This window comes from Microcebus murinus, chromosome 20 (genome assembly GCF_040939455.1).
Source record: "Microcebus murinus isolate Inina chromosome 20, M.murinus_Inina_mat1.0, whole genome shotgun sequence".
NCBI classification, from domain to species: domain Eukaryota; kingdom Metazoa; phylum Chordata; class Mammalia; order Primates; family Cheirogaleidae; genus Microcebus; species Microcebus murinus.
This window is the reverse complement of record NC_134123.1, coordinates 14,518,685-14,590,773: the sequence shown is the minus strand read 5'-3', so window position 1 is coordinate 14,590,773 and position 72,089 is coordinate 14,518,685.

Sequence of the window (72,089 nt, the reverse complement as noted above, 5' to 3'; positions counted from 1 at the left end):
CACATAGTTCAGCACTTTTCAATCTTTAACTCACGCCTAACTAACCCCAAACCTCACCCTTTTTTCACCACACCACACTACATCTTAAGCTGAAATAAAATAAAATAAAATAAAATAAATAATCTTAAGTTCTCTTGGGCATGGCTTTCAAATCTCTCCACAACCTGCTTGCACATATGATCTGGTGGGAGAGACTACTAAAACATTTATTTTTCTGTTGTTTTTTTTTTTCAATTAATGGTACCTGCATTTTTAGAGGAGAGTAATGTGCTGAATTAGAACAAAACAAAATAAAAACACATACAAAGAAGACACTACATTTTAAGGAGATTTGTTGGGAGCCCCATCTGGCAGCTCCTGCTTGCATTATGTTTTCCAGAACTTAGTCACATGCTCCTGCCTAATTGAACAGGGGAGGGGAGATAGCAGGCAGCAGACAGAATATTTGGTGAGTGCCACCATCTTTGTCCCATTAACTGAGATGCGTGTTCTGAACTTTTTATGCGGATAAATAAAAAAAGAGTTGTGTATATTTTAACACAATAAAAGAGAGCAAAGCTAAAGTTAAAAATGCACAAAGTATTGAAACTTGAGAACTTCTGAAGAGAAATTGTATTTCCTATGAGAAAAATATATTTAAAAAAGAAAAACTTTTCTGAAAAGAACATCATCATTCACCCTTTCTCTCTCATTCTACATAGAATGTGAATGTGATACTAGAAACACATAAACCTTTTTTACCATGAGCCAACTAGAAACAGGAAAATTCCAGGTATGTTGCAGAGGTGCCCATCCTAACATTATCAGGTTGTAGAACCAACAATAGCAGCTGTTCCTGCATAATGCATGTTGTAAGGGCTATAAACTTCTATTTAAGCTACCAGATCCTTGAGGTTGAAACAATTTCTGATGGATACACTTAATTATTAGGGCTGCATTGGATCCTAAAGGAACTTCCAGTTCCAGCAACAAGTTCCAGTCTCTATGATGCACATCTTACATTGTTTTTTTAACCTTCTCATTTCCTTGAAGCCTTGCAGTGAAGGTGCCTACCTCTCTTCCCTGTTGATTATTTCAAAAAGCCCAAAGAGGTAAGAAAGTTGGAAACTACTAGTCTAGGAATCTCTCTAACTCTGAGCCTACGGGTCTACCCTTTCTCTTTTAAAGCCCACAGTGTGCATCATAGTCATAATAGTTGAGAAAAGATAAAATTCTGGTTAGTTATATTGTTTTGTTTTATGTTTTTTAACTGCTAATATGTAGTTCATGTTACTATTACTTGTATAACTATTATGTCATCTGGGGTCTTCTGGTCCCTTTCAAATTGATATATGTAACTGATAAATCTCTTCTTTTAATTCCTGCGTGAATCTAAAGCCCTCCAATGGGTATATTTCAGCAAACAAATGTTGGGGAGACAGGGGGGAAGGGTAGGGAGCTGCTCTCCCTTTGTCACTTTGCTTCTGTACCAGCATCTGTGCGTGTGGTCTCTGTTCTGAAAAGTATCACATGAAGTCCTTTTCACAGGTCCCTTAAAATGCCCTTTTTACAGAAAGCATTGTGTAGTGTAATAGAATTAATGGAGTATGGACTTTTGCTGGGATTTTGGGAGTTGGGATATGATAGGAAATTGGCTTACATCACACACACACACACACACACACACAAAAAAAAAAAAAACCCTACAAAATGTACGATAAGTATGTGGCCTTTAAAATAAACTTTTTTTTTTATTTTCACAACATGAAAAAATTTAAACTCTTTTCCAGTCTACAATCTACAATCTACAATCTACAGTCTACAATCTACAACCTACTTTCATAGCCTCTCAAGACATTCACTCTCTGTCCCCATTTCTCTTCTTTCCTCACTCCTGCATGGATTGCCAGGGAGTTACTAGAGTCCTCTACTCAATAAAAAAGAGTGATTCACTTCTGCACTCTTTTTGCTATAATTGGCTCCAGGCCCACCTTCATACTTCCAAACCCAGCAGCACAAGGACATTTTTCACGTAACAGGATCCACTTTCCTAGAAACCACACTGGTTGAAAATAATTACGTTGTCTTTAGTCTATGTATTTTTTTTTTTGTCCTTAAGTTCTATGTTCCCCTAATCACATGAATCATATCAGTATTATTTCATATGGGTCATATTTCCAGTATATAGAATTTTGTGCTACTACTCATTTAAACATTTTGTTACTCGTAGTTTTTCAAAGGTATTTTGCCCTTCAGTGCCCCAATGTTTCTTTTAATAACCCTCTTCCCTGGTCCCAAATGATTCAGTATTTTAAGCGGGCATTCAAACACTGTGTCAAATCCATTTGTAAAACCTTTATTAAGTTTAACAGCAAAATCTCATAAGTTTGGCTTGGTTAATCTATCAATTTAAGGCTCATTAAGATAAGGAATGACAAAGCTGGAAGTGAATGCCTCTCTTTTCTTTGAAAATACTTATAAAATCAAGCACTCAGCTGTTTCCTCATTGTGTGCTGCTTTGGAAATGTCAGGCTAGTTTGAACTGTCAGAACCATCAAAAATACTGCTGAAACTGCAAAGGAAACAATGGCGATCTAGGGAAAACACAGTAAACCGTACGACCCAGGAGGCTGCGTCTCCAGTGGGAAGAGAAATACATTTTGAAAGGGCAAAGTTGGAAAACCAACTTCTTCCATGTGAGGTCTACAGAAGTTGTCTCAGTTGGGGGGCTGTGGGATGAGGGACAACATGCTGCTAGAACACAACTGTCTCATAATGACCTCCCCTGCCTCTTCCCTACTTCTTCTCTAGTCTGCCATCCTCTGCCAGTTGCCCTTTTTCCCCCTAAAAGACCTCAAAAAGTCTCTCCTTGTCTTTACCAAAAAAACCTTCAATTGCCTGTGGGTAGAAAGTTTCCCTGGTTTAGTGCAAAGAAGATGAAATAATTGTTAACTTCTGAAGATTGGATCTGATTTTATGTAAGGGATCTGAGAAAAATTACCCAGCTGTTTTGAGTACCTTACAGTCTGCCTGAAAGCAAAGCCTGAGAAAAGGACTTAGTTCCCATTGTAGACAACTGGGGCCTAATGCTGGTGAGTTCTGAAGTACCATGTAGAATACATCATTTTGAAGGATGAGAGATAGAGTCATTTGTCCATAATTCCCATTCTCCATTGGTATAGGCTGGCCATTGGACCTGTCAATTCTCTTGTACATTTGAGCTGTCAAATACATCAGTGAACAAGCTCCTAAGCATTTGGCAAAATGACCTGAAGTAAAAAAACAGAAAGATATGGCAGACACTTCAGGTGCATTACGCTTGTAATGCATGGAAACTGTTTGCCATGACTGCAGCTGAAAAAAGAGATTGGCCTGCTATCATGTGGTATAGATAGATCACCAAGCATGGCTGCTATAGACTACCTTGACATTTTATTCAGTGCAAAGATAGTGAGAAAATCTACACATCACTATAAGAAATAGAAGGGCTCTTTGGCAAATGTTTCACACAGTAAAAACTATATGGAGTTTGCTCAGTAAAAACTTGGCAATGTGATAAGTTTGGAATTTTGAACACGATGTTGAAATTCTTCTGCTAGCTAACATCAATTGCTTTACCTCCCTTATCTCTCATTAGTCTCTTTAGTAAGGTCTTCTTTGTTTTGCCAAATTAATCTGTTAAAAGCCCAGTGTCTTTCCCCTTGACAATATTCATGGGTCAAGTTTTATTCTAATCAAAAAGCTCTGGAAATCATGGGATTGATCCATCGTAGGAGAAAGGAGAGGGGACAGTTACAAGTAGCTTTATTTCACAAAGTGATGTCCGTAAATTCTGTCTATTTCATGTTCTTATTTTTGTTCCAAACAGTTATAAGTCTTTTTTTTATTAACGTCAAACTACTGACATAGCACCCATCAAAATTACGAAAATGGTAATGATAGAGAAGTGGAATGTTTGTTAGAGAAGTGGAATGTTTGTTTTCAGTCTCTGTCGATGTGAGTAGTTGGCTGAATTTGGTGCAGTTGGTTTTACGTTTTTCTTTAACTATTCCAGTCTCACTCCATTTTCCATGAGTTTTTTGTTTTTTTGTTTTTTATTTCTATCTTACCACCCTCTTTGTTTTCTTTTAGGACTCTCTCATTTGCCTATTCTTTAATATTAGTGTTGACTGGGTTTCCATTCTGGGCCCTCCTCTTTTCTCTGGAATTCCTTTTCTAGACATTAAGGGGAAAAAAAAAAAAGAGATCGTCTCCTCAGCCGAATATCAGCAGATTTCATTGTAAACTGCCACATGCTGACAGTAATGTATCAAGTGCTTAAACTAGTTACCTACAAGCTGAATTCACCAAGAAATATGTTTTATGTGAGCCATACATGTTTCTAAAGACAAGGAAGTATATAACTAAGGAATCTAGATTTTTCTGTTTCTAATAAAAAAATTAGACAACCTGGAAAAAATCAGTCCACCACCTCTGCATGTAACAATTGGTGGCCACTGAGTGACAGCCTTACCGTTGGACAGTGAGCTCCTGAAATATCTGCACATATTATTCTCTTTCCTGCACACTTAGGCTTCCCTTCTGTCCCTTGCCACCCTCTCCAACCCTTAAATGGAATGGTAAAGAGTAGAAAGCAAGACAGCATTCTATCAAATATATCTTTAGTCCACTATCCTATCATTTCCTTCACTGTCAAAATTGATATTTTTAATTAGAACTTTTTAAAGTTATTAGTATCCTTAAATGCCTTGACTTTATATTTTCTTCCTAGTTTTTCACATAACATTAAAAAGGTTTTTTCTTAATCTTCTTCCCTTGTTTCTGTCTTAATGCTTCATCCTTAAATGTTCACATTCTCAAGTTTCTTTTTTTAAGAGACAGTCTCTCTCTCTCTCTCTCTCTCTCTCTCTCTCTCTCTCTCTCTCTCTGTCTCTCTGTCTCTCTCTGCTAAGATTTGGGGAGACAGCACTGTGAAAATATCTGTGGATTTGGGGTAATAAGTTATGTGCCTTAATCTTTTTTTGTTCCAGTAAATAAGGCCTTTGGAAATCACTTTAGTCCTCTGGGCCTTTCCAAATGTGGAACTTGAATGTGGAACTAGATTGTCTTAAAAGACAATTTTGACTAAATGGTACTAATTATTCTGCCTTTCTAACATAAGGAAGCCAAATTCTGAAAGCATGAAGGTCTCCCAAGTAAATTCTGACCCAATTTATTGTGCAATTTTTTGTTACTTTTGACAACCTTATATAACTTTACATTTGAATTACTAATAGCCTACTTTTAGAGTATATTGACAGTTCATTTATTTTGAAAAATATTTACACTCTAATAAATATGACTGGCCTGATATACTTTTTCAAAAACTCTTTTTCCCCCTTGTATGCCTGGGAGACATTATCTTAGAAGTGAAATAGAGGTCTCCAAGGAATCAGTGCTAAATTCTAAATGCTGAAGTGTAGCAAGCATTTTTTAACAGAGCTAGAATAAGCTAACAACTGCCTGTTTCTTCTTGGTTTCCCCAAGGGGTCAATCTCAGTATCTGAGCCCAGATCCAACATTACTGACCTCTCTGCCTTTCAACTGCCTTTTTGATGCTTCTGGGAAGAAGGCAGTAGAAATGGCTCTCCAGGGGTTAAAATAATGCATACAACATACCTGATACAATGCTGGGCACAAACTGAAAACCAAGTCCATGCAACTTTGATTGTTTATGCCTCACCACCCTCCACACTACCCATGAGGTTTATTTTTTACTCCTATTTTAGCCAATGACTATTGAGATCTATTGGCAAGTTATGTAGCATATTTTCAGAGTTTAATAATATTCATCCCTAGGTGTTTGTGAAGATTCAGTCCAAGGATTGGCACAGGTTGGACAATATATATCAACTTTGGAATCTGGGTAGCTTAACTATGTTATTTGGGGCTTAGACTCTTCAGAAGGCAAAATCAGGAGTTCGGAAAAGGAGATCGTTCATTCTACTCCAGTCTTTCTTTAGCATTCTATGATTTTAGCGTATTATTTCAGGAGGTTCTCTCTTGGCAGGTAAGGAAGATTCATGCCTCCATTTCCTATTAATCCTGAAGTTCTATGATTTATTCCCTCAAATTTTATGAAGTAATTACTTGCAAGAGCTCTTTCTTGTATGAACTGTAATAAAAATGACTTAAGAAAAACGGTTAGTCCTTGCATAAAATTTAGCAGAAATTAAATTAAAAGGCAGGACATCTGTTCATTTCACATCAAGCCTTTGAGTATGCTCCCAATGAGCTGCAGAGATCATAATGATAAGAAAATTGGGACACATTTTGAATTCTATAATAATCCACCTCTCCTGTCTCCATGGCATGAATCTCTCTATTGCTTATTTTCTGCCTAGTTTGGGCCAAAATTTCCAACTGTGACATAGGAAGTTCCATCAGCTGATAAAACTGGCTCAAGAGGTATCTTCCCCCTATCCCTAACAGAATTATCCAGGAGAATAGAGGGAAATGTGTGTCTATATAATGTAAAAATAACAAAATATAATAACTATTATTTATTGAGAACTTCATTTATGTCAGGAACTGTATTTACTCATTTATAGTCATTATTTTGGGAAATCCTGAAAACAATCTGGAACATAATGAAACAAAGATGGAGGGTTGTTTTGAACTATGGAGTCATTCCTTTTTTATAGAAACATACTGAAAGACTGTATAAGAAATATCAGGTAACAGAATCTAAAGCTTACTGAGAACCTACTAGATAGACATCAAGTGGTATACCACATGCCTTTGACTTAAGTTGTCTTTCTAAATCTTAGACAATCTTGTATGAAGTGGAGTACCAATCTCTGTTTTATCAATTATAAGGTATGATTCCAAGAAGTTAAATAATTAGGACAAGATATGAAGTTCAAGTATGGTTAAGGGGTGATAACTAATGACATCTTCTGCCGCTTCAAGTTCAGAAAGAAGAGAATAAACACAGGTATCATAGTGTTTTCCATGGGAGGAGGATGAATGTTCCCTCAAGAAGACATGAACACATAGGGTAAGTTATCTCTAATAAGCTATATACATGGAAACACTTGCTCTTATGATCACATTGTATCATTTCTAAAACAGGCAAAAAGGTGAACAATGATCAGAGTATACTTCTGAAATCAATGTAATTGGGAAGTGAAGACAAATGTGAAATTGCCATTGTATTTTAAGATAAGTAAATGAGTATGATTTAATTATAAATCTGCACCAAGGGTGGAGCGCAGTGGTGCAATTGCAGTTTCCTGCAGCCTTAAACTCCTGGGCTCAAACAATCCTCCTGTATCAGCCTCCCAAGTAGCTAGGCCTACAGGTGCACACAACCACCATGCCTGACTTTTTGCCTTTTTTTTTTTTTTAATAGGTTTCTTTATTTTCCCCCAGAGTCTGAGGCAAAACTGGGCTTATTTTTCTCCAGGTCAGGAAACCAACCACAGAAACACAAAGAAGGCAGTGTTTTTTTTTAAGAGAACATCAACCAATTTTACAAATTAACAAAGATTTTAGAATTCCTTTCCTTTTTACTAATGTACTCTGGAGACAAAAGATGGGTATACCAAGGGACTAAAATGGCAGAAAGAGAGAGAGAATAAATGACTTCTGGAGAGAAAGAAGATTTCCTGCTAAGAACCCTGAGAATGTAGGTAATAATCTGGAAATGGCCACTGTGGAAGGATTAATAAAAAAAGCATCTGGTGAGGACAGGTGGCAGCCCAGCAGAAAGGGAAACAAAGACTTTTGGTGTAAGGAAAAAGAAACAGAAGTAAAAACACTCTTTATTCTACTCTTCTATTTTTAAAAAAAGTGACTTGGTTCATATGAATGATAGTATTTTCATTTGCAGCGAGAATTGGGATTATGCAGGGCTTTAGCCTCCATGAGTTACCTTTGTATAAAATTTTGTTAAAGAAAGTAGTGTGATCAAAAGCATAGATATATGACATGATATTATACATAGCAGACATTTCTGGAAGTTTTGGGGGAAGAAATGTCACATTAAATAAAGATTTTCAGAAGTTGTGACCAGGAAAAACTGAACAAAATGTATTGGAGGAAGTTTCACATCATTAGTAAACTATGACAGAGGAAGGTATTTTCCTTTAAAGAAACACACTGTCCACTGACACTCCAATGTCGAGGGTATTCCTGCCATCACTAGAACAGAGGTGAGCTCTTTTTTTCTCCTCATCGTTTCTTAGGCTTCACCATTGCCAAATGTAAGTGCCCTTTAGTATTTTCCTAGTCCCTTTTCCTGATAATACCCTGTTCAGGTAAATTTTTAATTACAAATTTTTCTCTTCTATCACCTTAACTATTTGTTGCATGAAGTGTAAAAGAGAAATAAATGCATAGAGAGACAATGAACTATTGTCATTTGAACTATCAAGATGAGGGTTCTCTGTGTGGGGGCATTGGCAGTGTAAATTGTAGATTTTTACATTGGTACCTAGTTTACTGTGGCATTACTGGAATAAAGTGATAGCTACCTCGAGTGAGTGTCTTGGAGCTTTTGTAGATTTTATTTTGTGAATGCTTGTTCCCATCTTTTAATGCTCGTCTATTATAAATGTATCCAGGCTCCCAAGCATTTCTGAGAGATCCCTGGAGCTCTCTCAAATGTGCTTGCTGTTGATTTTTTCTTTTTATTAATATTTTTGCATCACCCTGTTGCATCTGGATAAAAGAAAAAGATTTGAATATATATAAAGTCACAGAAAAAAATACAACATTCTGCTTTCCAGAAATAACCAATGCTAATTGTTGATTTGTATTATTTGTGCCTATATTATAACTTTCCTCCTTTTTGTTTTTATTTCCAATTTGCATCATATTATAATCTGCATATACCAGTAGGGACCCAATGATAACCAAACAGATTTATTCACAGTGGCAATTGAGGCATCTGCACTTGTGACATTGTTGCTGCTTCCCCTGGGGATTTGCTCTGGTTCACTGGGGGTCTTGCACATGGTCAAGTCATCTATAGACTCAGATCTATATCCTGGAGAGCTGAAGGCCTTCCTAGATAACTATGAAATAGCTAGAGTTTATTTGAGTCATTGGGTCTCAAAAACTATTGTTTTAACATCCCCTTAACAGTTGTAATATACAAAAGAAGAGGTATCGTAACTTTGTCACAGAATATCTTAAAGTCTTGACATCCAGAGCATCATGATTGTTTCCTCTGTTTCAGAACAACGCAGCATCTAAAAACAAAGGCATTTTCCCTAGGTTAACCTTGACCACTTCACTTTCTTTGCTTTGGATAATGAGCTCTGTCTCCGGAAACAGCTTGGTCTCTTGCAAAAATTAAATGGTGAGCAGCTCCGTTGTACCTCTGTCCCATTCAGGCTTCTGTGAAGAATTCAAAATGATTTATGCACTGTGACAGCTAGAAATATTATATTTTCTTGTATTCTATCTAAAGAAGTATGGTGTGAATCAATGGAAGAGGAGATACATGGAAACTAGAATAAAGATCCCATAGTAGACAGATGCACCAACATTTACAGCATTATTCATGGATGGGACATCTGGCTATTGACTCAAACATACCTAACTGCTTGGCAGACGTAACTCCATAGTGGAGATGAAAATGCCAGGCTCACGTAGCCACAGCAGTCACAAAGGAAGATAATGCTCTTTGTTCTGATTCTATCCCTGGCAAGCTGTTCTCTAGTTACTATGTACCAGCCTACCCCACCCCAAACACACATGCACACCAGGTAGGGAAGATTATAATGACGAAGAATATAAAAATTAGCATTTTAATTAGAACCGTGTCAAGCAGGTTAAAATACATGTCAGGTTTAATATGTACTTGGATATACATATATTCATATAGACTATAAAGGAATTTTTTAAAAGTATTATATCTCTTGTATGTACAAATATACACCAAGAGAAAGACAGAGACAGAGTGAGAGCAAGAGAGAGATGGAAACAGAAAGAGAATTGCATTTATTCTGTAGATCACTTTAGGTAATACTGACATTTTAACCATATTGATTCTACCAATCCATGAACAAGGTAGATTTTTCCATCTGTTTACATCATCTACAATTTATTTTTTTAGCATTTTGTAGTTCTCCTTATAAGTCCTTCATATCTTCGGTTAAATATATTCCTAAATATTTAATTTTCTTTGCGGTGATAGTAAAAGGTATTGCATTTTTTATTTGAGTTTCGGCTTGATGCTTCTTGGTGTATATGAATGCCTCTGATTTGTGTGTATTGATTTTGTAACCTGAGACTTTACCGAATTCATTTATCAAATCTGGGAGTCTCTTGGACAAATCAATGGGATTTTCTAGATGTAATATCATATCATCTGCGAAGAGCGAGAGTTTGATCTCATCTGCCCCCACTTCGATGTCCTTAATACCCCTCTCTTGCCTGATTGCCATACCTAGGACTTTGAGCACTATGTTGAATAGAAAAGGAGATAGTGGGCATCCTTGTCTAGTTCTGGTTTGAAGTTGGATGGTTTCAATTTTTCCCCATTCAGTATGAGATTGGCCGTGGGTTCGTCACAAAAGCAATCCCCATCAAAGTACCATCACCACATTTTACAGATCTAGAGAAAATAATTCTTCACTTTGTATGGAACCAGAAAAAACATTGTATAGTCAAAGAAATCTTAAGTAAAAAGAACAAACTGGGATGCATCAGTCTTCCTGACTTCAAGTTGTACTATAAAGTGATAATAGTTAAATCTGCCTGGTACTGGAACAAGAATAGAAGTATCGATATCTGGAATAGAACTGAGATTCCAGAGATGAAACCATCTATATATAGTAACCTAATCTTTGATAAAGCAGACAAAAATATTCTATGGGGAAAAGATTCTCTCTTTAATAAATGGTGCTGGGAAACTGGTTAGCAACATGCAGAGAAGAGCGAATCAGGATCCCAACCTCTCACTTCTCACAAAGATTCACTCAAGATGGAAAACAGACCTAAACCTAAGACATGAAACTTTAAGAATCCTAGAAGAAGATGCTGGGAAAACCCTATCAGATATTGGTTTAGGCAAAGAATTCATGAGGAAGACCCCCAAGGCAATCACTGCCGCATCAAAAATAAACAAATGGGATCTGATCAAATTAAAATGTTTCAGCACTGCCAAGGAAACGATCATTAGAGCAAATAGACAACCCACAGACTGGGAGAAAATACTCACTCTCTACACTTCTGATAAAGGTCTAATAACAAGAATATATCTAGAACTTAAAAGAATAAACAAGAAAAAATCAAACAACTGCATCAAGAAATGGGCATTGGAAATGAACAGAAACTTCTCCAAAGAAGACAGAATAATGGCCTGCAAACTTATAAAAAAATATGTTCAACATCTCTAATCATTAGAGAAATGCAAATCAAAACCCCAATGAGATACTACCTAACCGCAGTGAGAATGGCCTGTATCAAGAAATCCCAAAACAACAAATGCTGGTGAGGGTATGGAGAGACAGAAATATTCTTACACTGCTGGTGGGACTGCAAATTAGTACAACCTTTGTGGAAAAGAATTTGGAGATACCTCAAACAGCTAGAAATAGAATTAACATTCGACCCAGCAATAGCATTATTAGGCCTCTACTCAAAAGAGCATAAGACATTCTATTATAAAGACATCTGTCCCTGAATGTTTATGGCAGTACAATTCACTATTGCAAGGACATGGAAACAAGCTAAGTGCCTATCAATTCATGAGTGGATTATTAAAATTTGGTATATTTTTTACAATGGAATATTACTCAATTCTAAGAAACAACAGTGAGCTAGCACCACTTATATTATAATGGATTAAGTTTAAGCCCATTATTCAAAGTGAGGTAACACAAGATCAGAAAAATGGGCTCCATATATACTCACCATCAAATTGGTACTGACTGATTAACACTATGGTGCTCAAATGGTGGTGGTGTTCACCAGGGATTTGGGGGTTGCGGGGGGTAGATCCACATCTGAGGGATGTGGTGAGCATTGTGGAGGGGAAGGGCATACCTCTAACCCTTGCTAAGGAGTGACAAAGATGTAAAATGCAACCAAAATATTTGTACTCTCATATTTTCTTGACATAAAATTAAAAAAATTAAAATAGAAAAAGCAAGAAAGAAACAGAAAGAGATATGAATATATAGAAAGTCACACAAAAATACAACATTCTGCTCTCCAGAAATAACCAATGCTAATTGTTGATTCATATTATTTATGCCTGTATTATTTTATAACTTTCCTTTTTTGTTTTTATTTCCAATTTGCAACATATTGCAAACCCTTCTTGTCATTAAAGATTATTTTAAATCATGGAATATTAAGGAACTATTGAAAATGTGGCCATAGCATAAGATATTTAATTCATTTCAAATTAATAAACTTTGACTAGAAAATAAATTCATTCATTTGAGTTTAATGATTGTGAATCTTGCATGTTGGCTATTGAACTATTTCTAATCCTGCTATGTTGTGGATAAGCTCTTGGATGGTGACCAACATGGCATAGGGGTCTACTCCATACAGAAGACCACATGAACAGCCAATCCACTGCCCCTTGCATTCCTTCTTTTACATTTGAAATTACTGCATTGGTTAATTGATATAAAACATAATCTTGTCTGCCAATCATGTGCTAAGTGATCCTCTATGTATAAAGGATACAACACTGAAGAACATAAACTATGAAGTCACCACCTTCTTGGAACTTAAACATTGGTGGGAGGATTGGCTTATATAAAAAGTGAGACAATTCAAATTAACAGGAAAAAATACAGACCTATATAGAGGTTATGCATAGAGATGGATAAACATGATAGTCTGGCCATGTAAAAGTCACATTTGTGTTTTCTTTTGATCACATGCCTTTTTCTTCCAATTCTCTCCCTTTGTTTAAGCTCTCTCATGCCACCGTTAATGGGATGCCCAATTGGCCCTACACATCCTATTCTTGCTGCAGCTTTGGGAAATTCATGTCCTTCACCAGTTTGCAAACTATGCACAAATTTGCTTAGGAAAAGCTGATGGCACTTACTGCAGTCAACTATAAAACTTTTAACATGAAGTGTTTTCTTTTTTTTTGTCCTCCAGTCAGAATTGACTAACCCTCTCTAAATGTTCTTCACAGAAGCAATCAGATCTAGAATTCATATCTTTAGAAACACAAGATCCTCTTTCTTTCTTTCCTTTTTCTCAAAGCAAGCCAGGCTCATAAGCAATAGCCAACCCGCTAAGCCCTATAAAACTGGAACATTATTACTTGTGTCTTTGTAGGCATTTTAACCTTTAAATGGTGATACTATCATTTTAATTAAAAATGAAGTTTCTTCAGCATTCAGCTTAAAAAAAGACTGCAAGTCCCCATTCTACAATAGAAACTAAATCCTCAGTCCATAAGTTTAAAAAAAAAAAAAAGATATGCATGAAGGTAGGCAGGGTTGGGAAGGCTTCAAAATTGGATGATGGGAGATTGCTAATCTCTCATTACATAGACATAACAAAGAGATGACCTACAGAACTATGAAAGTTATACTAGTAAAACTCCTTTGATGCAGCAAAAAATACAATATAGGAAATGATAAAATTTCAGAGCTGTATGAGAAGTCACATAGACCAGGCAGAGAATCGTAGTCCATCCTTTTGTTGCTTTTTTAAATCTCTGAGTAATATAAATAACTTAATCCATATGCCCTTTTTTATATACTAGATGTAGAGATATTGAGATCCTCAATCCATATATTTACACCATGCTGGAAAAATATCATCATATTTTATTTAACAAAATTAACAAATAGTTTTCATTTTTTGAAATTATTGAGTATATAATAGTAATATTTTAACAAAATAATGTACATTTTTAGGTATATCCAATTGAAGTGTCTTGAATGCAGCCTTATTTGATTATAGCTATTAATAAATTAATGCAGCCTTCCAACACAAAAAGGTTCCTCATCCCTGCCTTAGACCCTGCCAACAGGGCCTATATTTGAAGTCTTTGTGTCTCTGGGGCCTTCATGTTTTAGAGTATCTTCTTATAAATTTTTAAACCTACTTTATTGCTTAGGAGACTCCATGGCTGGCAGTGAACTATTACACTGATTAATTAATTCAAGCTATAATGTATGGGTTGCCTTAAGCCTGATCCAGAACCCACCTTGAGTCCAGTGCTCAGGGTCTTGTATACTTCAGAGATGGCTCTTTCTGGGTATGTAACATAATTGAATATAGACCTTTTTAACTAAGTACCTGCCTCCATTTCTCTTATGAATTTTCTTTGGGGTTTTGGTAGTTACAAATACTGTCTAGAAATGCTAGACCAATTACTAACCTAAAAAAAAATATTAACAGGTAGATATAACTGTGAATATTCATTAGCTGATAAATGAACCCGGGGTTCTTTATCTAAGGAACACTACTAGCTTCAAGATGTCTCTGATGCCTCTGAAGAAATTTGTATATGTATCCCGATGTGAGTTATTCTTGGAAAAGTGTCTATAGATTTCCTCAGATTCTAATTAATCAGAAACACAATTTCCATATTACTCTTAAAAAAGAATTTGGGTTTGGAAAATGTAAATTCACCTGAGCATCTATATACTTATATGCTGGCCTTACAAATGTGTTTATCTTCCAGGAATTTCTGGTGAGTTCTAAATTTTTCTGCAAAAGCTTTTAAGTTTTGTAGATATTTATAAATCATATTAAGACTCTGCATGTTTTAAGGTAAGCCAGATAGCTCAGGGTTGAAAAAAATATATATATATATATATATTAGATCTGAAAAAAAAGCATTATTCTGACAACTATTTCAGAAACATTCCTTGTTTCCTTGTCCCTTTCTGCAAATATCCCACTTTGCTCAAGTTGGCCTTACAGAAGGGAGACACTCTCTGGCATATCTTCTTGTCAGCTATTGGTGTTTTGTATAGCACATGCGCTATACATGTGAAAGATCTTAACTGGGTCAGACAATATTTGATTTTTAAAATTTCAAATGTTAACGTTTTATTAAGAGAGTTTTAAATTAAAGTTTTTATTGTAGATATTCTGTGACCATTGAGGTTGTGTACTTCTTAATCCATGATATTCTCTTTTAGCATATTTATTTGATGAAAGATATGTCTTTAGTTTTCTAGCCTTTACATGCTACATTTAAAATGGCATTAGTGTTCCATGGCTAAATCTATTTAAGTTTTTATTAACTCATTTTTAATAATGCATCATTCTGATTTTAACCCTATGGAATGCCTGTGGTCTTCAATGGTTTGCAATGCACTACAGTGAAGATAGAAATGAAATATCAAAGAATAAAAACTTGGAGTTGGAAAGAAAACTAACACTTAGAAGACTTCCACAATGGGCTACACAAAAAAATGCCATTCATATTTTATAGTAATTATTTGCTGTAGGTACCAGGGATCCCATTTTAAAGGTTCAGAGTAACACTCAAATGAGTAGTTCTAAATATAGTAGCAAAATTCCAATCTATATGTCACTGTAATGCATATTTTTCCCCTAGTATACTTGAGATATTTCAGAAGAAAGAAGAAAATAATAAAAGGGTTTTGCTGGTGAAATAAAGGTCAGGAACCACAGGACCATCTGGTTTGGCCTTCCAAACCCACGGAGTTTATTAAATAATAACTGATTTCCAATTTATTATTAATCAAAGGCATATAAAACCCATAAATCATAACCCTTTTTGTTTACATAAAAAAACAAAGTTACCAGGCCAATCTCAAATAAGACCACACATATTAACAAAAATAGGAAGATGCTTTTGTTTGGCCAGGAGTTTACCCCATTACATTTATAGTTCTTAATAGATTTTGTAAAACTATTTATGAAAAATAGGCTAAAGACTCTTATTATTACCTTCATAGACTTTTTAAAAATTTGAGAACTTAATTTTGAAATAATGTGAGGTAACCCATTTAACTGAGTAAATGAACCATGAACCTTATTTTCAATAAATACCATAAGACAGATTAAAAGCAGAGGCAGGATTAAAATCTATGTCTCCTGTCCTTCAGATCAATATTCCCATGATCACTTGTCCCTTTCCTCTTCTTTCATGACCCAAATATTGTCTAACGTTGAGCCCATTTTATTCCTTCAACTTCACTTTCAAATATCCATATTTCCCTCACAATAGGTTTTAGTGTAAAATCTAAGGGGGTTGGTTAGAGCGATAAAGGAGAAAACTAACAAAATGACTCCTATATATTTATCTTGATTCATTTTGCTTGATACAGTTTAAGTTAGATATGCTCCAATAAGAAATAACAAAGTAATTATTAATTTAAGAAAGCTATATAGGAATAAATCAGAAAGGAAGGGAGGGTGAGAGGCTTACTGGCTTCTATAACTCAACAGTTAAGTGATGATTTCCTCCAGAAGTAGCGGAACCGAGTTCTCTTATAATGTTTCCAGGGCTCTGCATTTCCATCTACATTTCTTGGTGCTGCTTTCTTCTAGGCAGACTTCATTCTCCAGCTGACCTTACTCATGCAATTTGAAAAATGACAAAAAGCAGTACCAGATGTAAGTGGGTCTTGAGAATTGCCATCCAAGATATACCAGATTGAGTATTTTGAAAGGGCTTTGATGAGGACTGCTCTAGTCATGTCTGCCATGCTTAGATCCATAAACTGTGGACAGAGAGGGTACTGTGTTTAACCAAGCCAAATTACTCATTTATACTAGCAATCAGTAACCAGATAGTACTATGATTGGTAGTCTGAGAAAAGCTGTGTGAGAGTTGGGAAGAGGCACTTTCTTAAAGTATGAGAACCTGGGTAAACATCTTTTCATTACAACATGCCACAGAGAAAGTCACTGAGCTTATAAAGAGATATTTATTTGATAAAAATCAGAACCACAATAGTATCTCTCTATAATAACCCACATTTTGCTTAAGGTTAAAATCACTCATAAAATATGAAGGCTATATATTTTATATCCTCACATAGTTAGAACTTATAATTTATCTCCTTTCTTAATGAAGTAAATAGGAAATTGTTTGAGCCTGTTCTTTCACATAGTAATGATCACATCAATGATATACATAATAAACATCATTATCAATGTATCTTCTGCAAGAGCAGTAGCAGTAAGTCTTGCATCCACACTCTAGATCTTTTATTTCTTATAATACATAGCATAAAGCATGGAAAGGCCACTTTGCTAGGTCAAAATCAGTCTTCACATGTGGTTTCTGCTGTACTTGCTTCAGATTCTCTCATATTGATAGATAACAAGGAGAATATAACTCCCCACTCCTAAATCCCTGAAGGGGAAGGAGGAAATAATTTGCATTTTAACAAGTACCTCTTTGTACTAAGTGTCTGGAATGAGAAATAGGGAAACGCAGATGATTAATTACAGATTACCTGTCTTCCTCAACTTTTAGTCTTGTCCTTATGTTCACTCATCTCCATTTATTCATCTCTGTGTCCCTAAGCATCTAGACAGCTTCAGGCATTTATAGTAGTTCAATAAGATGTAGTCATTTCCCTTAAGGAAAGACAGATAAACAAGAAAAATCAGTGATTATAATGCAGAATATTAAGTGCTTTGATGAAAGAACTGAGAAGAAACCACTCAAACCTCAAAAGAAGCCATACCGTATTTACAGAAGATACTGAGATGCCATCTACTACCAACTTCCTAAACTCCTACGCATCCTTCTAAATGTGTTGAAATTGTAAGGCCTTAATCGTTCTTTCATCCAGGCCACTTTTCAGAATTGTTTCATTAACAAGAATTATTAAAATGATAAAACACATTACAGGAATGTGCTCTGGGAAACTACACTGGACCTGGTCTTACTCTGTACAAATAACATGCTTGCTTTCATATTCTAAATGGGGAGGAAATTTATTCTAAAAATAACACCCAATAATACAAAACCAAATATGCACAAGTAATTCATTGCCTCATTATTTATAATTCTTTGCAATCTCTTATGTGACCTTACACAGGAGTGGTTGAAAAAGGTGTGGCACATCCACAAAATGAGTATTATGTATCTTCAAATTAAAACAAGGAGAAATATTCTATGAACATATGGCAAGATAACCTAGGACTACCAAGACTACTAAGACTGTAATTTACCTTCAAGGGGTGAGTGGGAAAAGGTGACAAAAATGGAAGCATAAGGAAGGGAGTGAATGATACTTCTCTGAATACACATTTTGGAACCATGTTAATGTTTTGGACATCTAATAATAATATTTAAAAATTGATTAGGATTGGTAAAAACTCTAAAACTTTATAAAAACAAGTGAATCTAATCATATTTCAAATGAATAACATGAACTCATTGAAGGGAGAGAAACACAAAGTAAGTTTTGAACATAATATTTATAGATTTATAAATATATAAAACACATTGAACTCTACTTACTAGGTTTGCTTCTCATAGTGGTATAGATTACTGCTATGGTTTGAGTGTTTGTGCCCTTCCAAAATTCATGTTGAAACTTAATTCCCATTGTGGTGACATTAAGAAGTAGAGCCTTTGTGGAATTAAGTCATAAGAGCTCCACCCTCACAACTGGGATCAATGTTCTTATAAAGAGGCTGAAGAGACCTGTCTGGCCCTTCCTCTCTCTCCTTGTGCCATGTGAGAACACAGTGTTCATCCCTTTTGCCCTCCCAGGCTTCTGCCATGAGTGGATACAGCAAGAGAAACCATCTATGAATCAGATACTGAGCTTTCACCAGACACCTAATCTGCTGGCACCTTCACCTGGACTTCCCAATTTCCAGAACTGTAAGAAATAAATTCCTATCATTTACAAATTACCCAGCATTAGGTATTTTGTTATAGCAGCTAGAAAGGGAATAAATTACCAATTCTGACATCACTTTCTGTATATTCTAGGATTAAACAAATTAGTAAATGTATCATGGATGTCAACAATTTACTCTCAAATGATGCAGAATAAAAACTATAATTGTGTGTGTGTGCATGTGTGTATTGCAAGGGGAAAGACAAATTTAAAATAAAAGGCTTAATTTTTCTGACTGAAAATAAGGATTCTTCCTTCCTCCCTTTGCTTAGACTATGCACGTTAGAAAATGTATAAGTTCTTTCTCTGTCTCTTTGAAATGTACAGAAATATTTTTTAAAGTTAAATGTACCTCTTTCTAGCTTTACGAACCAGAATGTCTTTCTCAAGGATCTGGGAACTATCTCTTCAAAATGTAATCATCAAGAAAGATAGTGTTCTTACCGCCTAGTTTTTTTTTTGTTGTTGTTGTTTTTTAATATCAGCATGCTACAGGGGTACAAATGTTTAGGTTGCATATATTGCCTTTGCCTCACCTGAATTAGAGCTTCAAGTGTGTCCATCCCCGAGACGGTGCACACCGGATCCATTAGGTGTGAATATACCCATCCTTTCCTCCCCCCTCCCACATGCCCCGACACCCAATGAATGAGGTAGGGGATGGAGCCTAACTTTGGTGCTCCCCTCCCTCTAAGTTGTAAAACTATCTCTAATAATAAAGACATGAGGAGTTTACTTTTCCTTTGGATAAAACCATTTAACTAGCATAATTAGTCTCCCCAACTATCAAGTGATTTTAAGTTGAGCTGTATGTTACAAACAGTGCTGTCAAGTTCTCTTATTTGAAGACTAAATAAGTTCATCTTGAAAACAAGTGTGTAATGGATTATATCTGTTTGGCTATGTATGAGGGTGAGATTTCTTTCTGTCTAGGGAATCTTTCAATAAATTACCTGTTATGTGCATCACATTCTTGTTTAACACTTATTTAACAATAAAGTTGTGTTCTTTCTTTTCAGAAAAAAAATACAGATCTATGCTATAGGTTCCTCTCTGTGGTCCATCCCACTGCATGTGCAGGCTCCACCTGGCTCTTCACATCACCCTGGCGGAATTAGAACTTGTGTAATCAGCATTAATAGGTGGCCACTAGGATGATTGTGTTAAATATATATATATATATATATATATATATATATATATATATATATATATATATATATGAAAAAATAGGTCCAGTGAATGAGGTGAAACCTCTCTTAGCAAAGCAGAAATAATGAGAAAGAGAATAAGAACATAGGATTTTCCAGATTTTTCTGATATACTCTATGCCCCAAAGTAGCTTTGGAAGGCTATGAATACCAGTTTCTAAACCTATAGTCGATTGTTTAATTCTAGAAGAGACTGGAATATGTGAGACATTCAGTAAAAAGAAGAATCAAGCACCCTTGTGTAGGCAGAGCAATAGAACTGAATATCCAAGTGGTTATCATACCATAAGTAACATCAGATAACCTTATCCCATTTTAGCTTCAGCCATTTGCAATTATCTCATGTAGTCCTGCTATGTAGGTGTATTACAGAAGAGAAAACATTATAAAAGTTAAATAACTGAGTGAAGTTCAGCATATTTTTCCTATGCTTGGTAGATAATTAATATTAATATTTTGATATGTTGCTAATTATTATAACAAAAAGGAAAATATTGATGATGATATGAAACCTATGTAAGTAACTGAGCACAGAGACAACCAAAATATTGCTAAACCTCTCAAGGTTCCCACAAGATGGTCATAAAAAAACACTACGTTTTAGATTAGGAAGCAAACTTAGAAATATTAAGTGACTTGCCCAAGATTACACACTAATGATTGATGAAGCTGGATTTGAACTTAAATCCATATCAATAAAAAGACAGCATCTTAAGAACATTTCACATGTCTATACTAGACTCTGTCACCATTCATATGTTCTATGGATCTTGGGTAAAATCCCTCCTCTTTCCCAAGTGGTTAACAAGAATAGCATCAGCATATTTGGTTTCCATACCTAAATGCCCTTTCTTTGAAGCAGAATTTTTGCCATTTAAATAAGGTGGGCACGCTTTCTAGTCTCATAAGCATATCTGTGAGAGACACAGATAGCCCTGAGGTGACTAATTTGTATTATTAGGGCTCAAAATGCTTTAGAATGGATGAAATTGATGATAAATGTATTTAGATGAGGAAGCTGAGAATAAGTACAATTGTCCCTGAGTATCCATGAGGAATTGGTTCCAGGACCACCACAGATACCAAAATCCATGGACTCTCAAATCCTTTATATAAAATAGCATAGTATTTGCATATGACATATGCATATTCTTATTTAAGTCCTTTTCTTACTCATGTGAGTTATTCTAGTAAAATAATTATATGTATTAATTCAGAAAAAGTTATTTTTATATATAAATCTACGTTATGACATTTTATATTTAAAGTAATACCTAATACAATGTAAATGCTCTATAAATAAGTTGTTATAGTGTATTTTTAGTTGTATCACTTATTATTATATAGTTATTTTTTATTGGTTTGTTCCCCCCAATTTTTCTGATCTGTGGTTGGTTGAATTCACAGATACAGAACTCTCTGGTGTTTAGGGGCAACTGTAGTTCATTTTTATTATTTCTACTTAGAACTCAATATTTAATGAATAGCTTATATGCATAATTTTCTGTCAAAGTGAGATACCCATTTTATCTCACAATGTTTTAAAAATAACTCGACCATGTTGTTTTAACATTATAACAACTGTTTTAAATGTAGTGCCAATGTTATCCTTTTGCTACTAGAAGGCAGAATGTGACCTTCAGCAATCACATCCATAAACACACTTATGTACACAAACACACACTCACATAAAAGAGTAGAAGAATATAGCATGCTGCCTTTTCACAAAGCTCAAGATACGTTGTGTGAAGGAAAGAAGATGGGACCTGCCCCTTTAATATTCAACGGACCTTATCTTCTTGAAAGAAATGGGACCTTTACTTTAGTCTTTGGTCACTCTCTCTGTCCTCCGTTACTGGTTGTGAACAAATTATATTTCCTTGGAAAAAAGGAGATTTTAGTCCTCCTCTTCCCACATTAAATCACTTTTTTTACTCTTTTTTTTTTTTTCCTATTCATCTTAGTTCCACTGAGCACAACTCTGGATGAATGGGCAAAATGAGTTAATAAAGAATTGATTAGACATTTGCTGAAACGTCAACAAACCAAAGACAGATCTTTCTAATCAGGTATCACAACCATGGTTGTGCTTAAAAAAAAAAAAAAAGTCACCAATAATGCCCCTCAAAGATGAGAACAACACAGTGTTTTGTTTTGTTTTGTTATTAATTTGTATTAATCTAGCTTGTTATGTGTACCTCTGAAGATTGGGTGGAAATGATAGGGGAAGGAGAAAATGTTGTCTTCTTGAATGCATGTAAGGAGAATCCAATTCTGTGTATTAACTGTCTTGTTTAATGGGTGTTATCTCATCCACTCAGCCCTCCAGACTCACTCTCCACACATCTTAACCTACATGCAGTGCATCACTGGCTTCTCTTGTGCTCTAGATGCAGTTGAGTTAGATCAGTGGGAGATATGAGAACAAAATCCTATATCAAATGGAAGGAGTAATAGGAGAGTGGAGTGAAGTATGTATTCTCCAAGTGCCTGCCCTGCTGTTTCACCTTGATCTGCTTACTTCTTTCTACTAACGGCCACAGACCCTTTGGATGGCCCTCTCCAATCCTCCTTTCTCGGCATTCTGGTAATCACTCCTTCTCCTTGCTACTTCAAACCTAGACATAGTAGTATCTTCCCACTCTTACAAGCCTTGAAGTATGATATCATCCCTTATTTATTTTTCTAAGTGCTACTTGTAGCCTTTTAAAAGAGTCTTTTTACATTCTCCTCAAATTATGCAATTTGAATATGCAACCGTTTTATGGTGAGAACATGACTCAAGGTCATCCATACAAATACAAGAGCAAAAAGTCCTTCTTGGAGAGATTGTAGTTCTTCTCAAGTATAAGTGTGAATGGGTCTATTTAATTTCCTGCTCTTTCTGCAGCAATTAGCTCAGTGCCAACCAGGCACAATATACATATTAAAGAAATATTGAATAAGTAAATGAATCATGAATGAACAAAGGAATAGATGGATGAATAAATTAATGAATAAATGGAATCATCATATATCTATTACACTTTTAATATTAAAGACATTATTCTGCTGATTATTCTTATGATTTATAACCTTAACTGCCTGTAAATGATGTGCATCTTATAAAATGAGCATCCTCATCTGCACAGTTTTTACCCATTTTCCTTCCTAGTGTTTAAGTGATATTGTTTAAGTGATATTGCTTAAGTGATACCTCCTTTTCCTTGAAGCTTCTAAAGTATTTGCTTTATTGTCTTCAGACACTTGTTGCAAATTAAAACGTTTCAATATAATTAAAATTAGGTTGCTTTCAATTAATGCTATACAATTCGAACCAGATAAGAGCAGTTCTTTTTTATTTACATATTCTAGCAAATGAAGTTTGGTGCTGATGTTAGACTAATTATTTGTTATCATTAACATTATGATAATTGGTTACATAAATATGATTTTAGTATTGACCTATAGGTCAAATTGAGATATGAAATTATAATACTTTTTAGGGAAATGTCATAACATGTAGATTTATATATAAAAATAACTTTTTCTGAATTAATATATATAATAATTTTACTAGAATAAACCACAAGAGTAAGAAAAGTACTATAAAGCTTTATAGTATAGCAGTTAGAGTAGGGAAGATCAGTATTTAGTATTTCTGCATGTAGATACTTATAGCTGCTATGACTTAATATCTCCTCCTCCCAGATTTCTTGTGTATAAATTGGGAATACCAACAGCTGCCCCTAAATTATTGTTGTAAAGATTAAATTAATTGATTAGTTTAGGTAATTAGCTAAAATGTATTGAGAAGTTTCCTAGTCATAAGCACTATATCATCATTATTGTTATCATGATTGGTTGTCAGTGTTGAGAAGTTTCCTAGTCATAAGCACTGTATTATCATTGTTATTATTATTGGTTGTCAGTTTTTTGAAAAATTTACAGTGTCTAGTGCTCTTCATAAAATTTTTACTTTTGTTGACGTTTTAATCTATAATTTTAATTTATTGCTTTAAATACATGAAGAATGTTTGAACTACTTTTGTTTCATCCTGAAAGGGATAGAAATCCCACATATTCATCAAAAAAGGCCAGTGATTCATTTTGTTTTTATTTCAGGAAATTATTAGTACAAACATTTTGGTTACATTTTATATCTTTGCCTCTCCCTAACAAGGGTTAGAAGCATGCCCTTCCCCTCTACAATGCTCACCACGTCCCTCAATTGTGAGTCTACTCACCCCCAATCTCTAATCCCTGGAGAACACTACCACTATATGAGCACCATAGTGTTAATCAGTCAGCACCAATTTGATGGCAAGTGCACGTGGAGCCCATTCTTCAGATCTTGTGTCACCTCACTTGGGATAATGGGCTCAAGCTCAATCCAGGAAAATATAAGCGGTGCTAGATCACTGTCATTTCTTATAATTGAGTAATATCCCATTGTATACATATACCAAATTTTAATAATCCACTCATGAATTGACGGTCACTTGGGTTGTTTCCACATCCTTGCGATAGTGAATTGTGCCAAATTAGTGCAACCTCTGTGGAAAGGAATTTGGAGATACCTCAAATACCTAAAAATAGAAATACCATTCGATCCAGCAATAGCATTATTAGGCATCTACCCAAAACAGCAGTTCTTAATCTCAAAGGAAAAGTTATGGCATGCACATTGTAGTCAGTATCCTTAGCACCACACACAGTACTTGGAACATGGAATGAATATAGTATTTCAAACCTTTAGAAATATGGTCCATATATTCATCGATTAGTTTATCAAATTTCACTTTGCAGTAATGATGTTTGCTGCATAATGTTCTCTTTGTAAATTTTGTTTTGAGTATTGTAAACATAATGTTACAATTCAGTAACATTTAATTTTAACATTTTAATACTTACATAGTCAAAAAGAAAATTCTCCATCTACTCATTCCACTTCCCAGGATTAATTCTTCTAATTTACATAAAACCTACATAGTGTGATTATTATGAGGGTTACATTAACAGAGGAAGAATCTGATACTCAAACACATTGGATGCCTTGTTTGTGATCACATACTTAGTAAATGGAATCAGACTTTTAGCCCCCCTAATTTAATTTAATGGACACTTAGACATTACCCAATACCAGTTTCTCCTTTATGAGTTTTATATATACATATGCAGTTATTTTTGTTTGTCAGTACATACAGATGTGCTTCATCTTAATAGGCTATATAGTACACTATTGTTTAATGTATCACATTTTGGTATCAAACTTGAAAATAATCTAAATGGTCACTAATAGATCACCATTACAATCAATACCACAATAAATATCTTCATACATTTAGTGTCAGAGATGAACAAATATGTCTTCAGGGTATATTTGTATTTGCAGAATTGCTAACACAAAGGTTGCCTGCACTTAAAGTTTGGCAAATATTTCCCAATTGCCCTCTGAAAGGTTGAATGAAGATATATTATCAGCAGTGATATATTAGAATTTATATTTCAGCTTATCTACTTCAACACTAGGTATTAAATGACTATTTTCTAAGTAACATATTAGTTGGGCTAGTTTGTATTGATAGAGTTCTTTTAAAAATCACATGGAAATACAGATTTAATAATTCAGTCAATAAGTAACTCTTCACAACAGAAAAAAAAATGCCTTGCAAATCAGACTTCGAGATTATTTCTTAGTAGGAAAATCTTTGAGATCTTCCACTGACCTGTTTATATATGGTCTGGAATTTTTCTCACTAGTAGAGCAAGAAGCAAGTAAATATCACTTAAACACCCCTTTTCAAGTAAAATAGCATAAAATAGAAATAAATGAGTTTTTCTTTCAGACACTTGCAAGCTGTCCGCCCAGAATACGACCTTTTCTCTGAACTTTCTTCTCAAACCATCCCGGAGGGTGATGTATGAAAGAGTAAAAATTCTGCAGAAGAGTGGGACGATCGGGGATCAGGGGTCAGATTCACATCTAAGCCGAAAGACACCAGACAGCCTCTTTACAACTAGAGAATATCAGCTTCTAGGCATACATTTAAATTGCAATTATGAAAAAAACAATGCCTGGAAGCCATGCTGATATGTAACTATGTCACAAAGCTCTCTTATGCCTGGTGCCAGAGATGTATCTTATAATGCATCGGGCCTTTTAAGAATTGGGGAGACCAGTTACCACAAATTAGTTTTGCTTAGGAGTTGCTTTGATTATATCGATTCCTTGAGTTACCTAAGATGACTTGCTGAATTACATTATTTATATCGTTTTGAAAAAGAGACAATATGCACCAAATAAAATAGACTATTACTATGTGCTATAATTAATTATGTTTCCTTTCTAATTTATTTTAAGCTTCTCTAAATATGTGAAGAAAAAATATAGATGGGCTCTAGTTTTTTTGTTTGTTTAGGGGGGGATTTTTTGGTAGAAAAATAAACGAACAGTTTCTGGTTGAGTGTAATGCTGTGAAACATTCATCAAACCCAGTTACATACAAAAATGAAGGCAGACGTCTGATGTTTGTCCACTGGCTCTGGAGCAGGACATAGAAAAATCAAAATTGAACACCTGTTGTGGGCTAATGCTATAGGAGCAGAAGCCAAAATGCCCTTTTATCTTGGACTGACTTTGACAGGTCTTGAATCTCCCTTTGCCCTTCAGCTCTTTTAGTATCAGAATGGAACAATTTCAAGAAGTGAAGTGTGGTGAGTAGCTGGGTCAAAGTCAAGACAAGGGCCAAAATCAAGCACAGAGGGAAAGTCCTACATTTCTCCACTGTCTGAAACCAAACCACCAATGATCATAAGTCAGGTTTAAAGCAACAGGACCGCCTCCCAGATCTGATGTCTAGTGTGGCTTCTTCAGCTTTAATGTCTCTGATAAAACTGAAATTTCAAATATTATCAGATCTCAGCCACTTGGTATAAATGCCTCGTCTGCTGTGCCTGTGGCTCCTGGCTCCTCTGTACCCTTCTTTACTGCTCTTGTTGGCTGCTTTCTCACATGGTCTGACACCGCTGTTATAAAGGGCAAGTGTCCAAAGAGAAAAAGACACATGTTGAAGAAATAAAAATATAGGTGCTTTTTTTATTTTTGAAGTTGCTGTGAGTTTCTTCTTCCAGGCTCTACACTAAGCAGCTAACTAAGTCAATATGTCAACTCCCAGATAATGACCCTTTTTTAAACCCATTCCCACAACTTATTAGGCTGTGTATCCATGGGCCAAGGTTAGTTTTCTATAAAGTGATAAGTCTGTCCTGTTGGAAATCATTGTATGGATTTTAAGGGGTAATAATAGTAATATAAAGAGTTGATATTTATCAAGAGCTTCCAATGTTGCAGGCAGTGAGCTGAACTCTAAAAGGGGTTTCATAATTGTAATAATTATTCTGTAAGAAAGATATACCATCCCTAATTTTTAAGTGAATAAATGGAAGCTCAAGGAATTTCAAGAGACTAAGCCTGAATCACAATGATGATAAATGAATAAGATGGTGCACAAACCCGACCTAAATATTAATCTCAAAACTACAGCCCTGATCTTGGAATAGACATTTTATCAGCTCAACTTTCAGGAAATTTCCTTGATTTTGCCAACAATCATTATATGCATCCTTGGGATGACAGTTTCATGCTAATGTCTTTTTATTGACTCCAGACTGGAAGAGAAGCAAAAACTACCATTGTTGTTTTCAAAGATCTACTTTCTAAAATTTTCCTTTTTAAAGTTTAAAAAATATTGAATGTTTTCCATATTGCCACTAATTGTATTAATAGATACATGGAAACAGAGTATTAATAGATATGTGGAAACAATGTAACGGCTTCATGTACTATTAATGTACTAATGGATGTACCAAACTATTATTGTCATTCAAATTGACAGAGTATTTTGTCTTTAATGGCTTTGAGTGTTCATCTTCTTGAGATGTTTTAGAATTCATGCTGGTGTTTTAATATAAGCCCTTCCTGTTGACTAGATATTTCACAATTAAATGGAAAATGCTCTGTGACTAATGTGTTTAAAAGGTAGTGAACACTATGTCATTGAATATAATAAGTTACAAGTTTGGAGCATCTGTGTTTGCTGACTTGCAGTTGCCAAAGTATAATAGTATTTAAGTAGAGAGTGTGCCTTCATCTGTGACATGGAAATACCTTAACTATATTAGGGAAATGCAGAAACTACAATCATTGCTGAAATTAATAGTCTAGTTTTACTTTTTAAGTGAAACAAGTATTGCAGAAGCACTGGAAGAAGATGTAGAAACACAGAGAGAGGCAAAGAAAAAAAAACAGAAGAAGAGAGAGAGAGAAGTTATTAATAAATTGGTTAATATGGTCTCATTTTCTAGTATCTATCAGCTAATCATACAAGTATAAGAATATTTTCATCCTAAAGCTACTCTATCAAAATGTGCCAGTGAATTTATTTTTCTTCTTTTGAGCCTATCAGCCATATTGTATATTGATGATTATAAAGACATATTGGTTAAATATTATGTAACATCATCAAACAGCTAGATATAGAAATACCATTCAACCCAGCAATAGCATTGTTGGGCATCTACCCAAAAGAGCATAAGACATTCTACTATAAAGACATCTGCACCCGAATGTTTATGGCAGCACAATTCAATATTGCAAGATCATGGAAACAACCCAAGTGTCCGTCAATTCACGAGTGGATAACTAAAATTTGGTATATGCTCACAATGGAATACTATTCAATTCTAAGAAATGACAGTGAGTTGGCACCATTTATGCTATCCTGTATTAAGCTTAAACCCGTTATCCAAAGTGAGGTGACACAAGATCAAGAAAATGGGCTCCACATCTACTTGCCATCAAATCAGTACTGACTGATTAAAATTATGATGCTCAAATGGGAATAGTGCCCACTAGGGTTTGGGGGAGGGGGATATACACATCTTAGGGTTGTGGTGAGCATAGTGGGGAGGGGGAGGGAATACATCTAACCCTTCCAAGGGAAAGGCTAAGATATACAATGTAACCAAAGGTCAAAAAAAGGGAAAAAACAAACAAACAAACTTTTATTGGGTGGTGGGCAAATGGGAGGGGGAGGAGGGGAAGACTTCACACTTACAAAATAGGTGTGATGCACACCACCTGAGGGTAGGACATGCTTGATGTTTTGGTAAGGCAGGGGGGGCAGGGGGAGGAATGGCAGGAGCAATATATGTAACCCTAACAATATTTGTACCCCCATAATATGAAAAAATAAAAAATAAAATAAAATAATTACACTAATATATTCTCTGTCTTTCACTCTACCTCTTTGTATTTCTCTGTGTGTCTGTCTCTTTCTTTGTCTCTCTCTCTCAATTGAATTTCATCTTTAAAAGAAGAATCATGTCTATCTCAGAAGGTAAAAATTTGCATTTGAGCTTGTTTTATAAAACAAAAATTACTTTTAAAAATCATGCAAGTTCCAACTATATTATTATTTTAGAATATTGATATCAAATATTTATACATAGTTTGAAATAATGTTTGAGTAAACTACATCCAAGTTGGATACATGTAAATTTGATACATATGAACTAAAGAAAGTTTCCAAAAATGAGAATTGAAACCTGTTGGAAATAATCCTCTCTAAAACATCTATAACTTATATGTAAAGCAATTTTCTATTTTAGTTGATTTTCAATAATCTTCTCATGAAATTAGCAAGTTTTAAAAATATTGTAGTATGAATAGCAGACACATAACCATTAGCATTCTCTTTCACATATAACAAGTTTATTTTCTTTTTAGGGCACTGGATACAAAAGCATTTTCCCCAACATATGGCAAAAGTTAAAATTAATGTTATTATAATCAAAGATACTTAAAAACACTCTTCATGCACCTCCATCTTCTTGCATTGTTCATCCAGATCTATCTCCACTGTTGACCATGGTGATATTCTTCCCAAGAATTTAAGCTTAGTTCAATTATCAATGTCTGACTGTCAAATGACACCCTTCCCCTTCTCAAAGTTAGGTGCTAGGGACACAGAGAGAAATACCTAAAGCTGTATTCCAACAAGAAAACTAACAATTTGCAAACACTGTGATCACTAAGCCAACAGTAAATTTATAGTAAACACTCTACAAGTATCTTCTAGAACAGAGGTCTCCAACCTTTTTGGCACCATGGCCCGTTTTCATGTAAGACAATTTTTCCATGGACCAAGGAGCAGGGGGATGGTTTGGGCATGATCGAAGCACATTACATTTATTGTGCACTTTATTTCTATTATTATTACATTGTAATATATAATGGAATAATTATACAACTCACCATAGGTTGGGGATGCCAGCTAGAATTTAGAAGAAATAAGTTCTGACTTTTCCGCATGCATACCTGTCTTGACCTTAAGCAAGGACCAAGTCAGGAAAGAGAATTGATGCTAGAACAACAGGGGAAATTTAATATTCAAGACTGTTTAAAAAGATGTTGGAAAAGGTGATAGCATAAAAGGGATCAAAGGGGCAGCTTAGAGATCGGTATCAACAGGAATCCGCTATCATCCTTAAAGCTTGAAGGATGAAAATGAAAGGGAGAGTTACCAGGGCTCAGTTGAAGTCATTTGGCATCAGTAGGACAAGGGAGGAAGGGGTTGTTCAGTGGTCAGTGGACCCACTGAAGGATTGCAGCCACTCCTGAAGACACTGTACCTGCTATAGAAAAAGAGGGGAGATATGCTGGCTTTTTTCTCCCATACCCGACACTTCAAACTCCTGCAAGAGTCTCCCACTGTGCAGAACTAATGGGAAATCAATTGGCAAAGGCATCTACAAAATGCTGTTTTCAACACACCTTCCCCTCTCTCTAGGACAGAGAAAATGCAAGAAAATATCAGAGAGCAAATAGAAAAATGGTTATGACTTGTGTGAGTAAATTATTAAGATATCTAAATTCTGCTAAAAGTCATCCAATGGTTTTCTATGGCATTTTTACTAAAATTTGAACCCCTTATCTTGAGAAAGTGTTTTATGTAGCCAATGTTGCAGATTTTTCCAGCATCTTCTCAGTACTGTCATCTACACTTACTGCACTTTAGACTTCATTCTCTTGTCAACAACTTTTTGCTCAAAGCCCATGCTTCTGCTCTTCCCTCCTCCTGGGATGGAATTCTCCCTAACCCTGCTTGGTTGATTCCTTATTGTCATTAAGATCTCTGTTTAAACTGTATTTCGTAATAGAATTCTTCTTGGACCATCTGGTCTAAAGCAGTCAGTCCCCTATCCACTAAGACACTCTCAATCATTTCCACATATTTCAATTTTTACCTAGCTCTTGCTATTTGACATCAAACACTGAATTATGAAGCAATATTAAAACATGTAAAAACAAGAAAGTCTGTCTATTTCTAATTAAATATAACTATCATGCAAGCAGGAACCTTACTTTTTTATGCTGTATCAATAGAATACCTTTTTAATAGTTGCTCCTCAAACTCTATTTTTAATAACTATATGAACTAATGCTGCTATGAGAAATATCAACTTTGCTTTGCAGATGAAGAAATTGACATTCAGAGAATATAAATGCAATAAGATATGTGGACTTGTATAGTAGGTGCTTTTCAAGTGAAGATACTAAAATAAAAATTATGTAGTAGGAAGAAATTTTATTCCCTCTTCATGCAAAAAGAGAAAACCAGGCGCGTACGTATAAATCTGTCTTGCTTTCCAGAGAGAGAGTGGAGAAACACATCTTTAAGAGTTTGAGAAATCCCTCAATAAAAATATATTTTATAATAGTACTTCAGAGGAGGATTCCATCAGTTAATATAGGTTTATTCATCAGATAAATTTATTTGATTCATTATATTATTAACATTTACTAAAATCATGTTGATCATTATGATTTATTTACATAGATTGTTGATATAGTAAGTGGATGCACAGCATGATGTGTAGATTCTCTTAAATATTTACCAATTGCCAGATTGAAAAAGTTCTTCTGGTTCTCCTGATATGAACCCATTAATCTTTTACATTCTCAATTTTTATCTTTGGCTTTCTTTCTAGTCTTCTCAGTTTTTATCCACAGAATGAGTCCATATTTGTTTCTTTTTTAGATGAATGTGCCTATTCTTTACATTTTAAAGTAATAAATTGTACTAAACTGTTAGAAATGGTAGGTAATATGTCAGAACACTGCTGTTAAGAATTCAGGCTCTGGAGTCAGATGAACTGAGTTAGACTTCCAGCTCTTAAACTTTTTTAGGATTAAAACTTTTAAAAATGTACATCATCTTTTAAAGATTATTTTTATCTCTACTTTTATGTTAGTGCTGATACAAGGATTAACTGAGAAAAAGTCATATAAAACTCTTCAAAGAGATCTCGCCACATAATAATAACAACAACCTTAACACAACAACAGAAATAACAATAATATCTTGCTTTAAAAAAAAAAAATTAAGGTAAAAAACACATAACATGAGATCTACAATCGAACAGTACAGAGAACCCAGATATGAAACCAACCTCATACAGCCAACTAATCTTTGACAAAGCAGATAACAATATTCACTGGGGAAAAGAAACCCTATTCAATAAATATTGCTGTGAAAATATCATACCCACATGCAGAAGAAGGAAACAGGATCCATATCTCTCACCATACACAAAAAATAATTCAAGATATATAAAATACTTAAATGTAATTCATGAAACCATAAGAATTCTAGAAGAAAATGAAGAGAAAACTCTTCTAGATATTGGCCTAGGCAAAAATGTATGACTAAGACCCCAGTGGCAATCACAGCAACAACAAAAATAAATAAGTGGGGTTTGATTAAATTAAAAGCTTCCGCACAGCTAAGGAAATAATCAACAGGACAAATAGATTACCTACAGAATGAGAGAAAATATCTGAAAAAATATACATCTAATAAAGCGCTAATATCTAGAATCTATGAAGAACTCAAACAAATCATCAAGAAAAAAAAAAACCATAAAAAAGTAGGCAAAAGACATGAAGAGAAGCTTTTCAAAAGAAGATAGACAATTGGCCAATAGACATATGAAAAAATGCTCTAATATCACTAATCATTAGGGAAATTAAAATTAAAATAACAATGAGATATCACCTTACTCTTATTAAAATGGCTTTTGTAAAAAAGTTCAAAAACAGTAGTTGCTGGCATGAATGCAGAAACAAAGGGATGCTTATACACTGTTAGTAGGACTGCAAATTAGTACAACTTCTATGGAAAATAGTATGGATATTCCTCAAAGAACTAAAAGTAGACCTACTCTTTGGTCCAGCAATCCCATTACTAGGTATCTACCCAAAGGAAAAGAGGTCATTTTATCAAAAAGATATCTGCATGCAAATGTTTATTGCAGCACAATTCACAATTGCATACATATGGAATCAACCCAATTCCTGAGTTAATTAACAAAATGTTATATAATTTTTATAAATACCTATATATACATACATATACACCCATATATATTATAAAATTACATATATATATATGATGGAGTACTATTCAGCCATAACAAAGATGAATTACTGCCTTTTGCATCAATTTGGATGGAACTGGAGGCCATTATCCTAAGTCAAATATCTAAAGAATGGAAAAATAAACGCCACGTGAATTCACTATTAAATTGGAACTAATTGATGAGCACACATGTGCACGGAGGGAAGTAATACTCAGTGGAAATCAAGCAAGTAGGAGCGGGGAGGAGAGGATGGGTAAAAATGTACCTAATGGGTATCATGAACACTATTTGGACACACAGCCGTGACTAAGCTTTACAAAGGTAATCCGCATAACCAAAAACATTTGTATCCCGTTAATGTTTTGAAATAAAAAGTAAATAAGTAAAAATTAAACTAAAATGAATCAACACAAACCCCCTAAAACTCATGAAAAGTGAGCAGATGACTTGAAAATTTTTTAAAAGAAAATATGAAAATGACCATCCATCATATGAATAAATGCTCAATATCGCTATGCATCTGGAAAATGCAAATCAAAATCACAATGAGATGCCACCTTACCTCAGTCAGAATGCCCATTATTAAAAAGTCAAAAAACAAATAAAGAAACTCTTGGGAGGAAAAACGGCGGAGTAAAGGTGACCTCTTGGCTCCCTGCCCCCCGAGAAAGAGGTGAAGAACTCGGTCTGTTACACACAAGTGGATCATTCCCCTGCAAGAACAGCATTGTGAAACTGCAGAGAAACAGCGTGGGGCATACAACACAGGAAAAAAAAGGTGAATGGGAGATAGGATTGGGAAGTCTGGAGAGTGAGAGATAAACAATAGAGAATAGAGTGTGGGATGACTGCACCTGCCCGGCCAGCAGGTGCACTGGGATCTGACCCACAGGAGAATGTCCTGCTTCCACACTGACCTCCACACCCACCCAGACAGGGACCTGCCTGAGACCTTGGGCTCTGTGGAGATGAAACAATAGTGGGGACCATCTAAAGATTAATTGTTGATTTTTTTGAAATGCAAGGATCACAAAAGTGTATAGTACAATATTATAGCATGTATTTGTGAAAAAGTTGTATAATAAATCTTATTATCTTGTGCATATATAAAAATAATTCAGATGGAATTAACGAAATACTAGTATTTTGATTATCTGTCAGGAAAAGAGTAGGTATCAGGCAGAGGGGACATTGGTAAGGTAAGATGAAACATTTGGCTTCATTAATTTAAAAAATGTAATAAAACATCACTTAAACAGAAATGAATTCACAGATCAGCATGACTAAAATACAATCCTCTAGCATCTGTCCAATGATTAAACTTTTTTTTCCACAAAGTTTATTGCCAATTAATAGACAATGAAGAGACAACAAAAACGTTATTTTTAAAAAGTTCCCTTAGTATGTGGACTTCAGGAGGACAGAATATTTGCTTAATTTTTTACCTGCCATATTCTCAAGCCTGCAGTAATGCCCAAAATACATTAAAGGCTGTATTTAAAAAAATAAAAGAATGACCAAATGGAATATACAATGGCTATTGATATGTACTTCATTGAGTTATCCTGAGTATTAAATAAGCTAACATATATGAAATCACTTGACAAAAAATAGTTGTTCAATAAATTTTCAAACTCATTCTTCCCCTTTTAAAGTATAAATACTTGAGCTATACTGTGATGACAAGCATAGTCATAAGTTCTAATAATGGCAAAAACAGATCAGGCAGAATATGGTCAATACATTTTCTTATTCACAGATATGAAGGTAAAATAGGCTGGAAAATTTCAAATCAAGCCTCATATTCCAGGTCTGATCTTCTGATATCCCTAATAAGTCATTTTACTTTAATCACAAAATGTTCTAGTCTGGGTTACATGATTTTGTGCTTCTGTGCCAAAAGTATTTCTATTTCTCAGAATGTAAGTTCTAACCTCTACCCTTTGCCTAGATTTGGACTTTAGGCAAGAATACAAAAGAAGGTAGTCTCCAAAGAGGACCAACAACAAACCTCCCATCCACACTTGAGTATGCCTCTCCTCCTCCAGGGTTGAGTTTATTTCTGGCCTTAAACCTTGTTTGCCCAATAAAATGTGGCTGGAGTAACATTGTGTCAGTTCTGGTCTCAGCTCTTAAGAATTGGGCAGTTTTTGATCTTGCTTTCTTGGAACTCAGCCACCATGTAAAGAAACTCAGGCTGGTCTGTGAAATGATAAGAGGCCACGTGGAGAGAGAAGTTACGTAGACAAAAAGTCCTGGCTCCCCAGCTGGCTGCAGCAACAGTGCCCCAGACAGGTGAGTGATGCCATCTTGAATGTCACAGGCTCACAGTTGAGCTAAGTCCCATGAATGATCCCAAGTAGAGTTATCAGTTAGTGAAGCAGAACTGCCCAGCCAAATCCAGACAATCTACAGAATTGTAAGAAATAATAAAACATCACTATATCAGATCACTACATACGACTTGCTAAATAGCAATAGATAACTAAGGCAGTGGGGATGTTTACATTCTCAGGTGCAGCTGGATCACATGCAGGATGGAGGTGAGATTGGGGGTATATATTTCACATATAAAAGCAGAAACCCTACACGCCTATTTTCTTTATTAGAACTCTTTCTCTTTGGGGCTAAAAATCCTCAGGCTTTGTATAATGTAGATAATATTTACCAAAATTTACTGTGACAGTTCAACTAATATAATTCATGGTGTCATATTTTCTTTTTCCAAAATACACACTTTATTACGCAGGCTTTATTTGACATCTGCATTATGAAAATTAAATGATAAAATCTGAATGACCTTTATTATTTTTGCATGGAGCTGCTCTCATCAGCTTATCTCAGTTTTTCAAAAGGTCATCAGCAGTTGTACTATGGGTTCAGTTAATAATGTATTAATGTTTGCTTTGTAGGCCAAGGAATTATCCACAAATCAAAACACATAAACATTATGAAAATAAAGTTTACAACTATTTGAAGCAACTCAAGTGGGATGGGTGTGCTATTTTTACATAGGTTTATTGCTTACCAGTGACTACAGGAGATTGATGGTATGATATAAAATGCTACCTCCTTTATTGCACAAGCCATGGTGAATAAAGTGGTAAGTGTGTGGTGGTAATGGTGGTAGGGACACCAGACTAAAGCTTAGGCAGCCTGGACTTGAGTGCAATTTCTAACCTTAATTGTATGACTGGAAACACACTCTTCTGAGCCTTTGGGAATTTAAGGTCCTTACCTATTATACAAATGAGAATAAAGCTCTTTCCTAGCTTGACAATTGTGTTGCTGTGAAAAATCAATTTCAATAATGTTCACAATGTTTGTGGCCTACAAAGTTCTTTATTTCGAAACGTTCTTAAATCTAATAAATATTCTTTGTTCAGTTGAAGTGGCCACAATCCCTTTTTATCTTCTTAATAGACACATTTGTGTGTGTGTGTCTGTGTGTGTGTGTGTGTGTGTGTGTGTGTGTGTGTGTGTGTGGTGATGAGGCCAGACAGAGGTCATACTGAACTTGTCACTACCAATTACTAGTTGTATGAGCTAAGGCTGTCACTCTTTCACTCTGAGTCATGATTTTCTAAACTGCAATACAAGATAATCTTATGGGTATGTTAGAACCTAATGGGGTAAAGCACTGTGCAGGTTCTTCTCCATTTCCCCTAAATACACAGTCCCATCTCTGCCCTTTACTGCTCCATGCCCCAGAAGGCTGACCTCTACAAACTGCATAGGATGGACCCCCATGCCCTCTAGCTTCTTGTTGAGACCAATAATGGGAAGCTACAGGAGATGATAGAGTAGGAGGAAAGAGAGGTCAGTTTTTTATTCTCTGGCAATGTTTGAGTTCCTCTGAGGCTAAGACTCCTGATGGGCAGCTCCTTTTCATCAACTCCAGCCCTCCCTGTCCTCCAACACCTGCAGCCTTTGTTCTTCAGTCTCAAGGGTGTTAAGGGTTTCTCACCATGTCAGTCCCTTAGAGCTGCACCATCCCTTGTTCGTTTCTTCAAATGTTTAAATTCCTGTAACTTTTGTAAACAGTTCGTTTATTTTTAGATAAGCCCCTTTGAGTATTCCATCTGTTTCCTTGACAGGACCTTTAAAGCATCCAATCTTAGACTGGTGCCTGTCACATATTAATCTCTAAAAGCTGTTAGCATATATGATTATAATTGTAATAATTTTGCTTAAAAAATACGTGACACTTATGAACACATCCTTGGATTTCTGGTCCTTCCAACTTTTCTGTGGTTTGTTTTGGGGGAAGCATTAGATATCTGAAATAATTTTAAAAACTGAAAAACAGAGGCACAAATTCATGGAACACAACTGTTTAAGAAAAGAAACCGGAGGGGAGTATTTGTCTTCAAGGAAAAAGACAAAGATGTTGATCCTGTGCCATCTCAAGTGATTGATGTGAATGATTTGTAATATGTATGACTGCAATAAAAGTGTACCAACTAGTTTGATCAAAACCCAAGTTTCTGTTTTCTCCATATCAACTCTAGATTGGGGATCATAGCAGAGACATCGTAGACCAAATTCTGTCTGCTCATATTCAGATCCAATATGCATTGTTGATGCATTGTTGCCCTTTGGTTCTATAGCTATATTAAAATGGCTACATTTTCTTGAATTTTTTTATTGTTCTAAATTAATTATTCTAATGCTTTGCTAAAAATAGTAATTCTCTTCATAATGCCCTGCATTCATAAGGTAGAAATATTAAATTTAGACAACAGTTATATAGAAACACAGGAAATACATAGAATGATATTTGGCTAGCTAGCTTATTGGATGGATTTACAAAAAAAATATATGGATGAATTGATAGATGTTGAGAGATGATAAATAGATATCTAATATCTAATTAAGATTCTAGTAAGGTGGTATATCTTCTTTATGAATATTGAAAAATATGTTTCAACTCAAATGGCTTTGCATCACAACCCTACTGAGAAAGAAAGAAACCTCCTATCTCTGTTAAATTTTTTTCCAGGCCACCATACTGCTGTTGCCATGGGTTATTCAGTCAACATTTTCTTTAGAGTCTATAATTTGTAGCATCTCCACCCTCACACCTCAATCTCCTCCAAATGCCCATTAAACATCATCCAAAACACTTTATTTTGACCCACCCATATATTGGCTCTTTTCTTTTTGTTTGCATCTGAAATGGAGCAGACATCTTGTTTACTAGAGACTGTTGGAAAGTGAATTCACTTATTGATTGACATTATCAAGCAGGCAGACAGACACTGTATCAGGTAAAATTGCTTTTTTTTGTGTTGTTGTCTGCCAAACTTTAGCAGAGAAAGTGATGTGCTTTCGCCAGACAGGGCTACTCCACAATCAGGTAATGGGTCTTAAAAATGCTGCAAACGTTAATGGCGTTAGATCAATAATATTACTACCACAGGTAAAATGCTATTACATATATTATTAAGACATTGCTCAAAATGGAGTGGCTAAAAAGACTTGGAAAATGTATGAGTAATTGCTGTATCATTGGTACAATAAAATGCTAATGGAAGTTTTGTCATACAACATGCTGGGTATATTTTTTCTGCAGTATTTCAGAATAGTTTTGCATTAATGCGTGATACAGACCCCCAATTGCTCATCACTGTCTCATCGTCCTCCTAAATATGAGCTACTCAGAAGGCAGAAGATGCTATTATTTCTATACCCGTGCATTTAATTTTTCCAAAATAGCTTATGAACTGAAACTCAAACAGTGTCATAAGCAATCCTTATTGTTCTCTATTTTTCTATTATTTAACATATGAATGAAAAAACAGTGGTTTGGATACCTTCTTCTGAGATAAATATAATATCAAATGCTAGCTCCCAAGAGCATTGCAGATTACCACAAAAATGATTATTTCATTAATCGATTCCAAAAATAAGTGAAAATGTTTTTTCAATGAGGTTAGAAAAATTTGAGTTAGACTACTTCGGTGTATTAAAAAAAATGTTATTTTAGTCTATCGTTTCAATTAACTTAGTCCCTACATGTTTAATTTAGAGAACATAGACATATTGATAAATATGAAATTAGATAGATGCTTAGAAATTGGAATAGGTATGGGGGAAGGTCATGGATACAAATTATGTAGCTCTCTTTGTCTAAGTCTTTTTATATCATCCTGCTCATTGTCATTACTTTAAATGTTCATCATTTGATTTGTTTTTATTTTTGTTAATTGAAATTTTGTCATGTTAAAGAAAAATGTAAAGGTGATGAAACAAAAGAAGAAGCAAAGAAAGGAAAGAAAGAATGGAAGGCAGGAGAAAGAAAGCAACAGGAAAGAAAGAAGGAAGAAAGGAGAAAGAATGAAGGAAAGAAGAGAAAAAGAAAAAAGAAAAAAAAGAAAGTTAACGCAGGAAGTTTAAATAAGGGGAAAAACTCACTTCCATGAATATAGAAACACAGGCCAGATATGGGTGACACAGTCTTATGGGCATTCAGGAAGAATGTTTTCACCCTAACTTATATTCAATTCTATTTTTAGCTCAAGCAACTTGAGCACAGTATTTCTGGTATCAATTTTAGCTTGTGCAAAATACAGCTGTCTAATTGCTAAGAAGGGAAAATATATTTTTTCCTCAAATTTCAGATGATTTCTATTGGTTTCTAATCCTGTCACATCTTTATTTAAAAAGTACATCCCTTTTGTCTTTCCTAATAATTGGATGAATTTGTTATTGGAATAGATTCCTATTATTTGAGTATTCTAAATTATGGAGCTTATAATACAAAAGAATACACTGCTGGTTGGTAGAAATGGAAAATGATTTTTCAACTTTTTGAAGGTCTCATTTTATAAAATATCAATGTAGATGTGTGTCTACTCTGACTAAAAGACAAAAGCATGAAAAGACGTATTACTCTGTGCAGTAGACATAGCTGACTTCTTAAGTTGATGAGGGGTCCTTGAGGACTCAGTTTCAGAACTGATGGATTGGCCCCATGTACACTCCAACCTCATGTAGGGTAAACCCAAGTTTACTATGGAGATGCCCAACCCAGGAAGTGGAAACACATAGTGTCAAGGGGCCCACAGATAAGCCAGATCACAAATTTACCAATTTTGAGGAAGGGATAGTGAGAAAAGGTGTGAAAATTCAGACAGGGAGCCGTGGTCAATAAAGCTGTAAGTTAAAGTAGGGAAGTGAGCTGACCAGCTGAGGTGACAAGGGCTGCCAGCATGTCCTGTCTATTCCTACAGTCTTTGTGGCTGCTGGAGTAGATGGATCATCCATGGAGGGATTTGAAGACACAGATGAGGATCAGGGACTCTATTCTCATGTCTGTTTGCTTTTATATTTGTTCTCGTATTTATATACATTAGCTTGGCCCATATCAAATTCTTTCTGGAAATAGACACTAGAAAAACAAACAAACAAAAAAACGAAACAAAATGAGAATAAAACTATATAACTTATTCATTAACAAAGTTAGGAGGAAGAGATTCATACAGTAAGAAGGAAAACGATGAAGAATGGTGGTTTGGATTTAGCAGACATTAGCTTGAAGGCACTGGCTGGCCACAGGGAAATGTGATGGGACACAGAGCTTTATTCATAAAACAAAGGAAATAAACCAGGTCACCAATACATTTATTTTACAGTTTGAATTATATTAAAATATGGATTCAAGGATGAAAAATACTTTATGAAATACCTATATATTATTAACACTTTTAAAATACTTTTATTCAGTATTGGGATATGCTCAGTAAATTAATAGTTAATGATCATGACCTTTATGTTGTACACACTTTGTGTTCAATTTAACTTTTAAATCAAGTCAATGACATAGGTTTGAATGAATCCCCATTTTTAAAGGTGAAGTCTGAGTGTGGAGAGCTGAAATTTAAGCCTAAGGTTGGCTAGCACCAATGCAGGACTTCACATGTTCAGTAGAAAAAATATTTATCCTTACTGGTATAGAAGAAGATGATTTGAAATTCTGGGGATTATTTAGCCAGTCTAATATGCAGATTCAGTTTATGGATATGTCCAAAGACCAAGAAATTATCTACACTTGTTTTAAAAACACAACAGTGTTTATATGTTTTTAAAAATAATAATTTTATTTGCATGATTTAGCTTTAATATACCTAATAAATTATTACACATAGCTTACTTATAGAAAACAATTCATAATATTATCTGGAAAATGAATATCCTTTCTTCTCTTACTCTACATGGGGCCATTTTAGAACCAATAATGCATTTAAGTGTTTGTAATTATTAAGTCTGTCCAGGGACAATTGCCATTTTACACAATTGCTCTCTTTATACTATCTTCTAAATGTTGCTTGTCTCATTACTTTAATTATTTTTGTAATTGATTCTTAAATTTTACTATTAGGTAATTTAATTAATGATTCCATTGATAACTTCAGGGTTGTTAAAATACTTTTAAAGCAACCTTTCAGTTTTGGTTAATGAACTCTGGACTTGAAATTTTGTTGTTAAGAAGTATGAAATTTGTACCCAGAACACAAGAATGACCCTTGGGGTATTTCCTGTTATTGTAAAGTAAATAGCATTGAAAGAACTCTGAGCATTGATCAAGTAAGAACAGTTCTCCTGTGATTAAAGCATCAGTGAAGATAATTCTCAATTCCTCCTCAGATGAGTAAAAAGGGGAACAAAAATAATTAAGTCAGAAGAGTGATCCTAACCATTAATTAGTTCCCACTTCTAAGTAGGTTCATATCAGAGAAAAGAGGTTACCAGCCATTGTTTTCTTGTAAAGCATGAATGTGGTCATGTCAATCTCTTGCTTAAAACTTGAATGAATTTCCATTGCACCAAAGATGAAGTTGAAAAAGCTTCATTACCTTATAAGACTCTGCCTACCCTGCCTACGAATCTACACTGGCTCTCTTTCCCTACTTTCTACGTGCAGATTCCTTCAGCCCTTCATTCACAACCATACTTCTTTCTGCCACAGAACATTTGTATTAATATTGCCTCTTTCTGGAAAGCCCTACCCTCTTCTTCTCACTAAGTCAGTTTATTCATCCACTTATAGGAAAATCAAATATGACCACTCACATAATGTCAGAATTTCTTACTAGTCCCAGAGCACTATGCATAACTCATTTGTGGCAATTATAACTTATATTTATGGATGTAACTATTTGATTAAAGTATGTCTCCTCCATTAGACTATGAGCTTAAACAGGAACAAAGGCCGTGTCTATTTGTACTCACAAATGTATTCCAGCAATTATAATGGAACATGGCACATTGCGACTATTCAACAGATTAATGTGGATCAATGAATAAATGAATGAATGAACAGATAGTGAGCTTTTGGACATTTCAAGAATATAATATAATGAATATAATCTATTTTAATTGAAGGTTAATAAAACGTGTGCTTTAGAGATACACAATCATGTTCAAGCTAGGCCTCTTTAATGTCACTGAAATAGTTTATATAGTGGGCATAAGAACATATAAGACAATTTTGAAGACTATATGAGTTAATTTTGTTATAGTGCTTCAATCAGATTTAGCTAATTAATAAAGTTCTGTGAACCTAGTCATTTATTGATTCCTTAATCCAACAAATATTTATTGAGCATATATTAAAGCATAATATATTCTTTCCGGTGAATTTTAAAGCTGAACCTTTATGGACTATTTCCTGCCTTTTTTGATCCTATACTAACTATAACATCACCATAGCTACCAACAGACTTAATAAATTAAACCAAAATGAGACACATTGATATTAGAATGCAAAATGGTAGCATGAAGAAACATTGCATGTTGTGCCTTTGTTTGATGTTAAAACTATTTTCTTATTTTAACTTTTAGTATCCTGGAGCTTCTTAAATTAGTTGAGATCCAAATATTGAGTGTGTTATTATGGCCCCACAATTTACTATTTGAATAACTCTTATTAGAAATTTACTTAGCTAGAACAGTATGTTTTATTCAGTTTCTCTTGATTGAGGAGCTATATATCAGTACCACTGACAATAGGGAGGGGAAGATTGATAAGTAATTTGAATTATTTCTAACAACCTTCTGAAAAATGGAATGACCAAGATTTAAAGCACAAAAATGGCAAACTACGCATAGACTGGCAACTGCTAACCTTAGAATCTAAGGTAGTTGATTTGCTTATAGTAGAAGAAAGAGAGTCATTATGGTGAGAAGGTCACAGAATTTGAAGCCAATTTTACAGACTGAACTTTGTCACTTTATGAGAATGACGTGCTGCCAGCTGCGCTAAGAGGGCAGTTGAACTTTGTCACTTTAGATAAGAATTTGTTACTTGATTAGTTCCTCTTATTTTATTGTTTTGAATATAAAATAATTGTGTCATGAATCCTAAAATATACTTATGGGACACTATGATACATTTATATAAAATCAGGCAGAATGCAAAGTAATACCTGAGGCTTTAAAAACAACATTTAAAGTGAGATTAAGAAAAGGAAATATTAGCTACTCAATTAATTGTTCCAGACAATTTAAATGCAGAATCACCAACAACTATTAGACATGCATATTATTTTTCCTTGTTTTATAGGTAAGGAAATTAAGATTCAAAGATAATAAGTAACTTGAATAAACAGTATGGTTAATTAACTGTAAAACTATTTATTTATTATCTGTTTCTCTGGATAAGAATTACACTTCTATGAAGATAGAAATCCTGTTTAAATCAGCAATAAATTGAGGAGTGACATCAGCAAAATAGCAACAAAGGAATCCCAGACATTCTTTCACAGACACACTTATTTCACAGTGATGTGCAGATCAAGTACCTTTATGAAATATACATATTCCAGTTAAAAAGTTGTAATACGCTAGATGAGCATAAAACTAAAAAAAGCAGCATCGAGAGAGAATAAGAATGACAATTTTATTTGACCTGCTTCATCAGCTTTTCCCCCAATCTGAGAAAGCTCATCACCTTGGCCCATGACTTCTTCTCCAGGGGGGGAAACGAGAGGGTGAAGCATGGGTGCACCATCCCTGGCCAGCTTCTGTCTTGCCTCTCATATGGGACACTGATAGAACTGATGTAGTTCACATACATTGGGGCAGCTAAGAACAAAGGAAGGGAAAGGTGGCTTGCTGAGGCCTGAATAACTCAGTGAGATTGGGAGAATGCACAGAACTTAAGGCTGTTGTCCAGGGGGTAAAGGAGAGCAGTAGAACATGCCTCCAATCTCCTGGTCCACAATACAATAGTCAGATGAACAAGGAGCAAGAGATCAGGGACTTCTGGGGAAAAAAAAGAAAAGAAATAGTAAATATCTCTAATTAGGAATCTATACTTATCAGTTCAGAAAATACTTATTCATAGAAAAGAGCTGACAGGCTCCTAAAAATCTATCCTGACTGATAAAAATGCCTTTTCTTGACAAAGTCAATAAGTAAGGACTGAGAGAGTTAGCTGTGTCTTCGAATCCACAGATACTAACAAAAAGCTACAATGAACATAAAGATCAGAGAAACATTACTCAAAGGAACAAAATGAATCCTCAATGCTTGATTCTAAAGTAATGGAGATCTACAATTTAACTGGCAAAAATTAAAAATAATAGACTTAAAAAAGATCAGTGAGTAACAAGAGAACACAGATTGACAATTAAACTAAATAAAAAATGCTATACATAACAAAATGATAACATCAGGAAAGATATAGAAACTGTCATAAAGCAATCAAACCGAATTTCTGGAGCTGAAGAATACAATAACTCAACTGAAAAATTTACTAGAGGAATTCACAAGCACACTTGATTAGCAGCAGAAAAAAAAAATTAGTAAAGTCAAAATAAGATCATTTAAAATTATCCAGAGGTGCAAGAAAGAAAGAAAGGAAGAAAGAAAGAAAGAAAGAAAGAATTGAAAAGAGTAAAGGAAGCCCAAAGAACTCATAAGAAATCATCAAATGAAACAAGATATTCGTTATAAAAGTTACAAAAAAAGAGGAGAGTGAAAAGGGCAGAAAGGCTTTTAAAAGAAATAATGTCTGAAAACTTCCTAAATCTGAGAAGCGAAATGGAAAATTCATATTCATGACTCCCAAAAGACCCTAGATAGAAAGGTGCTAAATAAATCTACTCTGAGAAACATTATAATCAAATTTCCAAATTCAAAGACAAGGAGAATTTTGAAAGCATAGAGAGAGAAAAGCAATTTGTCACATAGAAGTGAGCATTCATAAAACTGTCAGTAGATTTCTTAGCAGAAACCTTGCAGGACAAATGAGAGAGATGATATATTCAATGTGTTGAAAGAGGAAAAAAAAGTCAACAAAGAATATTATACCTGACAAAACTATCCTTTAAAATTTAAGTAGGTAGACTTTCCCAGATTAAAAAACAAAAATGCTGAGAAAGTTCATGACTAATAGACCTCCCTTATAAGAAATGCTAAGGAAATATCTTTAAGATGAAATGAAGGGATGCTAAACAGCAAACACAAAGTCATATCAAGTATAAAACTCACTGGTAAATGTACATATGTAGACTAATACAGAATACTATAATATTGTAATGGTGCTAAATACATCACTTTTAATTATAGTGTAAATGTTAAAAGAAAAAAGTTTAAACTATATAAATATGTTAATAGATAAGCAATATAAAAAGATGTAGACTATGACATCAATAGCAAAAAGTGTGTTTTCACACTATAGTAACAGTGTAGAGTTTTCACATGCAATTAAAAGTTATATAAGTTTAAAATAGACTGCTATAAGTATAAGATTGCCATGTAATTCTCATGGTAACCCCAAAGAAATTAATTATAGAAGATACATATAAGAAAATGAGAAAGGAATCAAAGCACACCACTATCACAAAAATCAATGAATAACAAATTTAAAAAGGTAAAGAAGAAATGAGAGACAAAACTATTATAAGACAGAAAACAATTAACAAATGGCAATAATGAGTCCTTTCCTACAATTAATTAATTAAAATGTAAGTGGATTCAAATCCCCAGGCAAAACACATAGAGTGACTGAATGCATTAAAATAGCAAGGTTGAATTATATACTGTCTATAGGAGGTCCACTTTAGAATTAAAGATGCATTTTAGGGTGAGAGTAAAGGAACATATTTGGGATGTCCGGAAAGTATTCAGTCATGTAACTATTGTTATATTAACAAAGGCTGGATTCTTTCCAGACAGCCCTTGTATATTTCACAGAAATTCTAACCAAAAGAGAGTAGGGGTGGGAGTGGTTACACTTATAATGAAAAAATGGGTTTAAGTTTTTAAAAGATCATAAGAGACAAAGAAGGTCATTAATTAATGATAAATGGGTCAATTCATTAGGAAGATATAACAATTATAAATATTTACATATATGCACCTGACATTAGAACATCTTATATATAAAGCAAACGTTAACAGAACTGAAGGGAAAAATAGGCAGCAATACCATAACAGAAGATTTTAATATCTCACTTTCCATCATAGAGAACAGCTGCAGAATAGCACTCTTTTCAAGTACAACTGTAAAATTTTTCTCCTGAAAAATTCTTCTGGAGAGACCACATGTTAGGTCACAAAACAAATCTTAACAAATTTAAGAAGGTTGGAAGGGTACCAGGTATCTTTCCCAACCATGATAGAATGGAATTCGAAATAATTAACCCATGGAAAGTTGAAAAACTCACAAACATGGAAATTCCACAATGCACCACTTCAGATTCAGATGTTAAATTGTTTTTTACATCATTGCTCTTATGAGTTCCTGTAAGAGTATCACTTGATATTGTTAAGTAAATCAGCCTGTTAAACAGGGGAAACAAAAGTGACTTGAGAGCCTGTCATTATGTTGTGGCTGACGGAGTTTGATCAATGTGCTTAGAGTAGAGAACATTCAGTCTCAATAGAGCGGAAGATCTTTGAAATGTCATAGGCATGTACCACTTACCTGTTCATTTTAAGACTGTTTGAATGGCTGTATTTATATCCTCTAACGTGTCAGGTACTGTACTAGCCATGGATTGAATACATGAGATCAAAAGAATGGAATGGAATAGATTGACTTACTCAGTGGCGTTGTTCGCACTCTGCTCCCAGGTCCTCGTAGCTTTTACTGAAATGCCTTAGCTCTCCTAGAAGTTAACACTAAGATCCAGAGGCAGGGCTCCCAATTCAACACTGTTCACGTTTCCAGGCACTTACTTTTTATCTATTTCATACATTGATTGGCATAAAATTGCATTTGAGTTTAGATAATGTGAACACCCAAATGTTAGGAAACTGATACAAGAACCAACAGAATTTAGATGTGAAACGTTATTAAGGTGAACCCTGGAGGTGAAAAGCATGATGTGACAATTTTGATGTGTGAAGCAATGTCTTCAGAGATGTTTACTAAGTTAAATATTTCCAGGTTGTCAGAAGAGAGATTGAAGGCTCAGAGGCAGTTAATGACAAACTGTGTGGCACAGAGAGTCCCAGGGCTCTTCCTACCCATCAAGGGCATTTGGAAATTATTAAGCAATCTCCCCACTGAGGTCTACAAGCAGCCTAAATACCTTTAACAAAAGACATGGGCTGAGATCAGACCCTGTTGACACAGAGTGTTCTGAGAGGGCGTTGATACTAACCTCTCTTGGCAATGAGGGACGTGAAGATTGATATTATTGAGAACAGCTAGAAAGTGTGTCTGAGATGGTGCTTAATAGCATGAGCTTCTGAGTCCAAGGCAAAGAGCTTGAATCTTGATTTTACTCTTTATTAACTTCATGAATCAAGAAAATATTTCCCTGCATGAGCCTCAATTTCCTCATCTATAGTGTCTAGATAAACTACCTTATAGAGCTATTGCTAATGTTAAAAGTTAGTATCAGGCTGGGCTCGGTGGCTCACGCCTGTAATCCTAGCACTCTGGGAGGCCAAGGTGGGAGGATTGCTCGAGGTCAGGAGTTTGAGACCAGCCTGAGCAAGAGCAAGACACCATCTCTACTAAAAATAGAAAGAAATTAGCTGGACAACTAAAAATATATAGAAAAAATTAGCTGGGCATGGTGGTGCATGCCTGTTGTCCCAGCTACTCGTGAGGCTGAGGCAGGAGGATTGCTTGAGCCCAGGAGTCTGAGGTTGCTCTGAGATAGGCTGACACCATGGCACTGTGGGCTGGGCAACAGATTGAGACTCTGTCTCAAAAAAAACAAAAAGCAAAACCAAAAAAAAGCAGTTAGTATTAGTAATAAAAAGCCTAGTACAGTGACTAGAAAACAGATGCCAGTTTGGGGGTATCTACTTCAATTTTTGCTACCAACTGATAAATTGGAAGCAATGATGGTGTCCAACAGTACAGAAACATTTATGTAGGTCATTATTCATTTTGCATATCTTTAAGATACATCACTGCAATAGATATTTCTATATCAAAAATAATTCAAAAAATATAGTTTTATGTTCATAATATAATATATCGATGGATAAAAATTAACCTTAGACCTATGACCCCTATTAGATTTCATTAATATCAACCTGAGGTAGCTCAGGCATTAAAAAAATGCACAGATAATGACATATTGACCAAAGCAAGTAACACGACCAAACCCACAATCTGTACAGCAAGGCACAGTAAAAAACTGTGGCTGTGCAGAAATATAATGAGAAGACTTGTGGCCATATTTACCAGCAATCAGCCACTCAGAAAAGTTAATAATCATAATACCTACTATATAGATTTTTTTTTTGATTAAGCCAAATATGCACAAAAAGACTCCAAGTACCTGGTACAACTTGGGACTAACATTTATTAAACACTTTTATTTAAACTAATGCTGATAATGAGACATTAAAAATATTTTAACAGGAAAAGAGAAGACAAGTAAGATAAAATTGCCTTTATATGTTTAAATAATCACTCTTAAATGTCACAACCTTCCAACTTTCTAGTTTTAACATTTGAGAGCATACAAAGTGAAGAAGTAAATTTTAAATCAATATAATAAAATAAAACCTATAACTACAGCAATATATATGCTTCCATTAACATACATACATACACACACACACACACACTTATATATATTAGAGATGGACTTTCACTGTGTTACCCAAGTTGGAGTGCAGTGATGTGATCATCATAGCTCACTGCAGCCTCAACCTCTTAGGCTCAAATGATCTTCCCGCCTCAACCTCCCAAGTAGCTAGGACCACAGATGTATGCTACCATGCCCAGCCAATTTTTAATTTTTTTGGTAGAGATTAGATCTTGCTATGTTGCCCAGGCTAATCTCAAACTCCAGGCCTCAAACAATCCTCCCACCTTGGCCTCCCAAAGTGCAGAAATTATAGGTATGAGCCATCACGTCCAGCCAACTTATCTTATTTTTAATATCATAGTCAAGGTCTAGGCTGCAGACAGAAAACACACACTTAAATGAGTTTATTTTTCCTCCTTACATGTAATTTTTAATACAAATTAGAATGTGATTTTTGGTTTCAAAGAATAAAAGAAAACTATATTCATTCAGGAGGATAAGAATAAATAATTAGGACAAGTTGTACTAGACAAATGTGATTCCTTACCTATTCCATCTTGATCTAGCATACTCCTCCTCACCTGAGTAGACGTTTGGAAGCACAGGAATGGATTGGAAGTAGAAGGACTAATTCCTTGGTATTATTATCCAAGTGAGTTAGGAAAACAAGGGGAATTTCCTATGGAAGGAGTAGAAAAATAGGACTATTCCATAAAGACCAAGCTGCCATTTATTTTCAAATTTGGAAAAACTGCAATGGAAAGGAGGCATTTGCTGGGTACTAAATGATTCATGAATAAAGCCAATACCTTTCAATTTTCCCTCCTAGAAACTTGACAAATATGGTCAAAAGCCAATATGCAGTGCTCTTTTCTGAACATGAAGCATCAAATTAAATATAAGCTCCCAGTCTGCAATGATAGGATATTAACATCTGACCGAGACCTAAATAAAACTGACCCATTGCCATGACAGACCTCACTGTGTAATGTAGTTCATATATTATAGATGCATAGATTAAGCTCTGAAATTTTTATTTTGAGAACCTTAAGTGATTAATTCTGGGACCCTCTTTCTCATGTCACTTTGGCAAACTCATTCCCCATTAAGTTATATGTACTAAAGATATGTTGTGAACTTTTCTTGCCTTTTTGAAGGATTTAGATCAATAATCTCTTTCAATGCTAACTGAATGAATTTTCCCTTAACCACGAAATGACTAATCACACAGAATTCACTTGTAATCTCCTAATAATGAATCCTTTTCATTACGCCCTGACTCTAAAAAGCATTTTCTTTAAGGAAAAAAAAAAAAAACAAAACAAAACAGTACATGTGTATTGTATTTTGAAAACTCTGTTGAGGTTGAAGTAAAGCCCTTAGTGGCTTAGTGGTGGTGGTGAGATGGTTTTGATGTAAGGTACCTAACTAAAATCATAAGGCAGAAATCTTTACTAATTCCTATATGAGGCATAATATTAGCTGTATTATTTGGGAATCATAGGCCTTGCTATGCATTATACAATAACTAAAAAGTATTTCTCTATGCAAAGCCCCGTTAAAATTAATGATGCAAGGAAGCAGCCTCATAAAATTATGCACTCATATTCTCATAAAGAGCAATGGCAATTGTGATCATGTTTACCAGGCGGTTTCTAGGGTCTAACTTAAGATACTGTATGTGTGGGAAATTTGCTCAGTGCAAGTCTCTGCAGCATACCCACTGCTAAAATGTTCCTTGTGTGTATTAATTTTCCTCTCCATATCAATAAGGACCATCCTTTTGACATGATATACATATGGTCTTATGCCAACCTATAAACTCATTGAATAATTTTAAAAATACATTTCAATCTGTTAATGAATTTTGACCCTTACTCAAGGAATTAGCATAGATGCAAGTCTTCAGTGGATAACAACAAAAAAATAAGACGTTGAAAACTCCACCCAGTATGAGATTTTTTTTCTCTCTCTTATGTATCAAAAATATGAGATGGAATTTGAATGCCTGTTTATGTACCTCAAGAATTCAAGTCCAGATTCTCATTGCTTATCAAATTTGTGATCCTGTGGAAGGGGGAGAGGGATTAATTAATTGGTGTCCGTACAAATCAATTTTAGTTTTGAGTTCTTAACACAGGGATTAGTGATTTTTAAACTTTTGGAAAAAATGTGGTCCTCTAGAAAGAGCTTTAAGGTAATCCCCCAAGGTAAAATTGAAATATGAGGGAGGAACGGGGACCAATGAAATCATCTCTTTTGATCATGATCCCTTAAAAAAGGTTAAGAAAATGATGCAATGATAGCAAGAATAGTACCTTCTCTACAAACAACCAATTTAATTTGATTTGAAGTTAAAAGTCATTCCTGCAAGGTTCTGATGACTGTTTTGATTAGAACAATTCAAATAAGAAAAGCATAGTTTTATTTACAACTTGCGATGTTCCAGTCAATGAGGAAGAAGATAATGAAGTATTTCCTGACATTAAGTGTCGCATAGTCTCATAGTAAAGCATGCTCAGAGCAGTGTTCCTAAAATCTTGTTCTATTGCTATTCTAAGTAGTGCATGTCTTGTATTTGGTGTCACTTGTAATAACTATAACCCAAGAGGAATTCCAAATGTAGTCATCTCTTCATATTCTTGGGTTCTATATTCACAGATTCGCCCAAACTAAGATCACAATATTGAAAAAAAAAAATAAAAATAACAACACAATAAAAATAATGCAAATTTAAAAACAATATAGTATACCAACTATTTACATAGCATTTACAATGTATTAGGCATTATAAGTAATCTAGAGATGATTTCAAGTATGTAGGAGGGTTTATGTAAACTATATGCAAATAACACATCATTTTATATAAGGGACTTGAGCATTTGGTATCCACAATATAGAGGCAGGATGCTGGAATCAATCCCCAGGGGATACCAAGAAATGACTGTATTCTGATTGTTCTTCATGAATTTCAAGTTAAGTATGGATGGTGACTGAGATAGGCACTCAGATAAACAAATTCTAATCAATTCTATTTTGTTCTGTCATAAAACAGGGATAATTACTAACTTATAATGTTATTTATTTGATAAATATCAATATACGAGGCTGTCCAGAAAGTATCCAGCCATTGTTAATATAACTAGAACAGCTACATGGCTGAATACTTTCTGGACAGCCCTGGTACACCATAGGTCTGGCACCATACTAGTCTCTGGAATGCATTGGTGATATAAAACTGATTTTGTTCCTGCCTTTATAGAATATACATATAGAGTGCCTCTAGGTAAGTGGCAAATATTTTATACTTAAAAAAAAATATTTAGACTTTGCTTCCTTTGTCTGCTTCTTCTTATAGAGTGATAGTCTCACTTGAATTAAAAATATATATATACATATATATATCTCATTCTCATTCTCCTGGTACATACCAAGAGAATAACTTATTATGTATTATATGTGCTAATCATTTTTAAAATGATGCCTTCCTCCCTTGTCCCACATTCCTTTTGATTTTTGGAATAATAAAAATGAATTGCTATCAGGTAGACCAGGCTTCTACCATAGATTTGAAATCAGTGAATAAATCTGTCATCTACCCTTTCCATATAACACAGGTAAGCTTGAAATATGCTACCCCTGGCCTTTCTCTAACTATCCATGTAAAAATAGAGGAGGAAGAGAGAAGAGGGGAGAAAAACCTGATGAGATGGGGTACAGTGAGGTCAAGAGAAGAGGATGTGATTCTGTTCAACTCCTATCATCCTATTGTGGCATTATGGCCATCACCTGCTGTTTTGACCAGCAACAGTAAGCTGTTTGCCCTGATCACCAGCTGCCTATGTCTTTCAAGGCCTAGTTCTGACACCTTGCTCCCTAACACAAATATCTAGGAAGAAGAGGAGACTTTAGAGGAGACTTCAAGATTCCCACCTTACCTTAAGCGTCTAGTCTTCTGAACATTTTTTAGCCAACAGAGGCTCAAGGTACATTTTTTATCTCCAAAGTCTTTGCTGTATGGGCTAAGAAATTTGTAATTTTAAAGTGACTTAAGGGATTTTAATAATCAGTTGAGATTTCTACTATATTTTTAATTAAAAATGCTTTCAAGGGAATTATGCTGAGGGAAAAAAGCCAACCTGAAGAGGTTACACAATGCAGGATTCCATTTGTAGAACATTCTGAAAGTAACAGAATTATAGAGAAGAAGAACAGATTAGTGATGGCCAGGGGTTCTAGATAGTGGGAGGAGTGGGTATGCCTATAAAATTCTTATGTCACATTTTCTTATAGATACCAAGGGAATAACTTATTACATATTTATATGTTAATCATCTTAAAAATAATGCCTCCCTCCAAGTTTCTCTTATAAGTCATCATTTGTAGTATTATAGTATAGCTGCCATAATAAATGAATCAACATTAATTATTAAATAACATTATCATTAAATCAAGTTCACACTTTTTCAAAATCTTTAACATTTTTATCCAATGCCCTTTTTCTGTTCCAGGATTTCATCCAGAATATAACATTAGATTTAGTCATTAAGCACAAGAGTAGCACAAGACAGGTTGATAATGATGGAACAACTGTGTCTTTGGATTGTGATGTTAGTTACATGAATCAACACATACAATAAAATTATATAGAAATATATACAGACATGCAAGTGGAGGTAAAACTGTTAACATATGAATAAACTCCTTGGATTATACTAATATTAATTTGCTGGTTTAGCGATTATACGATGCCATAGCAAGGTGTTTCCACACGGTGAAGTGTATTTGAGAGCTCTCTGTACATTTTCTTACATCTTTCAATCAATAATAATTTCAAAATAAAAACAAAATAAAACAGAAATTACTCATTTCAAAGAGTTATAAAATAATAAAAGTGAATCACCCTTGTTATTGGTAATATCTTTGACTGGGCAACCAACTTCAACGATGACTACAATGTCCATACTGGACATAATTTAAGTTGTTATATGTGTACCTATTCATGCTATCATTTTGAAATTCCCCTGTGTTGTTGACATCTTGTAGAACTCATTTATTCAGGTCACAGTCTGTTAATAACGATTCAACTCATACTAATGCTACAGAATAAAATTCTATGGAAGTAAAAGTATGCAATTTATGACCCAGTCTTAGACAGATGGTCTGAATGATTATTCCCAAAAGGTTTAGCTTTCTGACAAGATCAATTGCTATAGCGAATATATGTGGTATTTCACATCTAATTCAGCTCGACTGCGCAAAAATGACAATGGAAAAACCATCCAATAGTAAATACATCCTATGCTTGTCCCCGTTACAAAATGGATCTCAATATTCAGTGATGTGGGTCCCCTCTCTGTATTCAGGAGGATAAAAAGAGCTTAATTAATGGCACAAGAGGTGTGAAAATATTGCTGTGTGACGGGAAGCACATGGAGTTTTCAACCGTGCAACCAAAGAATTGGCAGGGTTTTCCCATGTCCATTGCCAGCAGGTACCTTCCTCTGTTCCTCCAGATTTTGCCAGCTGGAAAGCACACGCCTATGCTGCCTTTCTGCTTTTCCCAAGTGGTGAAACTGGCTCTGCTCTTAGACACCCATACAAATTCACAAAAATGGATTCTACCTGCATGCCAAGAAATCAATAATGCAATGTGTTGCAAATGGTTAAAAGCAGCATATAGAAGTGAAGCAATAGGAACTTGTTATTAATTTATTTAAGCATCTTTCACTTGGTGGTTTGCCCACCAGGAAAACAGACCTACTCAGCAACCCTACAGAGGAGTTTCACAGTAGTAACAGTTTTAGCACTTGGTGTCAACTTTATCAATAATTTCTCTCACAGCATCGTGATCTTTGTTCAGGATTTGACACAGTTGTTTACCTCCTTCTTCTTGAAATGTTTTCCCAGGAAACTTCTTTTATTTGTATAAACTCTCTTCATGTCTCTGTCTTTTTAAAAACTGTTTTATTTTACAATAGTTTTATTTACAGAAAAATTGAGAAGATATTAGAGAGTTCTCATATGCCTGATATCATTTCTCCTAGAATTAATATTTTGCATTAATATAGGATATTTGTCAAAATTCATAAATCAACATTGATATATTTATTGTTATATTAAAGAAAGTTCATATTTTTTCATATTTTTAAGTTTTACCTAATGACTCTTTTGTCTTCGAGGACCTCATCCAGTATCCAACATTAAATTTAGTCATCAAGTCTCGTTACTTTCCTCTTGGCTGTGACAGTTTCTCAGACATTCCTGGGTTTTGATTATTTTGACAATTTTGAGGTCAGGTATTTTGTAGAAAGTCTCTAAATTAAAATTTGTCTGAAGTTTTTCTGATGATTAGACAGTAGTCATGGATCTAGGGGAGGAAAACCATAATGGTACTGTGCATTCTTTTCATATCATGTCCATGGTACATTCTATCAACATGACTTATTACTGTTAACATTGACCTTGATCACCTGGTTGAGACAGTATTTGTCAGCTTTCTCTCCTATAAATTACCCTCCTCCCCATCCATACTATATTCTTTTGAAGGAATTCATTATGCACAGACCAAATTTAAGGAGTAGGGAATTGTACTTCACCTCCTCAGGGAAGGAGCATCTACATAAATTGAAATTATTTTTTTGTGGGAGATCTTTCTCTTTTCCCCTATATATTTATGTTTTCAATTAGTATGTACTCAGAAATATTTACTTTTAAACATGAATATAGTCCATGTATATACATTTTATGCTTTCATATTTTATTGTATATATTTTAAAATATTTTGTATTCTACTAGACTATAAACCAAAAGTACCTAATTTATTTTATTGCTCAAATTGTTCTAGCTTTAGACATTAGGAGCTCTTTCAGTTGGCTCTTGCTTTCCTTTGACAAAACCCCATCATTGTTGGTAGTTTTGATTACTTCTTCCCCTTTGGCACTATGTGATACTCCAGGCTTGTTTGTATATTTCCTGCCCCAGATCTAGAATCCGTCATTTTTTTTTTCCATTGGGGTTTTGTTCCTTTATGGAATGATGATATTAGCAAAGAAGATCCATGCTCCAGGTAGATGGCGGCGAGGGGTCATTAGTTTTAGCCCCTCTCAGCTGACAAAGCAAGAGAATATATGTATAAACACTAACCCATTTATATACATATATGTATAAATATTTTTACACGTAACCAAGTGAATTCATAACATAACATGAGTTTATTGTGAAGTCTCCAACTGCAATTCATAACAAGAGGAGCATGTTAGCCTCCATTTCTTGCTTATTTGCAATTTTTCACTCGAATGGTAAGAAACTTGGCTCCCTGCATACCACCCTACATCCCTTTGCTTAATTGGTCAATTATAGCATATATGTTAATATATGTGTGTGTGTGTGTGTGTATGTATGTGTGTGTATATAGTGATTTCAGAATTATTAACCCATATTCCAGTGGAAACAGCATAATCAACTAGAACACAGTGTTTCTGCACAGTTCCTTTTGGCTTTAGTCTTATAGATTTCATTCACTTACAAAATTACTTAGGTTAGCACCTTTTCCAACCACTCCCCTTAGTAAGGTTTCTCATACATATTTAATTCAATTAAATATATTTATCACATTTTGCATTTTGCTCTATGTCCCCTGTCCTCTTAAATGATTTTTTAAATCTGTGTACATCAATCATTCTTTTTGATGGGAAAGTCTATAGATTTCAATAAAAGTCTTGTGTCATGTTTTATCATTACTATATCATAGATAATAGTTTCATCACATTAACAATCCCCCGTGCTCCACAGATGCAAAACCCTCCCCAAATCTCTGGCAAACCGTGATATGTTCACTGTCTAAAGTGTTGCCTTTTCTTTTTTGAATGTCATATAAATGGACTCTTATAGTACATAAACTGTTCAAACTGTCTTCTTTCACAATGGCAATATGCAATTAAGATTTATCCTTCTTTGTGTAGCTTGATAGCTTATTCTTTCTTATCAATGAATGGTATCCTACTGTATGGAGGCACCAAAAGTTGTTTATCCATTTACCTACTGAAAGATATCATTGCTTAAGATTTATGGTGATTAGGGGAATAGTTGCTATAAATATTCACAGGAAGGTTTTGTGCAGACATAACTTTGGAAATAAGATGAGCAGAGACCTATGAATATAGTTGCTGGATAGTACAGAAAAACATGCTTAACTTTGCACGAAACTGTCAAACCATGTCCCAAAATTACTGTGCCATTTGCATTTCTACCATCAATGAACAAGTGTTCCTACTGTCCATATCTCAATAGCAATTGGTACCACTGATTTAAAAAAAAAAAAAAAACAACATTCTAGTAAGTATGTGGTGATATCTCATTTTTTAAAAATTTGCATTTCTGTATGTGATATGATGCTGAGTATCTTTTCATATGATTTTTTCATATGATTTTTATTTGCTATATATATATATTGGTGAATCTTCACATGTTTGTCAATTTTTAAGTTAATTGTTTTTTTTTTAATTGCTGAGTTTTGGAAGTTTGTTGTATTCATTAGGGCCTTTAAAATTTTAAACACAGGTATTTTAAATTATTTCTCTGATTAATCCAACAACTGTATCATACCTGAGTATGGTTCTAATAATTGCTTTGTCTCTTAAGACCATGTTTTCTCTTGCTTTTGACATGTCTTTAAACATTTTTGTTGAAAACTGACATATTGTATTGAGTAATAGGAACTGAAGCACATAGATCTTTAATTATATTTACGTTCATCTAGCTAAGAGTTGGAATGAGTATGGCATTTCCTGTAACTACAGGCACTGAAGCCTTAGCATTCCTTTAGTGATAACTTTTTTGTATCCCCTATTTACTCAGGGCTTTCCTAAGTACCCTTTAGCAAAGAAAGTCTATTTCTTGCAGCTCTTTCATCTCCAATCTCCAATATCAATATACCAGATGTCTGTTGGTGCGGTTTTAACATGGTGAAAATGGGGTACATTCTATAATTGTCAAATTAAACCTCCGTTATTTATTGGACCTGTCTTACAGACATGACCTTAAAAAGTGCCACAACAAGGGTATGGCTTCTTTTCTCCTATTCACTTCTCTGGCTGCAGTGTTTCCCAGCTATTTTGTTGATGTCCTTACCTATGTTGACTGTTTTTTTTTCTTTTTCCTCTTAGGCCACACAGAAAAGTTAGTGGGAGAAAACAGTGTGGAAAATGAATTTCCCCTAGCTTGGATAAGGCTGTGGCAAAGGGGCCCCCATCCCCTGGGCAGTAGAACTTTAATGTGAAGAAAGATCTGGTCACATTTCACAGTGATTTCTCTTTCTGTCCCCACTTTCCACTTCTCCAGCCCCTATTGTTGGAGAGTCATGATGGATTATTTCTCAGATCTTCATTGTAAGAAACTGGTGGAATTCCTGGAGGTAAAGCTTATAAAAGGGTGGAACTTCTTAAGACCATGGACCCAAGGGGTTCTCATTCTCAAGGTAGCCACACTCACCCTGAAACAATTCATTAAAATTACTATTTAATTGTACTTGCCAGTTTATGGCTTCAGTGACTTCTGACCAAGGTAAGCAGATCTCAGTTATGTCTCTCCAGATCCACCTGCCACTCCGGATTTAGGGTTATCAATTTGCTCTGTAACCTCATATTTTCTGAAAGGTGCAATATAAGTTGTTGATTTTCAGTTTATTCACTTTTTTTTTTCTTTCTGTAAAAATAGGAGTGATACATTTCAAGTTTTTTATATGTTGAAACAGAAACTAGAATCCTGTTTTTATTCTGGCTTTTTTACTTCTGTTTTATATGTGTAGGATTTAATGCACCACACGCTTACTCTATAGAGAAGGTTATGATGTATCCTATCCTACTTAATAACTTTACCTATCTTGCCTGCCCAAGCAACCCTTCAATCGTATTTTAATTCTTCTTCTGCCATGCACTCCAGTCTCTGATTATCAGTTATCTGTTAAAAGGATACACATGAATGAAATCCTATAGACCTTTTTAAGCCTAATGTCTAAAACTAGGCTCATCTCTTCCACTTCTTAAAACTGTTCTTATTTCCAACTTGATTATTTATGTTAAACAGCATGCATTTTTTCCTGTAGCCCATGTTCTGATCCTCAGCATCATCGCTGGATATGGGTTACAACAGAAGAAAGGGGCCAATTTACAATCCAGCCTTGTAAACCCATGCCGTCATCTCTGCAGTGATTCTGCAGGTATTATGGATTCCCTACTTCTATTTCTGACTTTCTATATCAATTTCCCATCATCTCTTCTCTTTAACTTAGAATAGCCCAAAATTATCCTTATGTCACTTTGGTTTCCCTGGCTTTCCCTGTCTCTTTATTCCAAGCTGTTCCCAGACTACTTGCATGGAGACCACTGAAGGTCTGAAGTAGAAGAATGAGAGGCAAGAACTTTGGAATCAAAATTGCCATTCTGTTCAGAATTTCAGTTATTTATTTTTTTATTTTTTATCTCCCTTCCCTTTAGTACCCTCCCAGGATCTCATAACAATAGGTACCTGATTCATAGCAAACAAATTGTTTGATTTTTCCATACTCTCCATCTCCTTTGGCTTTTTTACTTGTCCTTTCCTTTTCCCGTAGGTATATCAACTTACCCCTTCATATGCAGAAATCTTACCTTCCCTTACCACCCAAGTCATGTGTCCTTATATGAGGACTTTCCTCAGCATCCATTGAACAAAACATTTCTACATCTTCAGATTTTCATATCTCTTTTTCTTTTGTTCATGGTTTCTCTCTTATTTTTTGTTTTTATTTTTATTGGAGGATATTATGGGGGTACAGACATTTAGGTTACATGTTATGACTTTGCCTCCCCCAAGCCAGGATTAGAGGCCTGCCCTTCCCCCATACAATGCTCATGGCATCCATTAGTTGTGAGTTTACCCACCCCCACCCCCCACCTAGCCAACCCTTAGTGAATATTATCTCTTAATGCACATGTTATTTTGTAATACGTATTAGTTACCTGTCTTCTTCCTTTCACTTATGGAAGCTCTTGATAGTAGGGATTATATGTTTCATAGATCTGTGTAATGCATACATCTGTCACATATACCCAGAACATCTTCAGTGCTAACAGTGTCTTGCACGTTGTATGCACTCAAAACTATTTTGAGGGATATATAAGTAAAATTTCACTTTTCTAAATTGAAAACTAAATTTTAAATTATAAATAATGGCAAATATTAAATAATGTATTTGAAATAAAAAAGCAACAATGAGAACAAAACAAAATAAAAGAAAACATAGAGGATTTCCAACTGTGAATTCGTTAGCCAAATTGCCTAAACTCAATTTGTATTTATAATTAAACTTTCAAAATGTTTAGACTTTTTAAATCTTTTGATACACAAGCAAAATAAGATGTCAACTTTCAGAAGGTGCTAATGATGACAACTTGTCTTCAAACAAAATCAAGTGTTTGAAGGTCTATATAAGAACATTTAAATTTATAGCAGTGGTGTTGCAGAAGGGAAAGAATATATATCCATAAACTGCAAAGATGTATTTAAAAATCTTCAAAGAATGTCTCTCATTATGAAGAATGCATGCAATTCTAGTGAATTCTTGGAGGATAGCAGCAAGCCTATAAAAATCCTGCCATGACTAAGACAATGGTCTATGATTTTCTCATTAACTTGTCTCAACAACATTGACTCTAGGAGGAAATGTCAGTGAGGAGAGGAATCTTCCTTGCTCAGTCTTCAAAATGGAAGTGAGAAAAAGCCTTGGCAATATTCTCAAATAACTTGTAAGGGGAGGCACAGCCTTAATTTAGAGTCAGTTTTATGTTCTACTTATTTCAGTGAAGTTAAAGAAACATGGGAATACTCATGGGTTTATCAACTATCCACTTACAAGTAATGGTAACTAGTTATTATCAGTGATCTAGTTCACAGCTATGAGGTAATCACATCTTAAAACTTTTTACCATGCTAAAATAAAATAGAATAATTCAATAAATATATATGGAAAATGGAGATAGTATCATCTATAGAAACCATGCCCTTTGCAATGGCATTCTTCACATATATTTTAGCCCCGAAATTGTACAAAAGGTAATTTACTTGTCTAAGGAATAAATGATTCATTCTAAAATAAATACACATGTATCAAAAAATTCCATGTTTTGAAAATAGTATCTGCAAAATATGACCTTAATAATAAAACTCAGACAAAATTTCCTAGAACAGAGCCTTATACAAATTATATATGAAGCTCTGAAAACATATCAGAAGCATCAGAAATGAGAAGTTGTGGGTAGTGTAGTATAAGTGGGTGCAAGAATAAACAAAGTTGAATATTCTTGTCCCCATGACTTAGGTATAACAGATGACTTCTAGTTCAATGCAGGGAGTATCAAAGCCTGCCAAGGCGAATGCAGATATATGAGGCATTGTGAAATTGCACTCATATATTTTTCCATGCCTGTGATTATTTGCTGATTTACTGTTGTCAAACTCCAGTGCTCATTCATTTAATCACAAGTCCCTTCACAACATAATTTAAGGTGATCACTCATGAGAATCTGGGTTGTGCCAGGAGCCTGAGGAACCAGTGAGTTAGTGCTCTTCTGGATTCCTTGAGGAGCAATGAATTTTACTCCTCAAATGGGTCCAACATGAAAATGAGGCTGGCAGCCATGTGTGCTTGCAGATTTCCAAACACTGAGATACATTTTGGCAGAATAGGTAGGATTTTTTCTCAGCCGGTTCAGGGAACCCAAGACTAGAAAGGTTCTGCAGGCTTGTGGCCAGAGAATTGGCAGAAGCTATCTCTCTGCTTATGACAAGCATCTTCAGCCATCAGATTCATCTGTACACTATCATGTTTCAAGAAGGATTTAAAATAGATTCTCACTCCCAAAGATGAGCCCTGACTACTTGTGAATTTTCATCAGCAGGATAGTTGTCATCAAAATAGATCATGCAGGGACCAATATTTTAAGACTTCTTAATCTGATATTTATTGTTAGGGAATGATGGTGTTTCTAGAATCTTGGATGGCAGATATGGCATTTGTTTATATTTTTAAGAAACCATGCTGCTTACTGTATTCTTGCTGGTTCCAGTCATTTTCATACAAAATCCATCCTATCAACATTATCAAAGTCTCTTTATGAACCTCAGATCCAATGATATTCTACCAAACATCTTTGGCACATACTTTTAGGATTTCTTATAAACTCCCTACTCATCACCCACGAAAGAATGTTATACAGAATTTGAGTTACAGGGAATATTTGGGGGATACTGGATTAACAAAGTTAAAGTGTTTCTTGTAAACACTTTAAATAAGTCTTGTAAAAATATTTAAGATGGTAATATGTCTCGTATATATCTAAGAGGAAAAGGATGCAATATATTTAAGAAACACTGTACCTAATTTGGAGCTTTGTAGGAGTAAGTATTCCAGTCTTATACTCTAAGGATATTAAGCTATAACTTCTTCTCTCCAGCTTAATAGACCATTAACACATTAAATGAGATAAAATATGCAAAATCACTGAGTGCTCAATAACGGTTAGTTATTGTTATATGGTAAACCTCTGCATTTTTATCTTTCAAAAACATGTTAATCTTTCTAATTTCATTGTACATAAAATAACATGTATACTCCTTAATTGTGATTTGGCCTCACCTCCCTCTCCAATTTCCTGCACCTTCCTTCCCTTCTATCTTCTCTCTATTTCTATGACATTTCTTTAAATCTCTACAATATCCCCACTCTTTCCTGATTTAGGGGTTTCACACTTGCTCTGCTTTCAGCCTAGAGCAGCCCATCACCCTACCTCTCCTCTTTGCCCAGTTAATGTCTATTCATACCTCCAACCTAAACTCATAGGCTACCTTCTCGGGGAAGTCTTCCCTGAACCCTAAAACGTTACCACATGCATCATGGAATTCATCATATCATCATGTCTAAAACTATAAAATAAGTAATTATGATATTCTTATGTGCATTTTATCTTACAAGCCCTGCAAGGAAAGACAGAATTTTGTTTTATCTCTGTACTTTTAAGGTGAGCATAATAACTAAAATATAGCGGTTGCTTTATAAACATTTATTAAATTACAGAAAATAGAGGTAGTTTAATTGGTTAACAGGGATGCTTTAAAATAATTCCAAGCCCCAATTGGAGATAGCTAAACTCATAGACTCTCAAGATTATTTTAAGGCTATAAAGACAATAGTCAAAACAAACTCTATATTGATAAAACAATTTTCCATTGTGACAATATTTAAGTGATATTTTTGCACGGTAAGTGCCACTCAGAAGCTTTCAACTTCATCGAAAACTATTTTTTGTTCTCTTATAGGTACTTTTTCTAGCTCTTTCAATGTTTGACACCTTAACGGGCATCTGCCTATATTTTGTCAGTTCTGCTTGTCAGTTTGCAGACCAATTTCTGATATATTCCATATATTTTACTTCCATTAACATTTTTCAAGTGAAATGTCTCCTTCTTATTTGGGATGACTTTGACTTTGCATTTACTCTTTCAATTTTCTTGCATAAAAGCTCAGGGAAATCTATATTTTCTATTTGGAAAGATATTTTATCCATTTAGATAAAAATTCCTTTCTATATCTTCCGTAGAAAACACCACGTTTCTTTTTATTTTGCTCTTGCCTTTTTTATTATTTTTTTTGCCTCAAATTCTTTTGCTAAAAGCCCTACAAAGATCTATTTTCTCTTGTTTAGGGAGTGGTGAAGATATTTTTAACCCTTCTGAGGTCTGCTTTTGCTGAAACTTAACTGGACAACTTTTTGCATCACCGGATAGAAGAGTTGTGTTTGCCCTCATGTGGGGGAAATATCTTAAAGCAATGCAATCCAATTCATGAGGTTTCAGATTCAGTTTCCCCATGGGAGCTGATAGTCAGGGTCTACATGTGACATTTATATACATGAAAATGGGGAAACCATTGAAATCCTGTGTGGACACAGCCTCAGATTCCTAGAGTCTGTCTCTGCTGTACCAACTGGATCACGTATGTGATTACAAAGAAAATTTTAACTGTGTCTCACAGGGAAACATTATTCCCTTGGTGATTCTGGGATTTTAGAATGAATTCATGGCAAGTTGACTTGCTGGCTGCTAACTAGTATTAAAAGCTTTGTAGACAATTATTAAAGAAAATACTTTAGGACAAAGTTAATGTATTTTCACTGCAGATGATATGAAAATAAACCCATAAGTAAAAAAAAGAAATCACCTATAATATCTGAGTCTACCCACAATAATTTCTTCAAAATAATTACTTTTTTAAAGAAAGAAGTCAGCAACTTTCCTTTTCTCCCTCACAGGCCACACTGTATTTGTGGTTTTATATCTTTTTTTAAAGAATTTTATCCTGTGAACATTTTTTAAGATCAAATATCTCACAGAACTATGAAACAAAAATATATCAATATACCCCCAAATATCTTAAAGTACAATGTCCCTATCCCTCACCTATATTTGTCCTATTTTCTTGTAACCTAAATATTTATGAAATTTAGGAGATTTCCCCCCATTATATTTATATCCACTGGAATCCTAGGAAAATAAAAAAAAATTACTCTTCATTATGATCATTTTCCTTATCAACTATCAAAATAAATTGCATACCAAAAATAATTTACAGACATTACAGAATAAGTTTATGTAAATACAAAGTAAAGATTAACATTCAACATTTGTCAAGTGAAGAGAGTTTTTGTATATAATAAATACAAATTGTTACACCTATATAGTTTTCAAGGGCATTTCTAAATGTTCTTTTTTTAAATTATAAAATGTTTTATTTGTACATAATATTTGTATGTATTTATGGTGTACGTAAGATATTTTGTTACATGTATAAAGTGTGTTATGGTCAAATCAGGGTATTTAGGGTATCCATCACCTCAAGTATTTATCATTTCTGTGTGTTGGGAACATTTCAAGTCTTCTATTCTTGCTTTTTTTTTTTTTGTTACAGGGTATTGTTCTGTTGTCCAGGCTAGAGTAGTATTGACATCATAGCTCATAGCTCACTGCAACCTCAAACTCCTGGACTCAAGCAATCCTCCCGCCTCAGCCTCCTGAGTAGCTGGAACTACAGGCATATGCCACTGTTCGCAGCTAATTCTTCTATTTTATTTATTTATTTAATTTTAGGATATTATGAGGTTACAAACATTTTGGTTAATTTTATATCTTTGCCTCACCCAAGCAAGAATTAGAGGCATGCTCTTCCCTTCTACAATGCTCACATGGCAGCCATTAGTTGTGAGTATTCTCCCAACCAATCCCCTAATCCCTGGAGAATATTACTACCATGTAAGCACCAGAACTTTCAATATAAAACATATATAAATGTCTAAATGTCTTAGTACCTGTGTATAAAGAATAAAGTGTAACAGGTTCAATTAATTTTAATTATATTTAACCCAATGCACTAAACATTTTGTCATCTCAGCATATAATCAATATAAAAGTTATTCATGAGATATTTTTTTGCACTAAGTCTTTGAATGCCATTTTTTTTGTTCTACCTTTATAACAAATCTGAGTTTGGACTAGTCAAAATTCAAGTGCTCAATAGTGACATGTGCGTAGTGGTTACCATATTGGGCAGTTCACATATAAAATGTTTTCCTTTAAGTGGAAAATAAGTTTCAAATGGGAAACATCAACCTCTACTTCAGAAAAAAATTTTAAGTTTGAGAAATGAAATATTTTTTTAATGCTTCCATAGTTTTTTCCCCCCTAAGGAATAGTTTTTTCTAATATCCAATTTTAATAGCCATGCATACCAAATGATAATGATACTCTAAGCTCAGTTTTGTAATATTTGACAGAAGTAATTTATCTTTAATACATACAAATTCGATGTAGGTTTTCATTGTTTATACTAGTACTCTTTAAATATTTAAAGTATTTCATAATTATTAAAAACATAGATCACTGGCTTATTTAGCAAATATTTTGTATTATTAAAACTATACAGCTCTGTGAAACACCAAAATGCTAATGCTAAAATAAAACGTCAAAATTTTAAGTTCAAAGACAATCTACAATAACCATGAAATTAAGGATGATGTGTTTAAATTTTAACAAAATCTAACCTGTCAAAAAAGCAACACTAAATATCACCTGTTATCTATGATTATTTTACTAAAATTTGCAAAAGTAATGATTGCAAATGAAGGAGGAAGGCAGGTTGCCCTTTTTTTTTAACTGAAGAGAAGAAAGAATTTAAAAACAATTATGAAAACAGTAAACTATATAAAATGTTGTTTTTATGCTTATTAGGTTCAATAATTTGATATACACTGCTATCTAATCCTTAAAATTTCTCTGATTCCCATTTTTCTCATTTATATATTATGGTAGCTTTCTGCCTAGGTGACAGGATAGTTGAAGAAACAGCGCATATAATAACAGACATTTTATGTTTATTTATTATATTTCTCTGAGCTTCAGTTTCTTTCTCTGTAAAGTAGAATGATCACATTCTTGAATGTATCATTTTTTGGTATATATATAACTTGAATCTTTACTAAGTGCCTATTAACATCTTGATTAAACATTAAAAATTAAATTGAAAATGCCTCACGTTTTATTTTTTTTTTTTTACCTAAAATTCAGAAGACATTCCTCATTATTTTTGTCTCCACTTGAATTAAACTAAAAAAGAAATAGTGACACTTTCTCCTCATCCAGTGGGTGCTACTTGGTATGAGGATTTAATGAGAAGATGCAATAGAAAACTCTTTTAGGCATGCACAATGTCGTGAAAACGTGAAGATTATCTTTGTGAAAAATGTGTTCTGCCATTTGGAGACCAAGAAATAATATCACTCTTCTGCCTTTATCCTTCATTTGTCTTCCACTAGGCATCTTGAAGTAGGAAGCAATGTGTATATTTCACCCAAAGAAAACAGTGAGAAACTGATTCTATATTCCCTGGATGCGTTTTACACTTTACAGTAGCTGACACTAAACAACTTGGCTGTACCACATGCCTGCTCAAGCTGATCAGTAGTAAGGTCTGATTATTCAAAAAAAAAAAAAAAAACTTTCCAAGATGTCATGTCAATTTTTGTTGTTGTGGAAACTAAAAATGTATGCAGGGAATTTTAACATTGCCTATTTAAGTAGGTATGAAATTCCTTTTGGAAAGAAAGATTGGTCAGTCTCAAGAGAGAGTTTTCAGCTTGGGAATGATGGCTCAACTATGTTCTTTATTGACGTTATGCCTATTTGCAAAGTTTGTTTTTAACATTGCTCAGTGTGCAGACTGAATAGGGGGGACCCAAGCACTCATCTGTGTATGTTTACAGTACCCAGTCAATTTGTATTAATAAAGATTTAAAACTAGCAAATTAATTTGTGAGGTGACTTATTTGAGTGAAAGTCTTTAAACATCCTCTGGAGAGCTATTGTGAAATCACTAAACACAAGGCACTATATTTAGAATGTGTGTTGTGTCTATGCTTAGCAGAAGTTATAGGTCTATTTCTGACATAAGGACTGACTTCTTGTGGAATTTCACTGGGAAGAGAAGAGAGAAGGTCTCTAAGTGATAAGATATCTCAGTGGTAGATTAAAGAGTGGTCCTAACATGGTCTTCGTGGCCAATGATCTCTTCATTTATATTTTAATAAATATTTAATGTGCATCTCTTATGTGTCTGGTCACCTTCTAGCTTCTGGGAATATAGTAAAATCAAAATATATCATGCCCTCCTCCTCATGGAATTTACATTCGAAGAGATATCCAAATGAAGAAAATAAATTTTGAGAGTAAGAATTGTAACGAAGGAAATAAACAGGTGATGAAATAGAGTAATGAGTGAGACTTTCTACTATGTGTTGAATGGTTTATAGCCAGACAAGAGTAGGAGAGAAAGACAAATTAGGTGACTATTATTGTGCTCCAGATTGGTGACAGTGGTAGCTTGGACTGGGTAGTCACAACTGACGTGGAGCACAGTGGAGAATTCCAATGGCAGGAACAAACATATGAGGAACCAGATGTGTGGGGGAGTGGGTAAAAAAAGAAAGAAATCACTATAACTCTCAGGTATTATGACTTCATCAATTGAGTAAGAGGTGATGCCATCCATTGGGTGAAGACTGAGAGAAGATTCTTGGAGAATAGCAATCAAATACTGCTTTAGACATCATGATTTTGAGGTGACTATTTTATGTTCAACTTCCTACTGGATATGTAGGTTTAGCACTCAGGAAAGAAGGTAGTCACCAGAGATAGAGGATTTGGACATGAGTCATGTTCACTAGAGAAGGATGGGTCACTTGGTAATCAGTGCCACCTGACTACTATTAGCTATGTGGGTAGACTTCAATATTGATAGCTTGATAAATACTGAACTATTCGTGGGCAATAGAAGCTTTTAGTGCATGAATCTGATATTTTCCTGAAGACAGTGCTAAGAATGACATGGAATCTCCCCTTATAGGCAATATATCTACATGTGGACAGGGACCACATGTGTCTCATGTACTGCTGCCATGCCAACCTCTGGCTCAGTTCCTGACTTACCACAGTTACTCAGCAGGTATTCATGAAATAAGTTATTGTGAAAACAGGCCAAGATCAAACAATGATGTTTGAAGCATCGATTTCTCCCTTTTCCTGGAGAAGAATTTAGGCTCAAAAATGATTGAAACTAGCTTATGTATTTGTCAACCTCTTTTTCCTTCAATGTCAAAGTTTTTTGTTTGTTTCAGCATAATGTGGGGGTACAAATGTTAAGGTTATGTATATTGACCTTGCCCCCCCCTCCCCTGGAGTCAGAGCTTCAAGGGCGTCCATCCCCCAGATGGTGCACATTGCACTCATTATGTGTGTATATACCCACACCCTCCTCCCCCCTCCCATCTGCCCGGCGCCTGATAAATGTTATTCCTATATGTCCACTTAAGTATTGATCGGTGAAACCAATTTGCTGGTAAGTACATGTGGTGCTTATTTTTCCATTCTTGGGATACTTCACTTAGTAGAATGGGTTCCAGCTCTATCCAGGAAAATACAAGTCTATAAAAGAAATCAATAAGATAAATACTACTGATTGTCAACGAATATCACCAAAAGCTCTTCTCCTGAATTGGTGAGTTAGGGATTTTCCTGAACACTGCTAGAAAGTGAATAGCTGAAACCAGTTGGACTTCCTTAAGTCTGTCTCTCTTCAGAACAACTCTCAGACATTGCTGGTTGGGGCCAAGAGTCCCCAGGATGTTTCAGTTTTGTCAACATGAAGTCTTCAGAAAACAAAATTAAATATTTTTTTTTCTGCTTTTATAGTGATTCCCTCCAAACAATGTTTACTTAGCCCATCAGAACTGCCTAGTCTCAGAGAACATTGGAAAATCTCTTTTCATTCCAGTTTATGAGTTTGTTTTATGTGTTTATAGTCACATTGCATTTTTCAGCAAAGAAAAGCATCCCCCAAGTTGATCAAAACTCACATTATTCACCCACATGATGCAGCTGAGTGCTTGCTCTCTCCAAAGCTTATGAAGCTAATTACTCATCATCAGAGGGAGTGGTTTTTAGAATAGGTCACAGACTCTAAAGGCAGTTGCACAGATTTCTATCATATGCAATTTGTTCACCTATACAGGGAGAGGTTCGAACTATGTGGATGTTCACTGGTCATTCAGTACCAATTTTCTAAGTTTCCAGAGCCTCTAAGACCCTGCCTTGGGTAATCAACTATGTCTTCCCTTAAATAATTATCTAGAGGAGGATGACAATTTTCCAGAAAAAGTTGCAAACATATTTTGAGAGAAATATTGGAATAAGTATGTAGTGACCAATGAGATTGAGGAAAAGAACACAATTTGAATATATTCATTCTAGAGTTTTATTTTTTAAAAGTCCTTTATTTTTTATTCATTTTTTTTTCTTTTTCACTTAAAATATTTAGTGGGCTCTTATTAAATGCAGGCAGTAATCAAGGAGAATCTTGAAGACCCTGATACTTACTATACCTTCTTTGCTACAACTCCCTCATAATTACTTCCCCTTCCTTTAAAGAAAAGAGCAAGTTCTGTTTCTATTATTATTATTATTAGCAGTAGATGCTTATATAAAGAATGCATTAAAAATCACACCCAAATACAGCCACTGACAGTCTGTGACAATCTAATTGCATTCCTGCCATCCCAGAGAAGCTATTTGTCCTCACTTATAATGATGCCATAAATTAACAATCAACTGGAAAGAGACAGTTTTAAATGCAACCTCTTCACAATTTAAAGCAGGTATTTGGTACTAAACACATTACCAGGACAGCTAAGTGTTCCTAGAAAGCAAATGTATTTCTCCTTCTTTTTTTATAACACATGCTATGATCTAGAGGAGAATTGCAAGGCAGCATGAACTGCTCCAAAACATCAACAGTGGGAAAGTGTTGAGTGGCTTTATTTGCACTCCCTTTTTTTCCTGATAGTCTCCTCTTTGTCTGAAGTGGAGCAGGAAACCCAGGAAGAGTTATAAAAGGGAGTAACTCAAAAATTACTCTTTTGCATCTTTTAAATGATGCACTACAGGGCTGTGGTTAAGAACATGGACTTGTGAAGATCTATCAGTTTGACTACAATCTGTCCCTTTCTAGAGCTGTATGGTTCAATGGGGAAACTAGTAGCTATGTGTGGTTATTTAAATTTAAATTAATTAAAATCAAATAAATTTAAAACAGCGAGTTCCACAGGCATGCTGGTTATATTTCAATTGCTCAGATATAGAACATTTCCATTATCACAGAAAGTTCTATCAAACAGTGCTATTCTACAGCAATCATTTTCATTCCCACAGCTGTCATTATATCTCCTTCAACCCATCTTCATTGCCCACTGATACTAAAGCAATCACCTCCCTGCCTTCACCTTTGCCTCCCTTTAATTTCTTCTTTGCTCAGAAGCCACTGCCATCATTTTGAAACTTAAATCAGACCATGATTTTCTCTTCCATAATTTCTCCTTATATTAAAGTAAAATCTAAGCTCATTATGATGGCCCCCAAAACTGTACAAAATGTGGATCATATATATCTTTCTTACTTCACATCCTAACAGTCTACATCATATCCTCATTCCCTCTTTCCCCTTACTACTTCCAAGCTGCAGTACCTTCCAGTCTTGGCGAGTTGATTTCCCTGTCCATCTCCTTCACTCTGAGTGTCTCCTGTCACTTCTCTGAAGATTCACGATGCTCTCTCCAAGAGGATCCATCCACAGGTGGGCATCCACCTACAACTTTCACTTATCTCCTTGAGAGTAGCATGTGCAGCCTGCTTCTAGTCCACCACCTTGACCTAAATCTCACTTGGATTTTTTATTCCTACATTTCAGATTACCATGGGCTTTGAAGGTAAGTCAGATTTCAACATTTAGAGAAGTGGAAAAGAGTGGTGTTTTCTGTCCCACAACATTAAAACTAGTAAGCCTTCCTCTGGCTTTCTATAGTAGTAGAATAGCTGTTCTGTTGTAGTATATCATTGATTTATTCAACAGTTATCAACTGCCAACTATATACTAAGTTCATGGTAATAAGCCTTATAGTACTAGT